At 40.0% G+C, this 72,089-nt stretch overlaps 1 protein-coding gene across 1 annotated transcript; it reads left to right on the top strand.

Annotated features, from left to right (window-relative positions):
* The first annotated feature begins 6,434 nt into the window (after positions 1–6,434).
* Positions 6,435–47,529, top strand: TXLNB (taxilin beta). Its single transcript, XM_032408297.1, has 9 exons — positions 6,435–6,864; positions 15,002–15,093; positions 19,525–19,695; positions 27,101–27,295; positions 29,117–29,236; positions 33,176–33,250; positions 39,314–39,406; positions 45,385–45,480; positions 46,732–47,529. Exons 1-9 carry the CDS (start codon positions 6,435–6,437, stop codon positions 47,527–47,529), a joined length of 2,070 nt encoding a protein of 689 aa, XP_032264188.1.
* The last annotated feature ends 24,560 nt before the right edge of the window (positions 47,530–72,089 follow it).

Here is a 72,089-nt window from a genome sequence, read left to right on the forward strand (position 1 = left end):
TTCACTAAATGAGGAAGTACACCAAGAAAGAGGAAGAATGGGAATCAGAAAACAAAAGAGAGATAAAGGGATTTCCCAGGATGACATCAGGGGAAGTGCTAGGACCACAGCTGTGCAGCAGGCCAAGAAAGTCACCAAACCAGACTGTAGCAGGAAGTCAAGTCTCTGGAGATGTTTGTATATGGGGGTGTTATCTCCAAGAAGATACTAGAATGTATAAATTATATGAGAGATTTTACCTTGAGGAAAATTGCATAGCAAGGCATTTTACAGAACTTTTGTGCAGTTTGGGAAAACAGAGTACTCTCGATACTAAACAAATGAAAAGCGAAGGTAGTCATTAACTTCAGGAAAAACAAAAAGTTACAAAAGAATAGAATTATATACAATCCCAGTGCTTTACCCAATTTAGCAGTGAACACTTTTTCAATAATGAAAATATAGAATATTAATTAAAAATGAGTTATATTTTATGAAGAAAATGAGGGAAAAGGGGATATAACTAAAATCTTTATTATTATGGGAAGACAATAGGTAATGTCAAAAACTGATGAGTTGACAGGCAGCAAGCTAGGCGTTATTTATAAATGAAACAATAAATCACAGAAGAAATATCTGGATTGGTTTAATATTACTGCCCCTTGGGAACATGACAAGGTTGGAGGAACAGGGTGGAGAGGGGGACAAGGGATTATTGTTTCTTGTGATAAGCTTTTTAGTACTGATATTAGAAATTAGGCTTTCTATTTTCTTATAACATTTGCATAAAAATCAAAACGTTATTTTCCCAAAAACTTCCTTATAATAGCTCAAAGCTTTATTTTTTTTTTTTAAGATTTTATTTATTTATTTGACAGAGAGAGAGAGAGAGAGATCGCGAGAGCAGGAACACAAGCAGGGGGAGTGGGAGAGGGAGAAGCAGGCTTCCCGCAGAGTAGGGAGCCTGATGTGGGACTTGATCCCAGGACCCTGGGATCATGACCTGAGCCAAAGGCAGATGCTTAACGACTGAGCCACCCAGGTGCCCACTCAAAGCTTTATTTTATAAAATCACTGAGTTCTGGGGTACCTGGTGGCTCAGTCAGTTAAGTGTCAGACTCTTGATTTTTGGCTCAGGTTATAATCTCAGGATCGTGAGATCAAGCCCTGTGTCAGGCTCTGTGCTCAGCAGGGAGCCTGCTTGAGATTCTCTCTCTCTCTCCCCTCTCCCTCTGCCCCCGCCCCTGCTCCCCCCCCTTTCTCTCACAAAAATAAATAAATAAATCTGAAATAAATAAATAAATAAAATACTATTATTATTAATTTGTTCTCTTTACATTTCCAGTTCTTTGGACCTCTACCAGGCTACAGATGGATTCTAGAGAGCTACAAGTTTGTGTGTTTGTATTCATTTTAATAATAATTGAAAATGTATAAGCCTATCCTAGATCACCTGGATAACTGTCATTTGGTGCCATCACTATCATGTGTATATCTATCAACTTAGCTCAAAGTACCACTACTTTTTTTTTAAGTTTTTATTTCAATTCCAGTTAGTTAACTTATAGTGTAATATTAGTTTCAGGTGTATAATATTGTCATTGATCACTTCCATACAACACCCTTGCTCACCACAAGCACACTCCTTAATCCCCATCACTTAGTTAACCCATCCCCCCACCCACCTCCCCTCTGGTAACCATCAGTTTGGTTTCTACAATTAAGAGTCTGTTTCTTTGTTTGCCTCTCTTTTTCTTTCTTTTTTTTCTCCCCCTTTGTTCATGTGTTTTGTTTTATAAATTCCACATATGAGTGAAATCATATGGTTTTTGTCTTTCTCTGACTATTTCACTTAGCATAATAATCTCTAGCTCCATTCATGTCACTGCAAATAGTAAGATTTCATTTCTTTTTTATGGCTGAGTAATAGTCCATTCTTTTCTACTTTTTTCTCAGATCTAGGGTTAGGATTAGGATTAGGGTTAGGGGTATGGCCAGGGTGAGGGTATGCAAGTAGTATTATTTTAATAATTGCAAGAAAGTAAGAAAGAGCTATAAATTATACATTAGTATCAAAGGAAGTCCAGTTGAAATTATGGCCGGTAATGTGAATGAAACTTATGTAATCATTCGGACGGACCAAGTGTTGAAGAAATCGAATCATTTCATAAGGTACACTCTAGAAGAGTGTCATAAACTCAATAGGACCAGCAGGCAGTACCATATTCATGTTGCAAGTAGCAGTTTGGGTTCAGCAAAATATTATCTGTCACATAAAAGTAATGTTCATTTGAATTTTACTTATTCATTTTGTAGGGTTTTTAAAATAATATATACTTAAAATTTGTATCATATAATAACTATAAGCAGCAGAAGTTTATATCTATTTTTACATTAGTACATATTGGTAAAAATGATAATATAATAACTTATTTCAATCATGGTAAGTTCTTTTTTTTCCTTTAAATTAATTTCAACATTAAATTAAATTTGAGAAGAACTGACTTACTTTTTGTATTCACTGAGAGATCTAACTACACCAGTTTAATGCAGTCCAGTATGCCACCCATTTGTGGCCCTCACCAAGGACATATTAATTTAGAAAGAAGTACTTTTTCTCTCACCCATTTTAATTTACCAACTTTATCATCAAATGATGCAGTAACAGCCTATTGTTGAGAACACTTATCTATATATAACTTATGCCTCCCCTGAACTCAGAGAAAGGCATGAGAAAATGTTTGGGGGCAGAATATTTTAGTTTTCCTTTACTACTGTAGCAATTTACCATGAATCTAATAGCTTTAAAACAACACAAATTTATTATTTTACAGTTTTGGAGGTAAGAACTCCACAATGAGTTTCACTGAGCTAAAATCAGTTGTCAGCAGAATTGCATTCATTTCCCAAATCCCTTGGTTTGTGGCCCCACATCACTCTGACCTCTTTTGGAGTCCTTTTCTGACTCTGACCCTCCTGCTTCCCTCTTTTATTTTTAAGGACCCTTGTGATTACACAGGGCCCACCCAGATAATTCTGGATAATCCCCCCATCTCAAGATCCTTAATTTAGTCAAATATGCAAAATCTCAACGTCTCTTTCATCTTGTAAAGTAATGTATTACCAGTTCCTGGGATTAGGATGTGGACGTCTTTCTGGTGGCACTATTCTGCATACCACAATGGGTATCATTATGCCCAGCCAGTCCCAAGAGCAAGAAATCTGACGGACAAACCTGCCTTGGAAAAGTGTGGGAACATGTTTTCTAGAAAGAGAAGGAAAAGGGCATGGATATAAGGTAAGAGAAAGGGGCATTTTGTGGTGAATGAAGAGAAGATTCTTTTTCTGAGGAGGATTAAGGAGCAAGTTGAAGACGTAAGAAGGGTGCAAAAACTTGGAAAAGCAGTTGGTGGAAAAGGCTCCAACTCAGAAAGAAAAAGTGACTGCCTCCCCAAGGGCTGATCTGAGATGTGAAGTTGGTAACATGCTTAAGATGTGGGATCTGAGGCCAATTATGCCAATTACCATGTCCGTGAAGATGCCACCAAACTCAGCGCCAAGACAGCCACCTCCATTTGTATTTCAAATTTTACAAACAAACCAATGACATCAGAATTCAAGTAGTTCTCCCACCTCCTTTTTGTTATGCCTTTGGAATTTCCCCCCATGATTCCTATGAGAAATCTGACGCTAATTAGACTAGCATAAGAAGGGAAAAAAAGATGAATCATGGACCACACTGGAAACAAACTAAGGAATAAGAAAATATGATCTCTGCCCAAAAGAATAACGGTGAAAAATTGCGTTAACAGAGGGGCTTATAGAGAGAGTTTAAATTTTTTAAAGGATAAAACATGGAGAGTCTGATATCTATCAGCTGTTTCTCTTTCCCCAGACACTTGCCCCAGAGACAGCTACTGAAACTTGGGTGTATTTCTCTCTTGCTGTGTCATACACTGTTCCTTTCCCTCCCCACCCCCTCCCTGCTCTCCTGCCGCCTGGGTGCCTGTGTGCGTGTGTGTGTGTGTGTGTGTGTGTGTGTGTGTGTGTGTGTGTGGTTTCTCTCTCCCTTGAAAGAACACAGCTGCCTGTCTCCTGTTGTTGCCGCTCCTCTGACTAGCTTTTTGCAGCCTCTTGCCTCTCCTTCTCTTTCTGCTTAGCTCCTTGTCTTCTGGTAAGTGTGACAAACACTCCCCCAAGCCCTGTGAGAAGGTGTAGGATGCGGTTTGTGGTGTTTGAAACTTGCAACTTTGAGATTGCTGCTGAACTGTGGAAGAACTTTCCATTGTTTTATTTATAATTGAAATGTGTTACTCAGGAAGGGATGTGTGTGATAATCTGCTGGGTTCCCCATACAAGTGAAAAATTCTCAGAGGAGCAAAAAAAAAAAAAAAAAGGCAATAAAGTGTATTAAGAAGATAAAATTTAGAAATAATTTCTTGCTGTCAATTCAAACGGAAAGGAACAACTTAAAAGTAGTGAAGTTCTTTGACTTTTTTTCCCCTCTTGTTGATTTATCTTGAGGCTACTTTTAGGAATTGAGTTGTCTTGTGGTTTACAATGACTCAGTTATTCTGTTTTAAAGTAAATGTGGGCTTTGAGTTTAAAGGATATCCGTGGAATTAATATTAAAAACATCAATGGCTGTGGCCTCTGAGGAATGAAGAATAAATCAAATACAACCCAACTTTTGTGTTTAGACTAACCGTACTAAAACTCCTGTGAAAAGTCAGTTTTAAATTCATTGCTTTGAATTTGGGGTTTAACTTTAGATTTTATTCCTTCCTCAGAAGGCTCCCTAACACTTTAAAACCCACATATGTATTTAAGCCAGTACATGTTTACTGCTTTTAGTTCTGATTTTAAAAGGATTCTCTTCCCTTGATTTTTGAAGAAGAAGTGCTAAATGTCATGGCTCCTTTTAGAAGAGCTTAAAATAACTTCTGGCTGGACAGCAGGTGCCATGTATCTTTCTCAGAGTTTAGGGGAGGCATAAGTTATATATAGATGAGTGTGCCCAACAAGTAGGGGTCAGGATAAAGAAATGCCAGTGATGAAAACAATAAGGCTGTTTACTGCATCATTTGATAATAAAGTCGGTGCATTAAAGTGGGTAAGAGAAAAAAAGTACTTCCTTCGAAGTGAACGAGTACTTGATGAGGGCCATCAGTGGGCGGCACTGGCTGTAGGCTGAATTTTCCATTCTTACTGTGGTCCAAGCACTTGACATCCCCTGCCATGAGAACAAGAGAAAGAAGCTGTGCAGTGCATGGAACAGTATGTTTTTGTTTTTCCTCTTGGGCCACCACAACAGCAAAACTTGTGCATTATGAGAACCCCGTCATATTTCTATGCTGTTAATTAGCAGCATTGCCATTAGATACCATTGACAAATAAAATGCACCATCGCTTAAAAGTCTAAGTCAACTCTATTGCAACCCAAGAAATGGAGATAGCCAGAAATCCTGGTATTCTTTGACTGAGCTTGTACTTCAGGCCCTATTTCCAAAGAGGCCATATTATATGTGGATTATTTCCCAAGTTCATTCCCTTCCTATTCATTAAACATTACTATTTCTTAAAAATTACAAAGTTATCCTAGAGCTTCTTGACTGAGAAAAAAAGGGTTGTAATCTGTTTTTTTTTTTCCTAAAAGAAAGTCAGTTTTTATATTGGAACAAAAAAGTATTATTGAAATTCAAGAAATTATTATTATGACCATCACCATGGTTCCAAACTAGTTTGTTGGTTAATTTGTACCTTCCTCCATTCTCCGTTTTATTCCAAAAATGAAGCTAGTTTGAAACTCAGAAAATGTATCTTGCTGATGGATAATTATGTGTTGCTCATCTGAGAAAAGGAAAATACCTGAAAAGCAAGAAAGTATTTCCTGTATATAGTATAATAATTCATTTATATCAATGTACTCATATTTATCAAATCTTGACTTATGAATTAGAATAGAGTTTAGGACTGCTGTTGTTATGAGTGATTTTAGTAAGTTCAGTTGCTCTCGTATTAAATGTTTTCACTTAGAAAAAAAATAACAGCACTTTAAACATTTTAAATATAGACATCTATGTACTTCCAATGACCATAAATCTACATAGAATAATGTAAGAGAATGGTAACAGAGGTTGGCTTAAGCAATATGACAAATATAACATGAAAAACAATATCTTGAATTACTCCATTAATGTCAATCATAGGAATTTCTACTGGAATTTAAAGACCAAAACCAAAAATACGCTAATGTTATGACTCGCTTTGGAAAAATGGCTTTCCACTGTTTCTACCTAATTAATTGAAATATCAATGGTTTGTGAAAATACATTCATGCTATGTTAGAAACTGTAATTAGTAGGTGCCCTTTTGGGGATATCCTTACATTTTACATATAACTGGGTTAACTATATAAAATTTGACTATGCTTACCACTAGATACTACTCCCAGTATGGAGACGAATCACTCTGTACAGCTCTCAGGAGAACCCCAGTCAACACCTCCAGGGGAAAGTTCATCATTACCCAATCAAAATGGCTTGGAGAAGCAAGATGATAAGGATTCCTCAACCCCTCTTCAAGCACCAGAGGGGAAGACAGGTGTGCAGTCTGAACAGGGAGCTCATGATATCTCTGAGGAGTTGAATCGACAATTAGAAGACATAATTAATACCTATGGGTCTGCTACTGAAAAAGAGGGTCCCACCAAGACAAAGGAGCAGCCTGAGAACATAGAACCACCCGACAATGAGGATGGGGACTGTGATGAGGCCACTGAAGAGACAGAGAGAGAACCCATGGCTTCTGGAGAGCCAACCACAGCCAAAGAGCCTGTCAGCAATAAAGAGCAAAAGTTGGAAAAGAAAATCCTAAAAGGATTAGGCAAGTAGTTATGTTCTAATGCATGACTTTTCTTTGATGGTTCCTAAAAAGGGGCACTTCCTCCAACCTTTACTAAAAGCCACATCTTATTTTTGGATTACTGTAATAGCTTCCTTCAGGGTCTCCCTACACTTTCCTTGCTATACTTGTGTTTAGCCGCTTCCCCTCAAAAGAGAGAAAGTGAACTTTTCAACATGTTACTCACTTACCCTGTCTCCCCAATGGTTTCCCACTGCTCTTAGGACAAAGACTAAAATTCTTAACATGGTCTTTCAGGCCCTAATGGTCTAACCCAAACCAGTCTCTCTAGCTTTATCTCCTATCACTCTACCCCACAATATCTCCTTCCTGAACTCCCTATCCCTATCACCACCACTACTACTACTGCCTCATTGCTCATCATTCTGATCTTCTCTATGAGTTTTTTGAACATAGCATACTCCATCCCCCACAAAGCCCACATACATCCTATTTTCTCTACCTAGAAATCCTTAAAGTTCAGCCCTTTGGGCACTTAACATTTAGCTTACAATTCAAATGGCATTTTCTTAGCCCAACCCTAGATAAGGTCTTCTTGTTTTCTGTTTCTGTTGTACCGTGTATCTTTCCTTCTTTGAATTTAGCAGCTTTTGAGACTGTACATTTACTTTTTGTGATTATTTGGTTAATGCATGTCTTCTTTTAGCTCTTTCAGATCAAGAACAGGGACTGTGTGTGTATTCAGACATCACTGGATGCCTAGTGTCTAAGATAGTGGATGACACCTGCTAGGTGCTCAATAAATATTTGTTATAAGGACGAATGAACAAGGGAATGAAAGGAAAATTACTTAAAGCAAAGCTAGTGGAATCTGGATTTAAGCAAAATATAAATATAGAGACGGTTTTTTTTTTAAGATTTTATTTATTTGACAAAGAGACAGAGAGAGGAAACATAAGCAAGGAGAGTGGGAGAGTGGGAGAGGGAGAAGAAGAAGAGGGATCAGGACCTGAGCCAAAGGCAGACGCTTAATGACTGAGCCACGCAGGTGCCCCTAGAGATGGTTTGTATATAAAATGATTGTCAATTAGATCACTGAGTAGTATGTTCTATTACTATATAAAATATTTTTTATTTCACAAAACTTTAAAAATGTATCAATTATAGAATGTCAAAAATTGCACAGAATAATTTTACTCTCATTAGTTTATTGATTCAGCAAATATTTATTAATGCCTCAACTTTATGAGGTACTGTGCTAGGTACATAAAGATAAATAAGTCAGCAAGGCCCTTTGGTTAAGTAGCTCTAAATATGGAGAGAAAAACAGACATGTAATCTAACTGTTATATAGGATAAATGCTAAGAACAGGCATGGGAAACTTGTTAGGAGACCATGAGGGATTCTACACCAAAAATGGCTGTTAAAGAAGGATGAGAGAGTTATTTTTTTAGCTACTAGTGAAAGCATGTTACTGTACATAGGAGAGCCCCTCTGCCTGTCTTCCTTGGTGAATTTCACTATGACACTCAGTACAAATACCACCTCCTATATGGTACATTCCCAGACATGCCCAGCTAGAGTTAGCATCACCTTCCTTACCTCTCCAACAAATTTTCTGCATCAATCATTTGTTTATACACCTGCCTCCCAAGGGAGGTGGAGAATCTATCAGGGACAGCTATAATGTCTTATTCATTTCTGGAAGATAGTGTGGCAAAGTGAAAGATCATGGGCACTGGAGTCAGAACTGTGTTCAGATTCCAATAACAAGCTATCTATAAATCCCAAAATATGTCTCTGATGGCATGGGATATCACTATGGTACTTAAAACCCATTGCGGGCAATGCTTTCAAGAAGGGCTAGAAGACACATTTAAATAGGACACATGATTCACCCAACATAAAGAATAAAATAACCCAAATAATACTTTAAATATATCTACCAAGTTGCAAAGTGCAAGACTGGAATCACTCAAGTGTTTTGGATCTTTGGGAAAGAGAATAAAGTTGCTCTGTGTTCAAAAGCTGTTTTTCCTTATTTATCCAAGACATCTCAGAAATGTCCCTTTGTATTAGTCATTGTTAAACTTCCCATAAGACAGTACATAATCACAGCGTGGAGGGTTATGATTTCAAGTGTTCCTAACCCAGAAAGTTCTTTTGCTTTATCACTCTACAACTATTTATACAGAGGAATGTGTTATGTGTTGTATTGGGATATGAAAAAATTAGGGGTAAAATTAAAGATGACCAATTATGGTTTCTTCTCTGTCTTCCATGAGTTATTTCAAAATCTATAGTAACCATCTAATCACCAAATAATCAAAATAATTGTAGAGAAAGAAAACATTCCACAACTCTAATTCTGCCACTATCTCCAAGTTACCAGATTTCAACTGAATGTTTGATCAGAACCAATGACTGTGAAGCCGGGTGCCCACTTGTGTCCACCCTAACTACATGTATGTGAATGCTGACCCTCCCATGCCATTCCTCCAAACACCATCAGCATATTCTTCTAAGCACTATAATGTTTCAGCTACATTATGGGACTTAAACACTTTTAGGCTAATCTAAATATGCAACCACCATTTTAAACATGATTTCAGCTGTCTGCAAGTAGCTTTAGCAGGCTACTTAGCTGTTTATTGTCTAGACCAGTGGTTTTCAAACTTAACTGTGCATTAGAATCAAATACAGAATTTATGAAAAATGCTGTTCCTGAGTATAGAAATTCAGAATTGGGAGGACTGGAGTGGAGCCAAAGTACCAAGGGTGATTCTGATACAGATAGATTGTGGAAGCAATGATTTTGTTGTTTCAGAAAGTTCTTCCTCCATCCTTTTGAAGAAAAAGTGAAGTGCTGGCTGTGGTCTTCTGTAGAATCTATTTGGACCTTTTATAGAATTTTAGTAAATCATTTGACCAGTACCTGAAAATATATCCTTAGATTTTGCTTAGGTACTTGATCAAAGACAAGTCTTTCATTATTGCATGTTTATCAGATAATATCTGCTTTATTGGTATTTTTGAGATGCTGAAATGTTCTGGCTCTCTAACCCAAAATTTTCCATCGTATATACTTTGGGATATTTGAGATTTCAGACAAAGTTAAAGTTCCCTTACTGCCAGAATTCTCTGACCTTTAATATATACAATGAAAATCTGCAGTAGAGACGGGCATAGTTTACAACATTTCCTGGACTTACTGGACCAAAGACACCCTTCTTTCATAGAACACCTTTGATTATTTGGGAAATGTCTCTACAACCCAAGTGCCCAGGACTTGTTTTTCCTTTAGAGACTGCATATCCTCCCACAATCGACACACTATACACCAGAGCAGTTGGAGGAACATTTTTAAATCTCTTTAGTTGATAGAGTCACTTTCCCCTTGGCATCTGAATTGAAAGAAACAAAAACAGATTCCCCAATAGACAGCACCCTGACACATCCTGTCAACATCTAAAGTAACCCCCTTATCTCCCCCACCCCATCCTCCAGACTAACAAATGTCTTATTAATCACTTCTCTGCCAACAGTACGTGGGCTGCACCAGCACCCCATAGTAATAAGCACAGAACAATGATAAAATATAATATACATTCTGACATTCAGGTTGATAACTGATTGAGTAGGAAATCAGAGGTTTGAAGCATAAGCCTGGGAGGAAAACAAAGCTGATCCACAGGTCCAGTCTGAGTTCAGAATACATCTAGTCAGCCCACTAATTTTATAGACAGGGAAATTGAAGCTTAGAGAGTTTAAGAGTCTACAAAAAAGGTTACTCAACTAGTTGATGCGATCGTGAGATTAGTCATAAAGAAAGCAAGGGGGCAGAACTGAAGTCACTAATATTGCAGGATTGAAGAGACATACAAACTAACTGGTATATTGGTTAAGGAGCATTTACCATAGCTCAGTTAATGGTTTGTCTTTAGTTACAGGTGACTTTCATTTGTACCTTCAGAGGACCTTGACTAGGACAGTGGATTCTGAAATGTCTTTAGAAAGCCATTTACTTACTCTTCCTTAGAATGGGCACTTTCCCAGATGATTTGTTTCTCCATTTTAGCTTGATTGCTAGTTTCACTGTGAAAGGGGGATAAACTGTTGCCTGGATACAAATGCTAAATTTTTGGAAGAGATGGTAGGAGACCAGAAGAATTCAGGGAAAAGAGGAATCAACAGAGACTGCAAGGTTCATGAGTAGAGTCACAGGGAAGCTAGATTTTAGGCCATGTCCTAAACAGAGAGAGAGGTTTAAAAATAGGTCAAATGGGAGAGAAAACTATAACTTGAGCAAAATGATTAGCACTCTCTTCTGATCAGAATTAAGAATAGATGTATTCATTTCCTACCGTTCTTCCTGGTATTTTTCTTTTTCACTAAGGTTTTGCTTTATTTTGTTTTCTCTGGAATAATCTCCTCATCATTAGACTCTTGAAGGTTTTTTTTTTTTTCCTTTTAAGAAAGTTTTCTTTATAGTTATAGCCAAGAAATTGCTAATAGTTCAAACATATCATCAACTGACCTAATAAGAAGTCCAGGTCCTCTCCCCAACTGAGTGAGAGGCCAAAGTTCCAAGTACATATACCAAGGTGACTAAAACACAGAAGATATAAAATGTTGGTCAAATAAAAACAATACAGAGTAGGCAGTATTTTCAAAACTGATAAGCCATTAAAACCAAGCAAAACAAACAAAAACCAGACTATGAGAGGTGACAATGAGGGATAAGAGAATCTTGATAAATTTTAAAAGTCTGCTGTTTTTTTTTCCCCAAAACATATTGGGAAGACAAAGATACCATCCAAACATTGTTAATATTGTTGTTGTCTAAATCAAGCTAAAAATGGTTAAAATTATTCCAGTCATGGAATCAACAAATCCTAAATGCTAAACTCAGAACCCATTTAGTCAACTTAATAATTTTATAGACAGGGAAATTTAGGCCCAGAGAGTTGAAGACTCTATAAAAAAGTCACTCAATTAGTCAGGGACACAGTCTGTTCTAGAACCCAGGGTCTAGTCCTTATCCTTAGTCCAGTGTGAATTTAACTACACTGTCCTTTTTATCAACATACACAAATCTTATTTCTCTCAAAAGATACCTATAGATACACAGGAATTATTTGTATCATAGTCACTATTTTTAAATTGTGTTAGAAAACAAAATTAACATTGAAATATGAATCTGGGTCTAACATTTGAAACAGAACATTCACGATCTTTCCCAGCTTTAAGCTTCTGCCATAACACATGGAAATCAGGAAGGGGAAAGAGAGTCACACTTGTGTGTCCAAGACCAAATTTTAGCCCCAAATTTCTAGAAGATAATTTTGGAAGAGAAAAAGCCAGGTTTTAGACACTCATCGAATCCACATAAACTTAGTATAAACAGTTATCACTATGCGAAAAGTTTAAGAAAAATCCCAGTCCTCATTTATATAGCTGATTTCATTATCTCAATTTAAATGTTTTAATTTCTTTGATGTAAAAATCATTCCTTTGTATTACAATACTCCCTCAGTCTACAGCTGTGCCATTGGCCATAGCCATGTGTGACATGGCTGTTCTTGTTGCTCAGGTGGTCCTACCTCCTTGTAGACTTACTACTAACTGACTATTTTGTGGAGGGATGGCCATATGCCCTTCATGTGCCTTCTCCAGCTTTAATGGGGACTTCAGGTCTGTCCCTTGCTTTCTTTATGACTAATCTCACAATCACACTGCTTTGGAATGACACATTGGGGAAAAGGCAGGTCATTCCCTCCCAATAAAATGTCCCTAAAAAAAGTCAGCTTGTCTCTTCTGTCTGACACTATCACCAAATGACCCCATTTCTGTAGAACTGTAATTACAGCCTTTATTAGAAGATGAGCAATCTCTGTCTATTCCTCTTCTCCTCCATAATCCCACACAGCATTCTAGTCCAGCAAACCAATGGAAGTTTAAAAATTAAGCTCCCTGATGTCACAAATTTATTCATTCTGTACATGCTTATCTCCAATTTCCTGGGTTTTTGTGTTGTTGTTGTTGAAGGGCAAAATCATTTTTGAAGGATAAATTGATGCTTCTGAATGTTGACCTTCTACACAAAATAACGGGGCATGAGAGCAGAAAGATACCTCAGTGAGTGTGCCCCAAACAAAACAGAACAAAATGAAACCCTCTTCTCACAGTTAAAGAAAATAAAAAAGAAAGAAGGTACTTCGTGTGGAGAGAAAAAGAGACCCATTGGACTCACCCAAATGTTTCTATCTCCCCCAAATGAGACACATAATGGTTTTATGTGACCATACCCCTACCGAGAGGTATCCTGAGCATATACTCAGAGGCACAGGTGAGAGTAAGACCTGTCTGTCCTCCAGTCAATCACAGAGTTGTCTTCAGGACAGTGTTCATTTAATTTACGTGCTACTAGTGGGCACAGGTTGGCTTTGCTTTGTTCCACTATTACTGACATTTACTGAGAACTTGCCATGGACCAAACATGATCTGGGTCCTGGGCCAAATCTGATCCACAACGATCTCTTTCTTCTAATAGACGACACTCACTCGGGACAACAGTCTTCATGTGGGACCCTGTCCCAGACTGAAGACAAGGGTGAAGGGATGTCACATCCTTCCCTGTTGCTCGAGAAATAGCTCTGAGCACAGGCACAGGAGAGGTGGGGCAGCACGATAAGCCACAGGCCATAATTGGAGAGCTGGCGGGCACTTCTCACACCCACCTTCTCCCCGTCGTAAGCCATGTCTCTAATCCGAACTGACTCACTGGGCAGAGATGGACAAAACCAGCTGTTAGGAATGAGGTCATGTTTTTTAAGAAAAAGTTTCCTTTTATTTCTCTGGGTTTCCTGGCATCCAAATTCCACATGGGAATGAAGTGATTTAGAGCAAGTAGACAAACCTTGGATCCAAGCCTTGGCTCTGCCAGTACGAATTATGTAACTTTGGCCTTCACTGGGCCTTAGATTTTTAATCTATAAAATTAACCAGTTGTCTGGATACTCTTTAAAGTCCTTCTAGACCTAAAATTCTTTGATGCCATTAGAGTTACCAGATTTAGCAAATAAAAATACAGGATGCCAAGGGGAATTTGAACTTCAGTAAACAATGCAAAAATTTTTTTAGTATAAGCATGTCCCATGTCGTATATTTCATACGGTAAGCCTAATTCCATGATTTATCTGCCTCCCCAGGATAAAAGCAAATATTCTGGCAAAAAGGAAATGCCTGTTCTTGGGGAAAGGTTGTCGAAGTTGTTAATATTCTTACATAGATTTACATCAGGAAACGTGGCCTCTACTGTGTGGCTTGACCTTCCTATTCTAATTAGACAGAGTGGCTGTCACTCTGTTCCACCTTGATCAGACTCTTTGAAAAGATATCATCAGTGGTACATGCAGGCCCCAGGGTCCCTCTCGTCCCCACCAACACTCAGCCCAATGGCTACTTGAAAACAAGATTTCCAGGCCCACAAAAAGGCAAACGGGGAGGCTGAGCTGAAGAAGACAAAAGGAAGAACAATGAGGAAAGAGAAGAATCTGAGATTCACTATCAAATAATCATGAACAGATGAGTCTTAAAATGTAGCATAAACTCCAAGTGGGGTCAGAGAAGGAGACTGCCAACAAAGATTAAGGCCTGGGTGGGAAGAAGGAAGGGCCAGGAAGGCTGAACCCATTGTCACAGAGATACAAAAAGGCCTGTGGGGAAGGTCCTCTGTGTCTTGGCTTGGTTTTCCTTCTATGTTGATTTTATTCTCTGCTAGGTAGGAAATATGAGCAGAACATTCCCACCCAAACTTCATGGAATGCATTCATGCACAGAAACAAGACAGTTGGTTCCCCCCAAAAAGAGAAAAAAGGTACTAAAAGAACAAAACCAAAACCCAAAAATGGCAGACTAAACTGTCAAATTTCAGTGCTTTGGGCTGGAATTCTAGAACCGCATGCGTCAATGTTGGCAGTTTGGTGGGCGTCAGAAGTTTTGATTGGCTGCTCTGCTTCTTTTCTTTTAAATTAATCAATGCGGGGAAGGGGTGATATATAAAGTCAGCATTTTTTATTCTTTTGACTATTTTCAAAAGATTTAAAACATTTTTCTAAATGTCTTTATGGTTTTTGTTTTTGTTTTTTTTTTAAGGCAAAGAAGCCAACCTGCTAATGCAAAATCTGAACAAGTTGCAAACACCTGAAGAAAAACTTGATTTTTTATTCAAGAAGTATGCTGAATTGGTAAGATCTCTGATTAGCTTTTTGTGTCCGAAAGATTCAGGCTCTGGTTAGAGCTGAGAAAAGGCCATTCGTTTTTCAGGTACCTCATTAGAGACCATAGCTGGTTACTTCACACAAGCCAAAGCGAGAATCCATAAAAGCAGAATTTTTTTAAAGGAAAAAGAAACAGAAAAACTGAGGAAAAACAGCACAACAAAGAAAGAGGATAGAGTTGGAGTCTATTCTGCCTTCAGTTATATGTGTAATTTGGGGAATGGAAGAGAGAATTAGAGATCATTGAAAATTGTGGATATTTTAAAGTTCTTTTGGGTTTGTAATAAAACAGAAATATACTCGACCTAAAGGCAAACTTTCATTCAGTTCTTATGCCTAGGTGTTTTGAGGGGTCCCCTCAGGAAGGCAGTTGGATGAGTTTATCCTACCCTCGGCTTGTGACACCTTCTCATTTGGTCTTGAAAACTCTATTTGTTCATTCATTCATTCATTCATTCAACCATTCCTTTGTTCTCTTTGATCTACATTCTTCTCCCCAACCCCCACTGTGGTGGTGTTTGATGTGGATTGCTTTGTGCCTAGTTCTAGGTCCTCGCCAGGCAGGATCCCTCTGGATAAGGCCAGTGGGAGGCAGGGAAGCCACTCAGAGACATCAGAGAGTCCGTGAAGGGCACTGCCTCCCCGCCAGTACTCCCACAACGGGTCAGCTGGGAAAAAGAAGAGGGTTCAGTGAGGCCAGCCTCTCTGCCACAGGACTGCCTTCTGAGGTCTGGGCCACTACTCCCCGGGGTGTGCCACCCGCCGCTGGGATGTGACACCCTCTGCCGTGAGGCTAGCCAACGTGCTTCTCTTTCCCATCTTCTTCCTTTTTTTTTTTTTTTTTTCAGATTTTATTTATTTATTTGTCAGAGAGAGAAGCACAGGCAGGGGAAGCGGCATGCAGAGGGAGAAGCATGCTGAGCAGGGAGCCGGTTGCAGGACTCGATCCCAGGACCCTGGGATCATGACCTGAGCCGAAGGCAGACTAAGCCACCCAGGCATCCCTCTGCTTGCTTTCTTTAAAAAATATGTTTTCACTCACTTATTTCTTTTGGACAAGCAGTGACAGGAGTATGACACTAAGTTCACACAGCAAAACGCTTCCTCCAGGCGGCGGGTTGAAGGCAGATTTACGTTGCCGCTAACGAAGTTTCATTCAGAGCCTCTCACCGGCATGGGCCCCTCTGAGGCCCTGGACGCAATTCTCTTTTCTTAATTTTGGGGTTTTTTGTGGGTTTTGTTTTTAAAAGAGGGCCTCCAAAACTGAACGAGCTTCAGGTGCACAAACCCCTCATCTTATCCCTACTGATGGAGTTTAACAAGTGACTTATTTTCTTTCTTTTTCTCTCTAACTCTCGTCCTGTGGTCCCCATTCGTCCCTTTATTCCTGTCACGTTGCCGCATCTTCTTGGGCTGAACTGTCCTGCAATAGACCCGGAGGGACTCTGAAACCCTGAGTCACTGGCTGGTTGTTTAACTCTGCCAATACTTTTTAATTGTTTTTTAATCACATAAACCCCACATCACGATGATATGAGAAATGCTGCAGACACAAGCAAACACATCTCTAATCCCATAACCTAAAACACAAACTTTGATTTATCCGTCTTCATTCCCATTCATTCTGCTATGTATGCAGAGATACTTTTTATAACAATTACTTCCATAAGGTACATATATAATTTGGTATCCAGTTCTGTTGGCTCATACGACAGACATTTGCCCATGTAGTTTAGAGTCTTTATAATTATATTTTGTAATAGTTATGTCATTTTCCAGGAAGTGGCCATTATCTCCTGGGTCTCTAATATGGGAACATTAGATTCTGTCCACTGTTTGCTTTACCAAATAACTGCTGCACTGAACATCGTCGTGCATTAGATCTGTTCCTTCTCCTTCATTTTATGATCTATGATCCCAATCCAAAATGGGGATTACTGAATCAAACAGTATGAATGCCTTTTGTTTGTTTAGGGGTTTTTTAAATGGTCATAGCACTTTCTAAAAGAATGGTAGAAATTTATATAGCGAGTATCAGTGTATCAACTTGTTTTTTCGTAGCTTGCTTAATGTTAGCTATTAACCGTCCATGAGCAATTTCAACACCATAAAATAAGTAGGTTTCAAAAATATTTTTCCCAAAAGTAAGGCCCCCATTCTCACTGACATGTCCATCCTTGTTCTCTTCTGTATTTTCCACATTGTTATCCCTTCGATTTACCTCCTTCTACCAAAGCCATTCATGTTTCGTTTCTAGTGCCATGCTCCATACTTGGCTGGACTGGGCAGCATTCCAGCCTCGTCCGGAAAGCCACGTGGGGTGCTGCAGCCCACAGCAGCAAACCAGAGAAGCATCACTTCTCCCGTCTGTCTGAGATTTTCTTCCTGGGCCACAGCTGTTCACCCTAGGAAATCCCTCCACCTACTCACCCTCCCAGTCAGGAGTCACCCGACAGAGGTTATCTTTCCAGAGAGCCTACTCAACTCAAGCGTTACTTACTATACTTTGGCATTTATATCATGTCCTATAATAAACTTTAAAACCCAAAAGATCATTCTATAAAAAATGAATAGGAGAAAATTGGCCAAAAACCCATTACATTTCCTTTTCAGAAAGGAAAAATTATGAATAATTTCAATCTTTTACCTGGGGACTAAAACCTATTTCATTGCTCACTGATTTGGACATTAATATAGAAGGTGTCCGACGTGTAAGTATTACCATAGAATAAATCATCAAATTCAAAGCTGTGAATCAAACTGCCACTCTAGCTAACTCACCCTTGCAGATTCTGAATCCTGTAATATTACCTACTATTGTTTTCATTAACAAATAAGGATACATTTATTAATAAAGATACCACATGACCTGGAAGAAATAGTTTTTCTAAGTTTCCTCAGTTTTAATGTAGTTACAACAAATCACTAATACTATTCTGATTTAGTAATTGGCATTAATTTTACTTTTTTAACTTAATAATAAAAAAGAGAGAGCAAGAAAAAGAGCAGATAAAAATCCAATATGCCTGTCACAATAGTATAGAAGTGCCATGGTGTCTAAGTGCATCGTTAAATCACTAAGCCAGGAAGTATCTGACTGAAGTTGACTCAGTTGCAATATGTTTGTTTTCATTCATTAAGCAACCATATATGTATTCACAAGCCTGAAGTATTTGAATAAAATTAGCCATGCTCTTAAAAAAATTGTCAGAAAGTTAAGGGCTTTTATTTAGAGCAAAGCAAGATAGACCTAGCTAAATGTGAAACGTATATGACTTTGCAGTAAAACTAGAACATTACCTCGTTGATAAGCAAGCAACTTCCAACTTATGAAACACATGTAAAGTATCTTCCTCCTGGCACTCAGGTAGACCCACATGGGGCAATGCTCCCTCATCAGGGCCAATAGTCGATGTATGTCTGGAGATATTATGGATGTTACGATTGTGGGAGGTGATCCTGGCATCCAGTAGGTCAGGGACCTACATCCAGTAGGTAGGCTAAACAGCCTGTGATGCCCAAGATAGCCCTCCACAGCAAGAAATTATGTGGCCCAATATTCTAAGTGCTAAGGTTGAGAAACCCTGACATATGATTTACTCTTCAAAAGATAAAGTCTAAATCATAATGGCAATAACAATAATAACAATATCTAAATTTCAGAAAAAGATAATAGATCATTCAAAATCCAAATATACTCTCTCTTAATGATTTATTGGCCATAAGCATGGAGGCTGGGGGTGGTCAGAGGGCAGGGCATGTTACAGGTACTTGCCATTCACGCTGCTGAATTGTGCAGCAGCTACCTCTGAAGCTCTGGTGGAAAATCACCAATGGTAGGTAGTCGAGAGGTTCTTTCTCTCTTCTCTCCCTGTTTCACAAACCACAGACTTCATCCTCCATTTACCAGGAGGTTGTTTTATGCTTTCCTAATTTTAAAAGAATAGTTGCTATAAGATTGTTTTGAGAAAGAACTGTGAGCACAAAATATACACCAAGCAGACACACCGTTGACCATTGCACCAATGCAAGGCATTATCGTGAATTCTGACAGCCTACAGATTCCAAGACATGCCCTTCTCTATTGACCAGTATCACTAGAGAGATTCAAGAGAAAGAAAATGATTTCTAGACCACCAAAAAGAAGATCAGAGTAAGAAGGGATCATTATAATGATAAGGAAAAACCTATAAATGATATGCTCTAAAAGCCGTATCTACAAGTATCGCAAAGTCCCATTTGTTAAGTTTATTTGATTGCAGAGGGGCGGTGACAATAGCAAAAAATGATTCCAACAACCACAGAGTGATCTTTAGGTATTTCCTCTTTTGCTGCTTTTCTAACAACTCAAAAGCAATTCCTGCCATTTTCTTTTATGTTTGCACCTCTCGTGTCTAGCTGGATGAACATCGCACTGAGCAAAAGAAGTTAAAGCTCTTACAAAAGAAACAGGTACAAATCCAAAAAGAAAAGGACCAGTTACAAAGTGAACACAGCAGAGCTATCCTTGCTCGAAGCAAACTGGAGAGTCTATGCCGAGAGTTGCAGAGACACAACAAGACACTGAAGGTATGTATCACCACACTCTGAATAACACACTTTCTGGCATGCTGCATAGACAAAGGCTTCTGCCACTCATGGAAAGAGCGTGAGTTTCTGACCTCCAGTAAATTATTTTAATTCCCCAAGCCTGTTTCCTCGTCCCTAAAATGGGGATTACCTACTTCACCATGTGGCCAGGGAGAAATTAAATGAGGTCATATATGTAGAGTGCTCCGTGGTACCTGACACAGAGCAGGCTCCCAATAAAATGTGTGCCATCCCCCTTGCTTTTTTATTACCTTGAGTTTGTTTTCTTTTTCAAGATAAGACTCAGTTCTACTCTTTAAAATACGAATTTGTAAAAATTCAACAGTTTTTGTATTATAATGAAATCTGCAGGACACGAGAAAAATGGACACAAAGCTAACAGCAAGATTGAGAACCAAAATGTCAATAGTCAGCTGAAAAAGAAGCTGCTTGAAAAAACACTGAAGCTCTTCAGACTTAATCATTCAATCTAAAAATAATAGACTGATCACTCCATTCAGTCTGCATGGGTTTCATTAATTACAGCATAAGCCTATAGCAGTATGCCTAATTTGATTACACACAGACACTAGCTCCATTCAATGAAGCAAGATGCAGGCTCTCCAAGAGAATACTGCAGGCGTCCACAATCCCCTTTCCAGCCGAAGATCTTAAAGCTTTTGACAAACAATAATTAATTAGACACCAATATTTCTGTGAGATAGTTATTATTACATACGTTTAAAAGGAGATCCTTTAAGAGGCAGAGAGATTAAGATCACTGCTGAGTTTGCACAACAGACTTGGGAAGAAAGCTGGAAGAGAACCATGGCTCTTCATATTCCAGACTGGTTTCAGATATCTGGGAAATGGAAGGCCAGCGGGATGAACTATAACTCTCAGATCACAAGTTGTAGGAGAAGGGCTTCTGGCATGTCTTCAATCATTGCACTAGCGACAATCAGAAATGCCGGTTAAATGGGGGCCTGGGGATGGGAGCAGTATTCGACGTACATACTCAAGTAAACAGCACTGTTTGTTTCCATAAGTAGTGATATATTGTAAGGAGATAAAAACTAAATCCGATATAGTGGAAAGATTATAAACAAAGATGTTTAAAGAATGGGATGGAACGCCTGGGTGGCTCAGTCGGTTAACTCTGAATTTTGGCTCAGGTGGTGATCTCAGGGTCATGAGATCCAGCCCTGTGTGGGGCTGCAGACTGGGCATGAAGCCTACTTAAGATTCTCTCTCTCGGGGCGCCTGGGTGGCTCAGTTGTTAAGCGTCTGCCTTCGGCTCAGGTCACGATCCCAGGGTCCTGGGATCGAGCCCCGCATCGGGCTCCCTGCTCGGCGGGAAGCCTGCTTCTCCCTCTCCCACTCCCCCTGCTTGTGTTCCCTCTCTCGCTGTGTCTCTCTCTGTCAAATAAATAAATAAAATCTTTAAAAAAAAAAAAAAGATTCTCTCTCTCCCCCTGCCCCTCTCCCCCTAAAATAAATAAAGAAATGAATAAAATAAAGAATGGGATGATGTAGCTTGTGCTCTTTGGATAGCATCCAAAGACAGAATGATGAAAGTGGCAGGAGACCCCATCAGTATAGCCACACAGCCTCACTAATGGCCTCCAGTTATGGACAATGAAGTTAAGTATCATTATTGTGCCAGGACTTGTGCTAAATGCGCTAAATAACATGTTATTTAATCTTCACAACAACCTTGCAAGGGTTAATAGCTCCATTTTATTGCTGAATAAACTGAGACTCAGCAATCCAAATCAGTTGTCCAAGGTCATGCATATATTATCAAAATCAGGCTTCAAATTCAAAACATTTTTCCGGGTTCTTCCTCAGTTTTTCTTTAACCCATGGATTATTTAGAAGTGTTGCTTAATTTTTATAGCCCATCATACATGGTCTATCTTGACGAACATGCTATACACACTTGGAAAGAAGGTGTGTTCTTCAAATGTTAGGTATAATTTTGCATAAGCAACAATTAGCCCTAGATCATTTAGGTTTTTACTGAATTTTTGTCTAGTTGTTCTGTCAATTGTTGAGGAAATCTCCTAGTATAATTTAAAATCTAGTATAATTGGGGAACGGTCTACTTCTTTTAATTATGTAGATGTTTGCTTCGTGTATTTTGAAGTATTAATTTGACAGGTATACACATTCGTGATTGTTATGTCTCTTTGATAAATTGTGTTATCACTATGAAATGTCCTTTGGTAATAATCTTTACTTGATGTCTACATTATCTGATATCAATAAAGCCCCTCCAGTTTTCTTATTCTTATTGTTTGCATGGCATATCTCTTTCCATCCTTATTTCCAAACCTGGGCCTTTATATTTAAAGTGAGCCTCTTGTAGACAGTATATAGTTAGACCTTACTTATTTTCATTCTTATGATATCTATCTGTTAGAGTACTAGTCCATTAACATACAGTGTAATTATCAGTGTGGTTGGATATGCTTCTACTATTTTATTATTTATTCACTATTTGCCATCTCTGTTTTCTGGTCCTCTGTTCTTTTCCCACTTTCCTTTGCATTATTTGAATATTTTAAAAATTCCATTCTAATTTATCTCTTGGTTATACTTCTTTGTATTTTCAGTGGTTGTGCTGTGATTACTTAAACATTCTTAACTTTCCAGTCTACCTGGAGTTAATACCGTCTCACTTTATGTAATGTGTAGAAACACTGCAACCTAAATAGGTCCATTTACTGACCCCTCCCTTCAAACTATAATTGTTATATGTATTACATTTACATACATTTATAAAGCCCATGAGGCAATGTTATAATTTTTACTTTAAATGATCCTATTACATTTCTTTAAAAATTAAAGGCAAAAACTGTCTTCTTTATTTACCCAGATATTTACCATTTCTGACACTTTTTATTCCTCCTGAACCTTCAACTTTCTGTCTGGTGTCATTCCCTTCAGCTTGAAGAACTCCCTTTAGTATTTCTTATACTAGTCTGCTGGCAATTAATTCTCTTATTTCTTTTTTTTTAATCATTAAAATGTCTTTATTTTGCTTTTATTTTTGAAGGCTATAGTCATTGGATATAAAATTCTGGGTTGGCAAGGGTTATTTTTTTCTTTCTCTCTCTCAGCCTTTTATAGGTTCTGCATTCTGTAATCTAACCTCCACAATTTCTGATGAAAATCAACAATAATTTGAATTGTTGTCCCCCAGTATGCAATATGCCATTTAACTCTGGCTACTTTCAAGGTTTTTCTACTGATCTTTGGTTTTCAGAATTTTGACTTCTTTATATTTAGCTGCAGTTTTCTTCATACTTATCCTATTTGGGATTGGCTGAGTTTCTTGTATCTGTAATTTATGTCTTTCACCAATTTTGGTAAAGTTTCAACCATTTTTCTTCAAGTATTTTTTATGTCTCATTCTCTCTCCTTTCCTTCTAAGATTCTAACTTCATGTGTGTTAGGCCTTTTTTTCTTAAGATTTTATTTATTCGTTTATTTATTCAGAGAGAGAACAAGCAGGGGGGAGGGGCAGAGGGAGAAGCAGACTCCCCACTTAGCAGGGAGCCCTAAGCTCAGGGCTTGATCCCAGGACCCTGGGGACTTAACCAACTGAGCCACCCAGACACCCCTGTTAGACCTTTTGCTATTGTCCCATAGGTCCTTCGGTCTCTCATATGTTCTTCACCAATCTTTTTTCTTCTATCTTCAGATTAGATCATTTATATTGGTTTAGCTTCACATTCACTGATTCTTTTCTCTGTCATCTCCATTCTGCTCTAAGTCCACCCAGTGATCTGTAAATTTCATATTTTGTTACTTTAACTCCAGAATTTCCATTTGGTTCTTTCTTATAGATTTTTTTTCTCTCTTGAGATTTCCTATCTTTTCATTCATTAAGATAATACTTTCCTTTATAATCATTAAGCATACTTATAATACCTATTTTAAATTCTCATTTGCTAATTCCACATCTGGGTCAATATGGAATAGGCCTCCTCTGATTATCTTTCCTTATGAGAATGGGTCACATTTTCTTAATTCTTCATACATCAAGTCACTGTAGACTGTATCCTGGATTTTGCAGCTGTTGTGTTGTGGAGCATATGGATTCTACTATACTCCTTGAGAATGTTGTTTTGTTGTTGTTGTTGTTGTTGTTTGTTTTGTTTTTTTTTAATTTGAGAGAGAGAGAATGAGAGACAGAGAGCATGAGAGGGAGGAGGGTCAGAGTTCGGAGAAGCAGACTCCCTGCTGAGCAGGGAGCCCGATGCGGGACTCGATCCTGGGACTCCAGGATCATGACCTGAGCCGAAGGCAGTCGCTTAACCAACTGAGCCACCCAGGCACCCAAGAATGTTGTTTTTATCATTCTTTTTAAGAAGGCATTTAACTCGATTAGAGTCAAATTGCAAATCCCCTCTCTTGGGCAGCAGCTCAAACTCAGTTCATTTCTTTTTTCTCAATTAGGCTGCTTTGAGCCTGCCCTGCATGTGTGGTTCAGGGTCAGCCAAAGATTTGGGCAGAATTTATCCACAGAATTTAGGGCTCTTTCTCTCCCTCTCTTTTTTGGGAATCTCCCCTCATCTTCCAGGAGCTATAGCTGCCCAGAACCCTTCATTCTTCACATCAGAAAAATGGTAGGTAGGTTTTCTATGAGAGTTTTACCCAACCCATGCAGCTGATAATTTCAGTCTTCATTCAAGCTAAAAGCTAGGAAAAAAGAGAGAGAGAGAGAGAGAAACTTACAGTATACCATTCCCTTTTTACAGGTGTCAACTTCCCTCTAGAATTTGCTTGATTCTATCTCCAGTTCTCCAGTGTTTTTAAGTAGTTGTTCTTGCATTTTGTCCACACCTTATACTTATTATCTGTAGAAGGGTCAAAGTGGTATGAGTGGTATTAGTAAAACAACCTAAGTATATCTGCATCTAAAATCCATGTGCTAGGAGCTTGGGAAGATATAGAAAAAGAATGCGTGCCAGGCTCTTCCACCAAAAAAAAACTTAATTATTACTATTCTTTATTAAAATTGATTCTTCAGTGAGTCAAAAAAAAAAAACCCACAAAAGCTCACAATTTAGGATAATTTAGAAAAAGACCAGTGAAGGTCTGAGACATGGGTTTATTTCAACAAAATACTCATATATTTGAAGCAATAAATGTGAACTTCAAACTATACTAAGAAAGAACTTGCCAGTAAGAGATGGGTAAGTGTTTCAGGGAATATGATTTTAGTAAATGAATAAGTAAGATTTGTTATCAGAATATCACAGAATTTTAACATGGAAAGGACTATAAGACTCACCTAGTCCATGTTACTCATGTCTGTATGTAAATTAATAATTTATTGATTCACTGAATAAACATTTCCTGAATATTTATGAATCGTGGGCCAGGCACAGCACCAGTTCTAAGATGCACAGTGCTGCTTGCACAGCCCGTTTTCTTAGTTATTTCAGACTTTGCCATTCAATCTTATTTGCATTATTAATTTCCATTTTGAATAATGTGCTTGATAAGGAAATTTTTTTCTCTGACATCATCCAAATGATTCCAAATTCTTTACCAATAGAATCAAATGTTATAAGACTTTGCTAGATGTCTTTTTCTCTCATTGAGAAACAGCGTACTGTGAAGTGCAAAATGCTACTTTGTAGGCCAGGATTCAGCACTATGATGGTTTGACCTGTGTTTAAACCATGCTGACACCTACACCTTCTTTCTGTAGCCAGTTGCCAGTGACAAGTTCAAACCTGCTGACTATCCTGGGATGGTTCTTTCATTTACTCATTCATTCATGGATGGAATAGTTATAAATGCAAATGGCATTCAGATCATGGTCCATAGTTCTACAGCTAGGAACCTGTTGACTTCTAAGCTAAGCTGAAGCAGCAAGGAGACAATCACTATCATATGTATATTCAGTGACTCTTAGCAGATGGTTATAATCATGCTTAGTGAAATATATATAAAGTGAGTGTTAGCATACAAAGATCAGGGAAATAACATCTCAGTTAATGTCTTCAGATTAGGAAGCGTCGCTATTTCCTACAATACCCCTAAGAAATGGTTTTATGACTTAATTATGATTCAGATAGCAGGAGTTTCATTGGAGTAGGAGAATATGTTAATATTGTAGAGGAAAGAGGATACCTAATGATAAATTAATGTATTTTCAGAGCATAATTCTTAGCATCAGTTTTTATTTTGATCACATTATTCTACTATCATAATAAGGATTTGCACAATTACTTCTATTTAAATCATTATTTCTTTTTAAAAATCCTGTTACATAATTTGATCACAGGAGGCAACTAAATGAAGTATAATTTTACTTGCCAAGCATGAAGCAAGCTTTCATAATAATAATTAATCAGAACTGAAAGGCATCCTAAAATGTCTATATCATTTTTCAGCAGTGTCTCTATCTTTGGTATGATATAGCAAGATTAAACCCTTTGATTCTAAATGAAAGAGAGGAATCATCACAAAGCAAATAATTCTCAATATAGATATGGGGGAAATTTGGGCACATTGTTGGTAGTTAGCAATGAAGGGAGTGTTTTGATTTAGGAGAAAAGAGAACAGAAATGATATAAAAGTTAATTTCCAATTCTTGAATGTTAACAAAGTGGAAGAGGGAGAAATTAGATGTTTCATTTCAGAGTTAAAGTAAATTTGGAACTTAAAATTGCTTTCAGATTCAAACTTTATATTGAACATTTCAATTACCCTGTGTGACATGTGGGCTGATTGTTCTTTCAGAAATAAAATATACAGCAAATTTTCTAAGATTTCTTTTTACATTCTTGAATTGCTATCATTGATCTATAGCTATCTTCGTTTCCTTTTCAAGCTTGTTGATGAAAGTTCTTCTTACTAAGAAAAAGTTTATATTGTGATCACTTATATTTACTAAACTTGGGTAATACAATTACGTGGTTAACATGCCATAGTTTTTTTTTTTTTTTTTAATAGAGGAATATAAGATCTATTATTCTTCTTTCTCTGCCAAACCAAGGAAACACAGGATCTGTCTCATCCATCAGTAAAGCTGAGTGGCATTTTTTCCAGGCCACAGCCAAGAGATCAAAACCCTGTTACTGCATGTTTGTTAGAAAGTGGTAGTGTATGCACTCAGTGGGAGACGACCCGTCATCTTTAAAACAAGCCTATTCATCACCAACTATCAATTTCAAGGCCTTCATTGCACCTGCTCTGAGTAACTGTGTATTTACAACTGAAACTTTTGCTCATACATTTATTTTGGGGCTGAGCAAGGTTAGCTCCAGAGAACTGAGAAAAAAATATCCTACTTAACCCTGCACACTGATCTCCTTTCATTGACCTAACCCTGAGTTGCACGTAAACCAGCCTAACAAAAGACTTTGCTTTTTATACACAGGAGGAAACCCTTCAGCGGGCACGAGAGGAAGAAGAGAAAAGGAAGGATATCACAAGTCATTTCCAGACCACTCTGACGGATATCCAGGCCCAGATTGAACAGCAGAGTGAGCGAAATATGAAGCTGTGTCAGGAGAATACAGAGCTTGCAGAGAAACTGAAAAGCATCATTGACCAGTATGAGCTTAGAGAGGAGGTGAGAACCACATCAAACAACTTAGGGGCACTATATATAGATCCAGATCTGGGCTGTGAAGGTGGGGGACTTGATTAATAAGAAAGTTATGGCCAGCCCTCTCAATTGATTAATATTTAGGATTGGATTTCTTTTACTAGCCAAAATAAAAACAGGTGGTATTGCAAAAGACCTGGCTGAAAGCCATATGGGATTTCTTTGAAACTGGAATCATTGCAAAGCAAAGGCAATAAATAGGAAGTAGTAGGCCGTGAGCATGTTATCCTTGAAAATAGTATTTCTCAGCTTTTTAAAAACACTTTCTACAGAACTAGGAAATATCTCATAGACTCCCTCTTAAGAATCATCATGTCAACTAAATGAACCATCTGTGTTCTATATGCCCCGCAAACCAATAATAGTATTAATAATATAATAATTATAATATTAATGGTATTATTTATTCAGTGCTGAGTTTATGCCAGGAAAGGTGCTGAGTACTGTACTTTACATACAATATGTCACTTCATTGTTTCAACAATCTTATGCATTCGATAATACCATATCCACATTATATGGGTGGGAAGCAGAGGCTGAGATTAAATCACTTACCCATAGTCACAAAAGCCAAAAGAGTTTTGCTTTTAATATTTTACATTAGGGACACTATGAGGATCTTTTATAATTCCAAAATTATATCTTAATATTTAATATATTTTTAAGACTCCAAAAGCCCTCTCAGGGTTTTTATATATCATAATTTACCCCATCCCACCCAAATTTTAAATGTCTGCCTTAAATGTCACAGAACATAATCAGAGTGGCTCTGTTGGCAACATGCTAAGATTTTATCAAGAGAAAAACTGAGCCAATAGCACACGGAAGCAGCAGTTAGGTAAATCAAGACACCCCTCACAGTAAGCCAAAATGCCATAGTATCATTTTATCTTGTCACCAAGATCAATCGTACTCCAGAGTGGAGGTTCAGGCAAAAGCAAAAGGGAAGAAGCTTAAAAAAAAAAAAATGTCCATACTCTTCAGAGAGAGACCAGATAAGAATGGCCTGGTAGACCAGTTGTACATTCTTGAGATTGGTTCTAGATAAGCCCCAAGGCTAGAATCCCATAGGTCCTCTTGCCGATGGGGCCACCTAATGACCAAGAAATTCTCTATGCTGAAGTAGAATTCAAAGCTTCTCTTCACTAAGCTAGTTGAAAGGTCAAAAGATGTAGAGGAGGCAGGAGCACATTTGCATATCAATTCATCAGTGACCCTTGGCCTTTGTTTTGCCCACCAGAGCTACAGAGTTGAAGTAGGGGGGCGTTCTCCCCTGAGTCCCAGACCCTGGGCCACAGGTTGGTCCCCCAGAGCTGCCTCACAACCCTTGAGACAAGAATGTGGAAGAGAATTCACTATGATAAATTGTATGAATATGATTAAAAGCAGTTTTAGACTCATAGAAATCACCAGAATACTGAGTGATGGTGCTGTAGCCCTTGCAATATACATCAGTCTGCCATCTAGCATAATAAGTAGCATCATATCTGGTAGTTAATAAGTTTAGACCACAAAGTTGGGAGCTTCTGGAGCTAACATTACTGAACTCTGGCACCTCTACCTTTTGCAGCCACTACTTTGTATAGTGCCAAATGCAGGGGACTTCATCAATTTATGACTTTTATACAAAGTCATAAGTGATGCCAGTGCATTTATTCTCCCTGCTGCCCTTTTCTTTAAATCTCAAAACCTGGAGAACATGTGTGTTGATATTACTTTTTTATCTTACATTTCTCAGCACCAATAATAAGTCAAGCTTGATATGTGCCATTTCTTTTCCCTTAGCATCTGGACAAAATATTTAAACACAGAGAACTGCAACAGAAGCTGGTAGATGCAAAACTGGAACAGGCCCAAGAAATGATGAAGGAAGCCGAGGAGCGACACAAACGCGAGAAGGAATATGTACTTATCAGTGTGCTTGTCTGGTCTGCCTGGGGGTCAGAGAACCTCTGAGAAAGTTGCTTTTGATCAGAATCACAGAACACTAAACTGATGGAGGGATCCTGAGCTTCCCTAGAGAACCACATTGGCCAGCCCATAGAAGGCACTATACCTACATGGTTTTTGACATAAAATAGTCACACATCCATTCAACAGACCTTTTTCAAACACCTGTCTTATGCTAAGCAGCATCCTAGGTGCTGGGGGATAGCAGTGAGCAAGACCAAGAAGGCCATGTCGCAGCACAGAGACTAGAATCTAACTAAGAAAAGACAGACAATAAGCAAGCAAACAAAGAAGGAAAATTTCAGATAATAATCAGTGCTATTAGGGAAATAAGGAGGAACTGAAACGGGGCAGAAGGAGGGGGCTAGTGTAGACGGGGTGACCAGGGGCCAAATTGCACAGCTTTGTAGGCTTGGAAAGTAGTTTGGATTTTATCCTAAAGATACTGAGAAAGTCCTGGTAGTTTTAGCTAAGGAAGTGACATGATCTGCCTGGCATCTGTAACAGATGAATTTGGCTCCTGGGTGCAAAATGAACTGAAGAGGGACAAGGAGGCTACTGCAGCAGTCTGGGGGAGGCATGATGGTGGCTTGGGTTGGGGACGTGGCAGTGGACCAGGGGAGCTAGACATGGATAGAAGTTACCTTTTCAGGCAAAACCAACAGTCAGTGCTCTGAACTTAAGATGGTGACAGTGAGGAAAGGGAAGAGTCAGAAACGATTTCTGAGTTTGGGTTTTAAGAAACTGAGTGGTGGCTCTTAATGACATCTCATTAACCCCAAACATTCCAAAAACAGCTGTAGGGCCATTCTCTGTATGCGAGAACTGAGGCTTATAGAAGATCTGTGACTTGTTTAAGGTCACACATGGCTTAGTGACCAAGATGTGTTGGCTCCACTACCAACACATCACATCTCCAGTGTGTCTGTCTCCAAAGCCTAAGCTCTGTGATTGTACATCACACTCAGAGGTGGGTTTCAGAGGCGTGAATCAAAGTGTGTGTCTGCTGCTGGGGAGAGATTTAAAACTCAATCAGTGGACCAATCATTCAAATTTGGCCATTTAACAATTGATCACGCACTCTGCAATTACCTAAAATCAGACTAGAATCATTTCAATTTGTTAGAATAGTAATTTAATCATAACTTCGGTTTCCAAACATGGCAACAAAAGGACAAATTTTGGAGAACATAACCTGATGGACATTGGATAATCTCAAGTAAGAAGTCCACGGGCTCTTAATAAAAAAGATTAAGTTGGGGCGCCTGGGTGGCTCAGTCAGTTAAGTGTCTGCTTTCCATTCAGGTCATGATCCCAGGGTCCTGGGATCGAGTCCCGCATCAGACTCCCTGCTCAGCAGAGAGTCTGCTTCTCCCTCTCCCTCTGTGATCTCTCTTGCTCTCACTCTCACTCAAATAAATAAATAAAATATTTAAAAAAAGAAAAGATTAAGTTGTTAAATCCATCTACAACCTAGCTCTCAAAATAAGAAATAAAGCATTTAATTATTATTCAGAATCCAAGAAGACGGATACTCTACCTTTGGCACAATTATCCTCTTAAGCAAACTATGCTCCCTTCAGGATAGCAGGACCTTTGATATATAACATCAGACATGACAGAATAACTAGGCAGAGCTTCATTTGAAAGAGACGAGGGGCAGTTTTGAGGTGACCCAGCCTTAGCCAGAAACTAGTGTGCTGCCCTATTTTCCTACCCTCGTTTAGCAAAGCAGCAGATTTGAGTCTGAGCCCAAAAAAGTAGCTCCCTCAGTCCTTCAAAGCTGGCCACCTACCCGGGTTCCAGCTGTGATGCTTCTTATTGAAAGTGGTGAAATATCAAGTCAGAGCTGGAGGGTTCCCTCATCCCAAGCAGAACAGACAGCCACCTTCCTCCCACTTGGTCAGGGAACCACCCATCACCACTGGGCTCCTCAGCCTGCTCAGTGGAGCAGGGGCTCAGATGGCCAGAGGGGAGCCCACAGGTCTTGTACTCCACAGCTGCCTCAGCCCTCCATGGGATGGGTTGACTGCACTCCTATAACAATGAACCTTCCCTGCTTGCTGGGAGGCATAGAGGAACAGACATAACCCACTTTACAAATAGAGAGGTTGAGCCACGAGAAAAAGATAAACTTGAATATGAAAAAAGATGCCTCCAAGTTTTTTTAAATGATGACTTTATTGTCTTTTGTTCTGATTACAAAAAGGGGACATTTTTAAAAACAGGAGCAAAGAAAAAGAAAATATAAATCAGCCTATCTTGAAGATAGGCTGATTACTTCTTAAGCTGATGGCCACCTAATTGACTAGCCAGATTAATCCATGATGTCCACCATTCTCTCTGAAAACACACTAAAGATGCCCACAACCTGTTAAATCCTGTGGCTAGACAGCCACTCGAATGTCTATACATGGTTTCCCAAGTTAAGTAAGATGGCACTGACCAAGAATCAGCTTTGTTTTTGTATTATGAAAACCACCAGAATGACACAGAAACTGATGAAATGTAAGTGTGAAAAGAAAGAGCTGTTTCTATGAAAACTATGCTTAATGCTTTGAAAGACTAAATGTAGGCAAATAGCATAAACCAATTGTCAAGTTAGATGGGAGTAGCTGTAAAAGACTGGGAGAAAGCTCTACAACCCCAGAGAATTATCCAATCAAGCTTCTTTGCAAATATCTTTAGGTCTGCAGGTTCTAGTACTATTATTTAAAAAAGTTAAAAAAAAGGATTATAAATCTTATGTGGCACATTATGGACATAATTTTTATAAAAACAGAACAAAATAACAAAAAGCTCCTCTGAATTCCAATCAGAAGACCCATGCCCAAAACAAAGATCATAGCCCTCTATCAAAGCCAATAAATAAACATGCATCTTAAATTAAAATAACGTTTTATTTTTATAAAGATTTTATTTATTTATTTATTTATTTATTTATTTATTTATTTATTGGAGAGAGAGAGCACAAGCAGAGGGAGGGGCAGAGGGAGAAAGAGGAAGCAGACTCCCTGCTGAGTGCAGAGCCCAACTCAGGGCTCCATCTCACAACCCTGAGATCATGATCTGAGCCAAAATCAAAAGTCGGGTACTTAACTGACTGAGCCACCCAGGTGCCCCAAAAATAACATGTCTTACATACGGGTGTGTGATTTTTATGCCTAGAAACAATGTTTTCAATTTAACCTATCAGCTCTCAGTTCTGACTGTCTTTGATATGAGGGCCTTAGTTGTATTTGAAAAGCTGCCTCGTGGAAGAGGGATAAGACTTATTGTGTAAATCTTCTATAAGATTTGGAATAATAGGTCAAATTTCTAACCCAGTGTTTCTCAAAATGTAATCCATGGAACACCAACATCCAAGCTGTCTTGGGGATTTGCTCTCACTATAGACTTTAATCACACTCTGTACTTCCTAGTTTACATTCTTTGAGAGGGATCTGCATTTTAACATTCTAGCAGATTCTGATGCATGTGATGGTGGAGATCCGTGGTCTAGGAGAATAACTTTGAGTTACTATAAAGGAACAGCTGCTCACAACAATGATCCAGGTGGGGTTGTTCTGGAGATGTTCAAGCAGATGCTGAATGATGGTTGAGCAGGACTGCTAGAGAAGGTTCCAGAGTTTGGTGGGAGGTTAAATTTTATGTGATTCATACTTGAGTTGCAGATTATTTTTTCTCTTTTTTATCGATTAGAACCACAAACTTTTAGTGGCGAATCCAACTGTTCAGCTGTTTTCTTAGCTTTCCTAGATACTTTGCGAAGTTCCCAAAAAATTACTTAAGAGGGTTAGTTAGCAAGTCATTAAGTCTTACACACAAATTATTGCCACATGGTGATGTAAAGGGCAATTTGACAGTCTTTCCATGCATTCTCTCTCCTGACAGTTGCTGAACCAGGCAGCAGAGTGGAAACTTCAGGCCAAAGTGCTGAAGGAACAAGAGACAGTCCTGCAGGCTCAGGTGAAGTTGGGGCGGGGGGCGGGGGGGGGGGGGGGCAACAATGCATGGGGTGTGCTCTCCTCGCTGTTTCCACCATCTAGAATATCCTTGCTTGTCTGATATTATTTATAACATAAGGAAATTAGAAAACTAAAGCCAGCGCCAAAGTTTTCATGCTGTCAGAGGTCAGCCTTGTCCGTGGTTAATGAAAAGAAACAGCGGACAAGGAGGGAACAATTTTGATTTGGCTTTGTGATGTCATGTGTGTGCTCTGAGGAGACCGCAAGAATCCATATTTCAGACTCAAGAATAAAGGCTCAGGCAACAGATGACTGTATCCATCTTTCCCGTGCCCTTGGGGCTCTGCTCCTTCCGGCAAACGTTCCCTGTGGTGTTCCGGGTGAGCATCCCAAGGCTGAGCTGTAGAGGGGCGCTAGCTCCCATGCTGGGAGTCCCAGTGCTACAGGGACTGTAAGTCACAGAGAGCAAATAAACTCACAGAAGGTGAGGAAATCACAAGCCTTCCAAGCTGGGCAGCGGTAATTTCAGATTTGGGTAATTCACTTGTAAATGTTTATGTGCGGACTGCTATATGCTTATTCAGAATAAAAAACAAAACCAAAAAACTTGTTCACTACATGAATGAACACGTTCAATGAATACTTGTTCATTTTTAAAGAGACAGATAAGAAAAATAAGAAACTTAAAATCACAAATCATTATCACTGCAGACAAAAATACAGATAACATTTCCATATCTAAACTTCCTAAAGCAGACTTTTCCAATGTGTGAACTGAATGCAATGATAATTGTTTTCCCTCAGTAATATAAAATAACCTATCAAAATCATTTTTAAATACTCACTACATAGGAGTTTGAAGCATAATGTTTCTTACTGTTAATAAAACTAAAGGATCCAGAGTTAAAAGACTAAACTCTAGAGTTACAACTCAAGATCATCCTCTAGGTCATCACAGAGCCACCACATCATGGCTGTGGGGTAGGTGGTAGGCAGTGGTCGCTCTCTAACCAGAGGCGGGCGGGAGGAGAGGAGGTGTGACCTCACAGTCTTGGAGACAGTCCAGAGAATCAGGACAGGGCTGCTGGCCCCATCTCTGCCCCATTCACAGCACAGAGCCTTGAGGGGTACAATAGACAACATTTGAAGCTATTCATTGTTCACATTGTTTGTGACAAGCAATGTCTACTCCTCTATACTAAGTGGTGATAATGAACTTGAGAAGGGTATATTAATACCTTAGACTCTGGGCTAGAGAGTCATGTCTTCAGCTGGCATCAGAATCTAGGCCTTTAAAGACCTGTGGAATAAAACATAAAGGTGTGATCCAATATCCCACCAATACCCCCTTAAATTCGAAAAAGCATCTACCAGGAATTTTAGACTTGCCCATGTTCCTCGTTCAACCCTCAATACTGGACTGAGTCCAGAGACCAAGGTCAGAGTCCTGGCTCTTCTGCTCAGAATTTGTCTGACCCTGTGCAATCCATCTGAACCTCCCTACACCTAAATTTCTTTGTCTATAAAATGCATCAGTGATCCCGAGCTGGAGTTCTCTGACCTCTGGGAGGCTCATCACTTTTCAGTATTTCCAAAACATAACAGCATACAAGGCAGCAGCTACTATCTAAAATATAGCTGCTTTTGACATTATATCAGTTCTCCCTCAGCAGCTATGCATGGCAATTATTCACGTGTTTGGTTAAATTTATAAAAGGAAAATGAGTTAATGAATATGTAATATATGCAGTTTGTTTTCAAGTTATGCATGCAAAGCACTTAGCTCCATGCCTGGCCCATAAGAAGCGTAATTAATTCAACCAATATTTATTGAGCACCCACTCAGTGCTAGGCAAGGTTCTAGGTGTAGGAGATACACTAATCAATAAGAGAATCAAAAATCTCTACCCAATTAAATTCACAATCTAGTGATAATAATATTAATAAAAATGCTAACAATTAGTGTGTGAGCTAATACAACTATTATTTCATAGGTGAGGATCTACGTAGGGATGTATGAGACAAAAGGAGTCTTTAGTTGCAAAAAAGTTGAAGAACCGCTGGAACAGATGATCTCCAGACCCTGTCCAGCTCTGTTCTTGAATGCAGAGAACTTCCAGAGTTGAAGCCATGTGGCCCGAAGCTAGGTTAACCTAGCCTTCTCCTCTACTGCTTTGTTTTCCATCATGTGGGGCTCTCTGCAAGGACCGTCCCTTGTCTGTCTCTTGTCTTCAAGGCACTTTTCAAAACTCCAATAATAACTTAATCTTCAAGAAGAATATAGAGGCCCCCAAACCCTATGTGTAATCATGTTTAAAGCTCCTCTTCAAAAGTAGCAACATTATATTTTTAAAACCTTTAAACCTGGAGAAACAAAATCTACCACAGGTCAGTGTGCTTAGCCCTTGAACACTTCCTTTGATTTTACAGTTTGTTTGAAGGAGTGGAGTGGTAGGAGACAGAGGTCTTAAGTCCCCGTTTCTACGGTCTGAGCAAGGGAAATAACAAGGACAGATTGTGTTTTACTAGACGAAGTCACTTTCAGCCGTAAGACAACAGCTTGCCAGTGTGGGGCATGGTTTTCACTTAGGGAAGAGATGTCTGGCTCTCAATTATACAAACCAAGGCAACAGAGTAAATGTCAGACATGATCAATGGGATACAATTGTCACTACAAATAGAGTGTTCATTGGATCGATACGGATGAAGATGGTAGATGTGGAAAGTCAGCAGTACAAACAACCCAGCCACGCGGCCACAAAGATACGGCCCGAGGGGAAAGATCATGGAGTAAATTGTTAAAGACAGCAATCATAGCCTTTAAACCCGGAAGTCCTCACCTTCTGTGGAGAGGATGAGAGGAGATTACTCTGCGACTACTACTATAATTGGACTTGTTCCCAAACCAAATCTCACAAGTTTGCTAAGACAATTCCTGGACATGCTTCTGTTTCCTAAATGCTATGAAAGTTTGTAATTAAAATTCAGTGCTCCATTAAAAGAACCTGTGTGTCGCTCACCCACTTAAAACTGAAAATGTTGGGGCAATTGTTGCTATTACTGACCCTAAGAATAGTTTGTTTCTATTTCTGCCTCTGGCAGGAGTGCTGTGGATGACCTCTGGATATCCCTTCCATGGTTCCCTGAAATACCAAAACAAGAGCAGGAATATGACACATGAAACCCAACATGCATCATGTCAGCGTAATAGTGAGAGGGGAGGTACTACCAAGCAAACTGGCATGAAGTAAACAGGCAGTGCCCATTTTTAGTTAGTGTAGGTAAAGAGTGTTAGAGTTGGTGACCTGAGGAAAGTGTAATCCACACAGATATTGCCACCTACAACAAAGAGGTCAAATAGGAAGAAAAGCTGAGTATGAAAAACAGTTCTAGAAGGCCAATGGGGACTTACCTGTTTCCTGGGTGTCGAGTTTCAGTTTTGCAAGCTGAAACAGTTCTGGAGATTGGTTACACAACCATGTGAACAGAGTTAACAACACTGAACTGTGCACTTAAAATAGTTGAGATGGTAAATCTTACATTACATGTATTTACCCTAATTAAAAAGAAAGAAAAAAAGTTGAGGGAAGAAAAAAAACAGTCACTAGAAAAAGGCCAGGAGAAGTGGTAATGAAATGAGACACCGCTTCCTGGCACTCTGGGTGTGTCTGCCTTCTCCATGCCACAAGAAAACATGAGGAAAGAAAACAAAATCTGCCCAACGTATACACCCAAAAGAGCATTTTGCCCAAAGAAAGGGCAGAAGCTGAGCAAGCTGGGTGCGGTTGCCCCCGCTGATGCTGACAAGGTTGTGCCCGGGAGGCGGATGGCGCATGCGCCCCGCGGGCTCGCCCTGTGGGCCTCCTGGGGCTCCAGGGCCGCAAGAGCGGGTGTGGGAGGACTTGCTCAGGAGACCGGAGTATCCGTCACCCTCCTGAAACTCTGCAGCAATTACTGAGAAGTGTGGAAAAGACAGGAGAGAAAGTCAGAAAAAGAGGTTTAACAGAGACCTGACCAGGAATGCAAATGAACGGATTTTGTAATAAAAGGTGAAGAGGATCCGCCCGGAGTAGCTGTTCCTACCCTAGACTGCTAGGTCATGTGCAGTATAGGTAGCCAGTCCCATAGAAGCTTGTGCTCGGATTAAGGAGCTTGACCTACTCATGGGCCCTGAAATCAATTCAGTGGATCCCAGCCAGTACTTTGAAAAAAAAAAAAAAAAAAAAATGAAACAATTAAATAGAACAGGTCAAGAGTGTGTTGCACATAATGTAATGTCTTATGCACTGTGTGTGTGTGTGTGTGTGCATCTGTGTGTGTAAAACCCTGGGGTACCCTCCTGGCCATGACTTCCCTGATGCTCCTTTACTCCATCTTCTTTAATCTGTGTGCCAAGGAATCACGAGAAACAAATTTTAGGCCACCAGAGTTGCCCTGTCACATATTCACAAAGCTAAGGTGTGATTTCAAGATGATGGCCAGCCATTGTTTGACTTCTCTTTGGAAAATCTATCCTGTGGAAAGATTTTATGTTATCATTTCGTTGTTCTTGTTTACTGTGGTAAAATCTCTGCTATTCTAAAACATTTGAGAATAAGCCATTCTAGATAAGCAGATTTTCTGGGTTCTAGGGGTTGAGTCCCATACTCTCTCTACCTCTCACCCCCAAGACTGAGAACTCTCCAATCTACTGGCTTCCAGTCAGTAGTTTTTTTTCTGCTTTCAAAATGACAGTGTCACAGGTACCACCAGCTAGTCATTCGGTGTCCATTTGAGGAGTTGGAGCTGCTCCAGGCATTCAACAGTACCAAATACTCATTTGAAAATGCAGGCTTGGGGCACCTGGGTGGCTCAGTCGTTAGGTGTCTGCCTTCGGCTCAGGTCATGATCCCGGGGTCCTGGGATCGAGCCCCTCATCAGGCTCCCTGCTCCGCGGGAAGCCTGCTTCTCCCTCTCCCACTCCCCCTGCTTGTATTCCCTCTCTCACTGTCTCTCACTCTCTGTCAAATAAATAAATAAAATCTTAAAAAAAGAAAAAAAAAGAAAATGCAGGCTTTACTAACATGTATCATCCATATTAAATCTCCATTCACTCAAAGCATGCTATTCTAAAATCATTTTCAAAAGCAAAATTTTATTATTGCATTCCTGTCACTAGCAACATACTCTCCTTTCCTGCCCTGCTTTATTCCTACCCCAAATGCAACCCTTGGAATAAGGATGTAGATAGAGGTACAAGGTACTACTCCCATGGTGAGCCACACACTTGCCAATGCTAGCCCATATGATGTTTGATATTCTATGCATATTAGAAAAGGCATTTCTTCCTCAAGACTCATTCTTTCCATCTGTAGAAAATTGGTATAATAAACTGGTTTTGATGAAAAGGGACATTTAACTGCTATTGGCTAGAACACTGTATTCAGAAACATACAAAACCAACTTGACTAAAATGCAAATGGCGGCTGCTCAGTGGGGCAACAGCTGTATAATGGCAGCCACCCATGTCTGGTCCACCTTTCCTACCACTGCTTTTCATTTGTCTACATTCTCACTCCCTTCAAGACCAAGTGCAAGGCTCGCCTTCTCCACAAAAACATGGCTCACATGATCACCTGCCCTGCTCACTTCCTTCTCTGACTGGCACTATCCTTAATGGAGTTGGCACTTTGTATTCACTGTCCCACAATCAAGTAGTCTTTGAGATTATCTTCCTATCAGGAGCAGAAGTCTCTCAAAAACAGTCACGTGTTAAATGCTTTTGTACATAGAGTCAATGCGTATATTCAGTGCTCAATAATAGTTTGTTGGTAAAAGTTTTGATATAATGAAATGGTGATGACGTCATTATTTCATTTTTTTCCTTAAAGATGTACTTCACTCATACTCACTGACTTAGGTTGTTCTCATAGTAAATAAAATAACTGAACATATTACTAACATTGTATTGAGAATTCCCTCAAGTCATTTTTCTTTTCAGATAATGAAAAATGACATGTTGTTTTGTCCTGGAAGCATTCTGAAAGCAGCCCTAAAATAGATCCACTCTTTCCCCTATTTACAGCTTACTCTGTACTCTGGAAGGTTTGAAGAGTTCCAGAACACACTAACAAAAAGCAATGAGGTGTTTGCCACTTTCAAACAGGAAATGGATAAAGTGAGTATTATCCCCCCACAAAATCCTGCATTTTCTGTTTTGACAGGCAATTCTCCTTTGGGTTCATTTTTCTCTCATTAAGATACTTCAGTGCATTTCATGAAGTAATGAAACACTTATACATGCAAATGAGATTTTAGACTGTATTTTTTTTATTGGTAAGTATCTGGTAAATTAATCTCAGGAAGAGTCCAAAAACGCTAGGCTACATTTTCACTCTGAGAAAGAATATTTTCCTTTTCTAGTCCATCAAGAGCTAAAAAAAAAAGAAGAAAGAAAAGGAAAAAAAAAAAGACAAGAGCTGGCAATTTAACATTATGTTGTTTATACTAAATTTTTTGAAAAATCTAATTTTTAAAGATTGAAAAAACAACTTTCATACAAATATGCAAGAGGAGAATTTTAGAGTAGAAAAACCATTTCATACAATCCTTCTTAGAAGAGAATATATGTAGTATGTTATAACTGGCAGAGCCTTGAATGAGAAGGAAGCCTGAATTCAAATTCTGGGTGTGTTGTCACTCCTCAAGTAGCACTGGGCAATCCACTTAACTTCCCTCCAATTTTATTTTTCTTATCTATACATTAAGATACCATTTCCCTTGCCTACTTCACAAGATTGTGAAGTTCAAATATAAATTAATGTATTTTTAAAGGGTTTTAAACTTTCTTCTACCCTTTTACAAATATAAGGTGCTAAATATTATTATTGGACATAATGTTTAAATTTTATTCAATCCAATATTTTCCCAAAATAAAATTAGCATCAGAATTGTGTTTCTTAACAGGCACTGGCATTAACCTTTTTTAAGTGCACAAAGAATCCTTTTAAAGCATTTTCTTGGGGTGCCTGGGTGGCACAGTCAATTAAGCATCTGCCTTCAGCTCAGGTCATGATCCCAGAGTCCTGGGATCGAGGCCCACGTCAGGCTTCCTGGTCAGCAGGGAGTCTGCTTCTCCCTCTCCCTCTGCTCGTACTCTCTCACTCTCTCAAATAAATAAATAAAATTTAAAATTTTTTTTCTTAAAATTATATGATAAATTTCACAATTCAATGAACAAACATAAACAGGCTGACACTTGTTAAAATTACTACTTTCCCACTCCAAGATGAATCTATCTATTTTTCAAAAATCTTTTTTCACTATAGTGTGTTAAGATTAGAATAAATATTAGAGCAGAAAAGTGTTTTTACTTATTTCAAAATTAGTTTTGATATTGGAATAAATATTAGAACAGGAATTTTTAATCTGGAATTTATTTATAGACTTTTAAAGTCAACTTGAGAATTAGCACACACACAAAAAACTGATGTGCATATTGCATTTCTTTGAGTGTGGTTCCACAGATTTCATCAAATTCTTAAAGAGGTTGATGACTTTAAAAAGTTTCTAAACCACTAACTTGGTTAAGAAATGATCAAAATTAAAAACCATTCAAAGCTCCCCTAGCTTCTCCATAGAGCCCAGGGGCTGACAGCCTGGGCCCAGCCTCTGGCCTCCAAGCATACACCATCTCAGACAGCATGGCACAGAGCCAGCAAATGCCCAGGTGTGGTTCATCCAGAGAAACTGCACCCGATTACATGCCTGACCTTCACTTCATCCAAGCAGAGCAGAGATCTAACAAACAGTTTCAGGTTTAAAAAAGATGGGCTGCATTTTATTAACTTCTGTATCCCCTACACCCAGCTCCTTACTGATGACCAGCAGACACTCTGTGTATGTTGCATTAAATGGAATGAAATAACTTTAGTCCCACTCTTCTGCTAATTCACCTGAATATTCTTCCACCTCTCTGAACCTCAGTTTCCCCAGTGATAAAGTGAAGGTGAAAACAGAACCTTCCTTTTGGGACTGTTTCAAGGATGGAATGAATAATGCACATAATCACATTCTATGAATCCCACCACACTCTACAAATGTGATGGCAGAGGGAGCAGGAAGATGGTGGTGGAGTATGAGGACCCTAGACTCACCTCGTCCTACAAACACAACTAGATAGCTATTAAATCACCCTAAATACCCCAAAAATTGACCTGAAGACTGACAGAATGAACTCTACAACTAAAGCAAGAGAAGAGGCCACATCAAAGAAGGTAGGCAGTGCAGAGCCGTGGTTCAGGGGAGAAACAGATCGCAGCTGCTGTGGAGGGGAGGGAGCTGTGGTCGTGGAAAAGGGTGAGAGAGAGAGGAGCACACAGGGAAATGCACAAGGAGAACATTTCCCCAGAGTCATTGGCTTAGAAAATGAGAGGGGCTGAATTTTATGAGTTCTTGCAACCAGTGGGTCTTAAAGCCTGGAGTTTTAAAGGTCAGCAGTCTTGACCGGAGAGAAGCAGGCAAAAATCCCAGGGTAGACAATGTGGAAATGGCACCTGGGGCACACGGTGGGGAGATTATTCCCACTTCTCAGAGTGTGTCCCTGAGGGGAGCATTCATGGAAACACCTCTCCAGGAACACAGGAGCTGGCCAGCACCATTTCCCTCCTCTGCCCCTCAGCATAAACATAGAGCCACCTGCGGGAAGCAGTGCAGCACGGACACCGGCCGCCACAGCACACACTGGAGACCTTCCCTGAAGCACCAGGCTCTGGGCACTACATGACCTCTTCTTTATAAGGCCATTATCTTCAGGAGCAGGAGACATAACTGGCCTTTCTAACGCAGAGAAGAAGACAGAGACTTAGACAAAATGTGAAGACAGAGAAATTGATCCAAAATGAAAGAATAAGATGAGACCACAGCCAGAGACCCAAGCGAAACAGATATAAGTAACATGCCTGATGGAGAACTTAAAGCAACAGTCATAAGAATACTCACTGGCCTTGAGAAAAGAATAGAAAACATCAGTGAGACCCTTACCACAGAGATGAAAGAGTTTGAAAAGAATCAATCAGAGATGAAGAATGGAATAAATGAGATTGGAAACAGGCTTGTTGCAATGAGCAGCAGGCTGGGAGAAGCAGAGGAACAAATTAGTGACCTGGAAGACAAAGTCATGGAAAGTAAAGAAGCTGAACAAAAGAGAGAAAGAAGAATTATGCAACATGAGAATCAACTCAGGGAACTCAGTGACTCCATCAAATGTAATAACATTTGTATTGTAGGAGTCCCAGAAGAAGAAGAGAGAGAAAGGGGAACAGAAAATTTATCTGAGGAAATAATAGCTGAAAACTTCCCTAATCTGAAAATTTCCCTAAGGAAACAGATACCCAGATCCAAGAGACACAGAGAACTCCCATCAAAATCAATAAGAGCAGGCCAACACCAAAACATACTGTAATTATGTTTGCAAAATATAGTGATCAAGACAAAGTCCTTAACTTACAAGGGAAAATCCATAAGCCTAGCTGGAGAGTTCTCAACAGAAACTTGGCAAGACAGAAGGCAGTGGCATGATACATTCAAAGTGCTGAATGGGAACAGAAATCTGTTGCATTTTTATACACCAATAATGAAGAAGCAGAAGGAGAAATTAAGAAAACAATCCCATTTACAAGCACCAAAAACTATACAATACCTAGAAATAAACCTAACCAAAGAGGTGAAAGACCTGTACTCCAAAACTATAAAACACTGATGAAAAAAATTGAAGATGACAGGGGCACCTGGGTGGCTCAGTCGGTTAAGCCTCTGCCTTTGGCTCAGGTCATATCCCAGAGTCCTGAGATCGAGCCCCACATCAGGCTCCCTGCTCAACAGGGAGTCTGCTTCTTCCTCTCCCTCTGCTGCTCCCCCTGCTTGTGCTCTCTTGGGTGCTCTCTCCTCTCTCTCTCTCAAATAAATAAATAAATTCTTAAAAAAAAAAAAAAGAAATTGAAGATGACACAAGAAATGGAAAGACATTCCATGCTCACGGATCAGAAGAACAAATATTGTTAAAATGTCTACCCAAAGCAAACCTACACATTTAAAGCAATCCTTAACAAAATACCAACAGCATTTTTCACAGAGCTAGAACAAACAATCCTAAAATTTATATGGAACCACAAAAGACCTCAGATAGTCAAAGCAATCTTGAAAAAGAAAAACAAAGCTGGAGGAATCACAATTCCAGACTTCAAGTCATATTACAAAGCTGTAGTAATGAAAACAGTATGGTACTGGCACAAAAACAGACACATAGATCAACAGAACAGAAGAGAAAACCCAGAAATAAACACACAATTATACGGTCAATTAATCTTCGACAAAGCAGGAAAGAATATCCAATGGGAAAAAGAATGTCTCTTCAATAAATGGTGCTGGGAAAACCAGACAGCAACATGCAAAAGAATGAAACTAGACCACTTTCTTACACCATACACAAAAATAAATTCAAAATGGATTAAAGACCTAACTGTGAGACCTGAGACCATAACAATCCTAGGAGAGAACACAGGCAGGAACTTTTTTGACACTGGCTGCAGCAGCTTCATACATATGTCTCCTGAGCCAAGGATAACAAAAGCAAAAATAAACTATTGGGACTACATCAAAATAAAAAGCTTCTGCACAGTGAAGGAAACAACCAACAAAACTAAAAGATAACCTATGGAATGGGAAAAGATATTTGCAAATGACATATCTGATAAAGGGTTCATATCCAAAATATATAAAGAACTTTTAAAACTCAATACCCAAAAAATGAATAATCCAATTAAAAAATAGGCAGATGACATAAACGACATTTTTGCAAAGAAGACATGCAAATGGCCAACAGATACATGAAAACGTGCTCAATATCACTCATCATTAAGGAAATACAAATCAAAACTACAAGGAGGTATTATCACACTAGTCAGCATGGCTAAAATTAACAACTCAAGAAACAACAGATGTTGGCAAGGATATGGAGAAAGGGGAACCCTCCACACTATTGGTGGGAATGCAAACTGGTGCAGCCACTGTGGAAAACAGTATGGAGTTTCCTCAAAAAGTTAAAAATAGAACTACACTACAATCCAGCAATTGCACTACTAGGTATTTACCCAAAGAATAGAAACATACTAATTCAAAGGGATACATGCACCCTGATGTTTATAGCAGCATTATCTACAATAGCCAAATTATGGAAACAGCCAAATGTCCATTGACTGATGAATGTACATAGAAGATGTGGTATATTTATATATACAACGGAATATTACTCAGCCATAAAAAAGAATGAAATCTTGCCATTTGCAACAACATGGATGGAACTAAAGAGTATTATGCTAAGTGAAATAAGTCAGTCACAGACATGTGATTTCACACACACGTGGAATGTAAGAAACAAAACAAATGAGCAAAGGGAAAAAGAGAGAGAGAAAGGCAAACCAAGAAATAGACTCTTAACTAGAGAGAGCAAACTGATGGTTACCAGAGGAGAGATGCGTGGGGCGATGGGTGAAATAGGTGATGGGGATGAAGTAGGGCATTTGCTGTCAGGAGCACTGGGTGTTGTATGCAAGTGTTGAATCACTATATCATACAGCTGAAACTAACATTACACTGTATGATAACTTACTAGTATTTAAATAAGAACTTTTTTAAAAATGTAAAGACTGAGAAAATAGAAAGCTGCCTTTGTGTAGCTACTTCTCAGGTGTGCCCAGATAGTGTCAACATTTTAATGGCTAAAGAGCCCGTCCAGCTTCCTCACTGATAGTCTCCTATTCAATAATGTAAAAAATCTAAACTTCAAGCTTATTCTTGTGACTAAATAAAGCTACTTTTACTTTAAACTAAAGAAAATGCAGTGACAAAACAGGGTGGACCTAAGGAGCTTCCTTCTTCCTGAATTGGCTCTGGTGCAAATAAGTTTGCTCGCCACTGACCTAGATGATTCAGAAATAAATATGACTCTCCCACCCAATCTTCATTCCTCGACATCAGACCTGTTTGCTTCAACAGCTAGTAACAAAAGGACTTTTCTTGGCGTCACATGTGGAACTAATAGCTTTTTTGACATATTAAGTCTTCAGAATTAACATTAAAATACTCAACTTTTTGTAGACAACTAAGAAAATGAAGAAGTTAGAGAAGGACACAGCCACGTGGAAAGCCCGGTTTGAGAACTGTAACAAAGCTCTGCTGGACATGATTGAAGAGGTAAGAAGACTTCCCCCCAGCTTATTTTCCCCCATCTAGTCCAAATAGTCGTACTCAGAAGATAATTATTACCTAATAGTACAAATTATTATCTTTGAAAAAGAGCTGATTTTTTTTTCTGAGACGTGACATATGAAATTATAATAAAAATAGAGCAAAAAAAATAGAATTGGGTCCAGACTCACAAAGAGCTTTGTGACCCTAAGTCACATGCCTACTTGCCGGGTCCAAAGCTGTCCTCAAATCAGCTCCATGCCTGCTCGACTGCATTCCTTAAAGACAGGACAAGTGTCTTACTTGTCTTTGAATTTCCCCAGTGCCTGGCACATAACAGGTGCAGAATATATTAGTGAGTTGATTTGAACATATGAGAGAAGACACCAGCCCGAGCACCCAGGGTATGTACTACTTTATAGACAGATATGGGGATGTATTGTTTAATTCTTCCAACAGGCATTTAATTACTGTAGTATGTCAGGCTCTGTAGATGTTGACCCAAAGATACGTGGCCCTGAATCTGAAAGGCAGATTTTACAGGCAAAGGTCTCTCCATGTCAACAAGCAAAAAAAAAAAAAAAAAAAAGAAGAAGTCTTAAAGGGTACAAAGTAGCACAAAGGTGGAGGCAAGGAGTAAGATAATTAGGAACGATTTCACCCACAAACACACCAACATTTCTACAGAAAAGGAGGAGAATGGAACAGGTTGAGCAAGCAGCATCATGAATTAGTGTGTGGGAGTTTCTGTCATTATAATTACTGTTCTAACAATTCATCCCAAATTGCAACCAATTCCAAAGAGATGAGCTTATTATTCACCAACATAAATCAAACAGTTGCTGGATTCCCATCCAGCAGTTTATCTATAGACTAGATGAGCCACTGCTGACAGCCAGGTCCCCCTCCATCTCATTCATTGTGCTACTGGAAGACGTCTAAGTCCTGGAAGCGGAAAATGCATCTAACTTAAGATGTTGGAGGCCTTGGCCTGAAGCAGAGAGAAGTTTTGCCATCTTTCTCTCCCAAAGAAAAGGATACAGTGGTTAAAATTCTACCAGAGTCTCACACACTAATGGAGAAACTGCAGTGATGCCCCTGGCCAGGTGTCTGTTCAGCCACCTCTCTGAGATCAGGCCCCAGAGGCAGGTAGACAGATTCCTGGACAAATGGTTTTGCTTGTCTCCAGACAGCGTCCTGGCAATTTTGCTTTGTTCTTTTATGCTTTTTTGCTTTTTCTATTTTTTCAAATCACAGAAAGCACTGAGAGCTAAAGAATATGAGTGCTTTGTCACGAAAATCGGGAGGCTGGAGAACCTCTGTCGAGCTTTACAAGAAGAGAGAAATGAACTCTACACGAAAATTAGAGAGGCAAAAATGCCTCAAAAGGATGACCGAAGGCAGCACACCCCCGACGAGGAGCCCGAGTCCGCTGTGTCTGAGGGGGTGGGGGTTGATGCGGAGGAAGCCGAGAGTGTTCACGATGCCGTGAAAAGTCTGGCCACAGCCTTCATGCTCATTCATCAGCCAGAGTCGACCCTTGACCAGGCCAAAGAAATCCAACCAGAATTCGGCAGTCCTCAGGGGGATGGTGACTCGGCCCTCCAGGAGCCGGCACAACCCCCTCTGAGCCCTTTGTGCCATTCAGAGGGTTCCCTGCCTCCCCCCACTCCTCAGGCGGAAGCCGAAAGAGGCCATGAGGCGGCACTGCCCCCCAGGCCCGGGAACCCCCCCCTGGGGTCGGGAGCAGAGGCCCAAGACCGGGGTCCCCTTGCAGCAGCCCAGGCTGATCAGCCGCCCCACAAGCCAGAGGCAGAAGCTTCTAGTCAGGCCCGGCCGTCCCCCGCCGAGGCTTCCCTACCCGCGATGGAGGCAGACGGTGCTGCTCCACCACCCACCGCAGCAGAGCAGATGCCAGCTGGGGTGCTTGGATGTGGGCCCAGCAGGCCGCCCCCACCCCCACCGGACACAACAGCAGGGGGGCTGCCAGCAGGGGCCTCGGGGGGGCCCCAGCTGCCCCAAGTGGCCGACACCAACCTAGAAGGAGTAGACTAAGCCTCACGGTGCCTTCCGAAGCTCTTCTTCCTGACGTTACATCTCCATCATAACAGCTTGTCTTCTGAAAAGGCATTAAGGGCTAGGGATGTCTAAGGGAAGAGACTTAATTAGAATCGAGACATTTTCAAATCTTACGCAGAACACATTCAGCCTGTGCTATTTGTTCTCAATTTATAACTGATTTGGAGCTTTTCTATTTAACGCGGGTTGATGGTATACGGTGGCAACAGAACATACAAATAGAAAATTCATATTAGTTTTCCATTGAGATGGTATTTATTTCAACTTCTTAATCAACAGTAAGATTTGGAGTTTCAAGACTTCCACTACAATTTAGAAATACAGAAAATGTGATGTTTCATTTTATTTCCCTATATAGTTTTAATAAGTTCCAAAGTAAGTAATGGATGTCCAGGTTCCATTTAAGCATTATATACATAATATATGCATACATGTGGGTGTACGTGTGTATATATATACATATATGTATATATGTCTGAATATATACATATGTGTGTGAATATATACATATGTGAGTTTATGCACCTATATATACATGTGTATATTTTATATATATATATACATGTGTGTGTGTGTGTGTGTGTGTGTGTGTATATAATACATACACCTCATTCCTTTTTGGAGTTGTCTCATGCAAAATATTTAGATGGTAATAAAAAAACATCTCTTACTTGCTTGGGATGAGAGTAGATGAATGCTCTATGAATCAGAAGTAGGTTCAGAATGCAAGTATTTAGGCCATGTAATGTTGGGCAAAAACAAGTAACTGAATGGTAGATCAATAAATCCAACCCGTTGATCAAATGACCGAACAGCAGTTGGGTCCTATTGCGAGTGCAGAACACACAGACACGCAGGTGCCGCAAGAGGTCGTAAACAGAAAAGGGCAACAGTCGCAGCTGTAGACCGTTCGCCTCCCCCAGCTGCCGCTCGGACACAACTCAGAGCACTGCTTTGCTACCCCGCGTGGTGAGGCAGGCACTCCATGGCTACCTGCACAGAAAGTTCTAGAAGTGGGAAGCAAGCCAGGGCATGGAGATTGAGGGTCCCCAGAGACGAGGCAATGCTCTTACCCCCTGCCCCCTGTGCTACGGGAATCTTGGGAAAGAATATTCACCTGGCCCTGCCAAGTCCCCAGTTCCCTCACTGTCATCTACTGCTCTCTCTCCAGAGGGGCTCCCACCACTTCTTGCTGTCACGGCTTTAACCTATATTCTCAAAGCACCTGCACCTTTTTTCGAAACCCCCACCCCGGACTTCGCAGAAAATTATACCCGGCCTTCATCTCAATTACTGCTAACTAAAAGCTATTATTTTTCCAAAATAGAAGTCCACACAGGGTCTCAATATGAGTAATGAGGCATACAAACCAACACGTTATCTGCTTTGTGGAATTCTCTACCAAGAATAAATGGCGCCCTACTCTAAACGTTTTGAAAAATAGGTGAGGACTCAGAAGGCAAAAGCTAGAGACACCTGGGGTTGTCTACATGAGTATTACATTACCATTGCTGGACAAGAACCTCTAACACCGCTGAGAGCATAAATCACTCGACCTAGGGTAGAAGGAGGCTGGAACAAAGAAACAGGAAGCAAGGGAGGACAGGAGGGCAAAGGAGAGAAGAAGGGGCAGAGGAGGGAGAAAAGGAAAAAAAGGTCTAACCCAGCCCTACCTTAAAAGTTGAATTCAAGTAGAAAAATGGATGAAAGCAAGATTCTCTACTGTTCATCCAGAAAACCCTTCTTTAGTGTCACATGTGGCTTTCTGCCAAGGAACACAAAGTGCTTGTAGGCAGCAACCATATGCTCCAAGAATTGTAAACTGCATAAAATTTGTTTGAAGTAGACAGTGAGGGTAATAACAAAATGCTAATCAGGAAAAAAAGCGTATCACTATTTGAGAACCCACGTATTTTTATTTATTTATTTTTTCCATGGATCTTTAAAGGCTCGAAATACTATAACCACAGACGATCCAGCCAAATTCAACATTACTGGAAATCTTAGAGATTTAAACATTAATTTAATTCACAGCCAAGTACTCAACACAACAATCCAGGAGGGTCTCCTTGCCCACTATTTACAGAAGCTAAACTTCCAAGAATGGAGTAAGATTAGATAATCATAGTAAAGTCTCAGTCTGAATGTTTCGCAAGACAAACAGGCAGGAGAGGAGCCAAAATCTGGTAAATCAAATATTCTAATACCCAAATTCTTTTTTTTTTTTCATCCGAAAAGCTTTCACAGCAACACATTACGCACTACTGTGTATATCTTGGGCCGAGTTTCAATGCAATACCTTGCCTAAACTTTGCAAAGCTTAATATAGGCTCTGGAAGGATTATTTTAATATTCAAAGAATGTTTTATTATAGTCCTCTGTGTTAAAATTCAGCCTTACTAATTATAACAATAATTCGTAAGACCTGAAAGAGTAAGGAATTTCTATTCTTTATCAAGTTCACGTAGCTCTTTCTAGAGATGCCAAGTCTACTTTCCAGAAACACCAGCATTGTTTACGTTTTCTAAATTAAATAACTCTAATTTATGTATCTATTAAAGTTACTTCTCTTCCTGAATGCCTACTTTTGTTACTTCCATGTGTCAATAATACCTAACAAAGAGTATGGCTTTAAATCGTTGTTGGTTACATTTTTGGTCTCTGAGTCTAATGTACATATAATGAACACTTTGAACACCTTGGCGTGTGTGTGTGTGTGTGTGTGTGTGTGTGTGTGTGTGTGCGTGGTGAGAGAAAGAGAAGGAGGGAAAGAAGGGAGAGAGAACACGAATGCCCAGAACTAGAGAGAGAGCAAAAGCCCAGCTCCTCTGCCTGGCCCTCAGCTGCCCGCAGAGATCACATGGCCGATGTTTCTCCTTGGTGCCCGACTCCAGTGAAACTGTTTCCATAGGTTGCTAGGCCATGTGAGCTCTCAGAAACACTCTGAGGAGCAAGGGAGCGGGTGAGGAAGGTGTCAGCTCATTGTATCTCTACCTGGTCCTTCTAACTGCTCCAAGAGTTTCCCTAGTAAGACCCCAAGAGTCCCGACTGTTCTGCCTTTTGCTTATTCTCTCTTCCCAGTCTATACAGATCCAGGAAGGGTTTCTTGAACAAACCATTTCCTAGTATGCTTGGAGAAGAGAAATATTTAGCTAAAATGGAAAAAAAAGATTAAACCCTGCTCTTAAGGCTGTTTTTGCTCCTTTTTGCCTGGTATAAATACACATTTTTTTTAAATGAGCTATTTTTTTAAGCGTGTATTTATTTATTTATTTGTCAGAGAGAGAGAGGGGGAGAGAGAGAGAGCACAAGCAGGGAGAGCAGCAGGCAGAAGAAGAAGCAGACTCCCCCCTGAGCAGGGAGCCTGATACAGGACTTGATCCCAGGACCCTGGGACCATGACCCAAGCCGAAGGCAGACGCCCCCAACTGAGCCACCCAGGTGTCCCTAGATACACATTTTTAAAATAGCTCTCTCATTCTCTCTTTTCTTTTCTTTTCTTTTTTGAAACAATAAAGTATGTATTTGCTCCAAAACTGAAGCTGCTTTTCAGTAAGACTAAGATATAGTTAGAGAGAAATCATTTCAGGAAAATGTCCTCAGCTCCTTCTCCTCTAACCAGCAGCTAAATCCAGTATTTAGGAAAAATAAAAGTAATTTAAAATGTAAAGAATTGGGGTACCTGATGGCTCAGTTGGAACAGCATGAGACTCCTGACCTCAGGGTCATGAGTTCAAGCCCCACATTGCATGTAGAGCTTACATAAAATGTAAAGAACTCCCTAAAAGAAAATAGGAAATAAAAATGATGAGTCTGGTCTCTAAAATTTGTTGCCATCATAAACTGGCAGGTAAGACTTAGGGTACAAGTAGGGTATATGGGTAAATTTTCACAAGGTTTAAACCATTTATATTTCTGTACTTTACAACCTAAAAATTAAAGTTATCATTAGATCAACCATGAGGGCATTCCATTTGAATAGAAGCATTCATAAATGATAGCACTAAAGATTTTTCTTAGTCTTGTGAAGCCATATCGTCCATACTTGAAGTGGTCTCCTTGGTGGTATTCCCAAGAGAAGTTCTACAAATAGCAGTTGCTGTTGTACATGTGTGTGAATATTCCCACATACACATACACACATGGTGCACATAAACACGTGTACAAAATTTGTCCTAGATTTGATGCTGTTCCTGTTGGTGAGCTTCCACCTGTATTTTCAAAGGTTATTACTATTACCTTTCCTGACAAGGACAAACTATGAGAAGAAATCATTTCCTGTATAAAGAAGGACATTTGATAGAAACACTTCATTAGCAAAATAAACCTACAAGTTCATTGATTCATGACACAAAAAATCATCCACAGAAGCTGATGCACTCTACCAGGAGATAAGAAACAAGATCAATGTTTTACAAAGTGATATATCATAATGTTCAATTACCTCATGTCATAATTAAAACATACCGAGGTATAAAACTCCTTATTTCAGGGCTGACAGTCAGGATGACATTTTATGTCAAATAACACAAAACCACCACAGAAGACATTATGTTAAGAGAGGGAAAGTAGGGAGAAAAAGAGACTTTCAATCTGAGAGCTCATACAAAAATGAAAAATAAAAAGGATAAAACTTTAAGAGCAATAAAAGGCAGAGGCACATGAGTTGGTGGGCCCTTTTGTGAAAGCAAGATGCCACCAGAGGGCAAGAGCCATAATCCTCCCTGCGGCTTCTTACGGACATGCTTCTCAGCGCAGTTGCTTTAGTGTTTTTCTTCTTGCTTGCCTTTCTTCTAAAATAATAAATGCATTCTTTTCAGTAAAAAAAATAATAAAATTACATCATGGGACGTGTAGAAAACAGAGAAAAGAGACAATTACCCCTAATTCCATCACCCTAACTTAACCAGGATCAGCATTCACTCTATCATCATATATTTTATATCTCTCTTTTTAATTTAACACGATGTTAGTCTTTGGAGAAGGGAACAGTAGTTCAACTGAGAGTAATAGCTATGAGCTGCTGCCAAATTTGAGTCTTTACACTATGTATTCAAATCGTACACACTTTACCATACAAACATGGAAGCATATTATGTTATTATAGAATAAACATGATTATGCAAATACAAATATACAGCATTCTCGCACGTTGTTTGGAAAAGTCGTGCTATGCCTTGAACTTGGATGTTCCACCACATGTATACACATTTCCAAGCAAATCTGGATATAGCTAGAGTGAACTTAATGCAGCTCAAAAAAGAAATTAATAAACAACCAACTCTAGAGACATACAAATGCGGTAGCTGAGAAAATAAGAGAAAGGGTCAAACTCTGGTTTATGAAGTGACAAGAAACATATGATAACACCACAAATCATAGCATTGGCTAAATAAAGGTCAACGTTCTAAAATAAATCTACACTCTTCAACATTAACGAGACAGTTAGTGCTTTTGTTGCTCTCATGGGATGACAGTCACCAACATTGGCCATAGTGTATCTATTAAATAGGGCTAGGCTAAAAACCGATGTGAACCTGAGATTGATCTAACATCTGCCAGGCAGATGCAACCAGCCGTGGAGTACTCAGAGGTCCCATATACTAAGAAAATTTGAAAGTCAGGGTTCAAATTTATAGGAATAGCACAACAAGGATGCCTTTCATTGTACCCAAAGTCATGAGGTTAAACATACGTCAGATATGATATCATAGGCTAAATTTATTAGAATACAGCAAAGCTCTGCCCAAACCAGTGTAATCCCTCACAGACTATTGTAATGCTCTGTGTAAAGAAATTCATGTTCAATCACTTGTTTTCTTCACATTCTTATCAAGGAATTATTTCCTGGAATAATCTGGAATAAAATCGCATAAGTCTAAGCAAGGTGAAAAGTGTGGGATAGCACAAGTCCAGGAATCAGGCCATGGAGTCCCTAGTCCCTGTTCTGCTACCAACTAACTGGATGACTTGGGAAAAATAACTTAACATCTCTGGGCTTCAGTTCATTCACCTATACAATGAGAGCCTTGGACTAGATGATGTCTGAGGGTTTGGGCATCTCTGATTAAATCCTCAAGAGACTTAAGAAGTTATATAGGGCTTTCCACCCCCCAGGGAGAGTTTTATTCTAAGCGATCTGCACATCACCTTGGGCACTTCTATTAGAAGTCAGGGAAGGGAAAAGAGACAAGATATTACCCAAATAAAAGAAATGTTTTTAATTTTAAAAATTAGAAGAAGTATTAAGGAGGAAATCACAAATTCTTGGATTTCTTCAACAAATCCTAAAGACCATCTATGTATAAGGGTCTGTGCTAGCCCCTGGGATGAAGTGGTTACAAGGCTAAATAAAGGATCTCAGGACCATCCATAACTTGACTCTATCTGCTCAGGATGAGAATGCCTGGTTGAGCCTGAGGATTCCTGGGGACTCAGTAAAAGGGAAGGGGTTGCAAGAGATGCTGAGAGGCCCCACGTCCCCCTAAATGTTCTGCAACCCAAAAGCAGGATGGTGACCTCCATCAGCATTTTTATCACAAATGGTACCCAGACCTCCAAGTGGAGAAGTAATGTTCCTGGTCGAGAAGGAGGGTTTTATGGAAGGTGTGTGTAGTTACTTGTGTGCATGTATATGAGTGCATACTTCTACATGAGGGTACGTATGAGCATATGTGTGTGATAGGTGCCAATCTATGTGCGTAGTTTTGTGTGTGTGCCATATGCATTCAGTTCTATGTGAATGTTCATAATTACATGTGACAGTATTTATGCATAAAAAATTGACATGAGCCTATGTAAGTGTGTGTAGTTGTGTGTGAGTTTATGGCATGCAAGTGAAAAGACTGGGAACTGAAAAGCTCAACGCCACAGATGTGATCAGAGTCGTGTGGCCAGCTTGGTTTTCATAGGATCATGTCTTGCTGCAGACTTTTGTTCGCACGACTAATCCTCTTTTGTTTACAGTGGCATAAGGCTCATTCTTTTTTGGCTGACAGTCTGCCTTCTAAGCAAACAGGCAGTTGGGTGAAGTTGCAGGTGCAGAGGCAGCTAGTCATGAAATAATTGCACACACTCCCAGCCCCGGGTGATGGCCCCCATTGATGCACAACTCTCATCCTCAGGCAAGACTACAATTATGTCTTGAGAAATTCTCATAGACCAGCCACAGCTTGAGCAGGGAACACAGGAAGTACTAGAAAACAGGCCAACTTGATTCTTGTCTTTCTAAGTAAGAGAGGAGCTCCTCACATGACCACTATTTCTAACAAAGGTGGCATCCTTGGAGGCAGAGTCATAGTCTCTGCCACATATGTATATGGCAGACATATATTTTACATATATATCTTTACTAAACTATCATCTAGCTGAAACCAAGCCCCTGAATATTAAGAATGTTTCTCTGAATTAAAAATCAAAGAGAAAGTGTCCAATCCATTTATGTTTTAATCATAAATGAAGGTAGCAAACCAGAGTTGATGGCAGATACTACCAGCCAATCAGTCATGCCCATGACTCATCCTTTGTGCAGAGAGATTTTTTGCTGTGATATAATTCATCTCCCAAAATATCTAGTATTGGTTAGCTGTGTTGTCATAACTGGACCATCTGGCTTCTCCCTTGCCCATTATTAGAAAACTGATCCAGAAATCCTCCAAATCAGTCTGGGAGTAATTTAAAGCAATACCCAAAGGAAGGAGAGTGAAAGCCTTTTATAACAAATTAATTGCCTGCCATACAAGTTAACTGATGATCTTCAAAAGTTAAAGGAAACAAAACAACTAAGCATAAGCAAAATTTGAGGCGAGAACAGAATGGGAAAAAATAGTCACAACGAATAGAACAAAGCATTAACATCCAGGATACAAATAGAAATCACAGAAAGCAATAAGAGAAGACAAACAACCCAGAAGAAGGTGGGAGAGGCCGGGGGAGCAGCCAACCAGGCTGCAGGTGATGAGGGGCAGGGCAGAGTCTATGGAGAATTTAAAAACAGTAATGAAACCAACTACTAGCCGGTCTGCCTTTTACTACCACCATGCACAGCAATCCTGAATAACACCAGTGCAAAGCTGTCCTCCCTTCCAGAGATGACACTCCCACCATGTATCCCCCATTTACATACCACTGGCATGAGATACGATGGACAGTTCATAGAAAAAGAAATGCAAATGACCAAAACACACAAGGCCAATAAAAAGAAAGGAGCCATTCTATCACTTCTGCCCATTAGACTGACAAAAAATTTAAATATTCATAATATTCCATTTTAGCAAGGCTGAGGAGCAAATGGATACACTCAAAAACTGTTGGTACAGGGCGCCTGGGTGGCTCAGTCAGTTAGGCATCTGCCTTCAGCTCAGGTCATGACCCCAGCGTCCTGGGACTGAGCCCCAAGTTGGGCTTCCTCGCTCAGTGGGGAGTCTGTTTCTCCCCCCCCCTCCCTGCTCATGCTCTCTCTCTCTCAAATATAAATAAAATCTTTTTTAAAAACTGTTGGTACAATATTGGGTCATCTGTCTTTTTCTTGTTCTTTTGTAGGAGTTCTCTGGAAGGGCAATTTGGCAGTATGTACTCAATTTTTCTAATGTGCAAAAATAAACCTTATTTGGCAAAGAACAGACATATGGCTCTTGCCTACGCTCATTTTTGCCTTGGAGGAAGCCCTGTGCCCCTGATACATATAATCCGGATGGGGCCAACAATCACAGAGTCCTAACCCCCCAACCCAGGCCTGGCCTCCGGGGTGGGCCTAAAGCAACAGAACACTTGATAGGGTATTTACTTCAGCCAGTGGCGGCTCCAGGATTTCCTGCTTGAAAGAGGGGCAGGAGGCCATGTGACTTGTCTTGAAGCTGCACTTGCTGCATGGCAGCCACACTCTTTTGACTCAGATGTTATCTTGGTGCTTGTGGGCACGGAAACCCTTCCAACCCAGCGTGTCTAAATTCACCACAGAGGGTCCAGTTTAATCGAACAGTTGGTTCTTTCTGTTGGAATTCTGCTGCCCACATGGAGATGGCCTGTGTGCGGGATAAAGTCCAGAGGGAATGAATGGAGTCGAAAGATGAGGAGAAACACCAGCCCAGTAACACTGTTTGGGCCCTGGATCCAGTTGGTCTTTTCAGATCAAATAGTTTTCCTTTTTGTTAAGAGGACGTGAGTCAGGTTGCTGTCATTCGCAATCAAAGAGCTCTGAGTCACAAAGATGAGAAGAAGTTCAAATAGGTGAAGTGTGGCACACCAAGAAGGAAAGAGCTTAAAATTGTAATAACTGAATGTGTATCGAAATGTTTTAAAAATCTCATTTCTCACTGTAAGTTTTCAGCTTCTCTTTAGAAGGTTTTTATCGCAAAAACGATGAACTAGTACAACGTAAATTCTTCCATGTAACCCACCACCCAGGTCAAGAAATAGAACACCGGGGGCGCCTGGGTGGCTCAGTTGGTTAAGCAACTGCCTTCGGCTCAGGTCATGATCCTGGAGTCCCTGGATCGAGTCCCACATCGGGCTCCCTGCTCAGCGGGGAGTCTGCTTCTCCTTCTGACCTCCCCCCTCTCATGTACTCGCTCTCTCATTCTCTCTCTCTCAAATAAAAATAAATAAAATCTTTAAAAAAAAAAAAAAAAGAAATAGAACACCGGCCAGCATTTTAGAAGTTTCCCCTTCCCTTCTCGATTGCTACCCGCACCTTCTTCTCCGAGGAAACCACTTCCCTGATGAATAACAACATGGATTTGTTTCTGCCTCTGTGTATGTGTGTGCAGGTGTGTGTGTTGTTTTGTTTTGTTTTTTACTTTATAAAAGTATTATTTTGTGTCTGCCTCCTTTTTTGCTCAAACTGTGTCCGCGAGCTTCATCCATGTTACGCTGGTAGGAGTAGTTCATTCATTTTCATTGTCAATAGTAATCAATTGTAGGACTACACCACAATTTATCTATCTGTCCTAATGTTCACTGACATTCAAATTGTTTCAAGTTATTGGCTACCACAAATAATGTTGCTGTGACATTTCCAAAGTGTATACTTTGAGAAATTGTGCGGTTATATGGCATATACCAAATAGTTTTCCAAAGAGATTGTACTAATTGTTTCAACTACCAGGGCATGGGAGTTCCAGTTGCTCCTTGTCCTCCTCCTGGGATCATCAGCCATTTTAACTTTAGCTAGTTGGGTGTGTGCAGTATCTCACTGTAGCTTTAATTTGCCTTTCCTGGATAACTAATGAGGTTGAGCCATCTTTTCTTAAAGTTATTGGCCAAGTGGGGAGATCCTCTTTTGTGATACGCACATTCATGATTCCCCCCCCCCTTTTTTTTTTCACATTGAGTCATCTGGTTTTTTTCTTGTTCATTTGTAGAGTTCTTTATACTTCTAGAAAGACTTTATTAATTAATGTAATGGCAAATTCTTCTACTCTGTGGCTCTGTGGCTTTTATTCTCATAATGATACAATTTGATAAACAGAATTTGTCAATTTAATGATGTCTAATTTATCAATCTTTACCTTTTTGACAAATACATGTGTTTGCTGCTTAAGAAATCCTTGTCAACCTCAAAATTATGAAGCTGTTCTTTCACGTTATCTTCTAGAAGCTCTGTTCTCTTACCTTTTACATTTAGATCTACAATCTACCCAAAATTAATTTTTGAGGAGAAAGTGACAGAGGGTCAGATTAATTTTTTTCTAAATGGATAGGCCATTCATCAAGCACCACTTATTTAAGCAAAAAATTTTCCTCCACTGCTTTTTTAATGCTCTCTTAGTCATAAACTGAACGTCCATTTGTGGGTAGGTCTTTTTCTAGACTCTCCATTCTGTTCCACTGATTTATTTGTTTATCCTTGCACCAATACATTGTTTTAATTACTGTAGCTCTTTTTTAATTTAAATTCAGTTAATTAACATATAGTGTATTATTAGTTTCAGAGGTAGAGTACTGTAGCTTTATAATAAGTCTTTATAGGCAATAATCCAGGTCTTCTACTTTGTTGTTCTTCAAGATAGTGTTGGCTATTCTTAAACTTTTTATTTCCATGTGTAATTTAGAACCAGTTTATCAATCTACACACACACACACACACACACACACGCTGGGATTTTCATGAGGATTGGATTTAATCAAAAAATCAGTTTGGGAAGAATTGATATTTTTCTAATATTGAGTTTTCCAATCCATGAACGTCGTAAAGATGTCCACTTATTTATTTTCTTTGATTATTTTTCAGTAATATTTTATCATTTTCTGGTGTGTTTGCTCATTTTCCATTAGGTTTAATTTGGTGTTTTGTGATGATATTTAAAATGGCATTTATTCATTTGCAACGACGTGGATGGAACTGGAGGGTATTATGCTGAGCGAAATAAGTCAAACAGAGAAAGACATGTATCATATGACCTCACTGATATGAGGAATTCTTAATCTCAGGAAACAAACTGAGGGTTGCTGGAGTGGGGGGTGGGGTGGGAGGGATGGGGTGACTGGGTGATGGACACTGGGGAGGGTATGTGTTCTGGTAAGCGCTGTGAATTGTGCAAGACTGTTGAATCTCAGATCTGTACCTCTGAAACAAATAATGCAATATATGTTAAGAAAGAAAAAAAGAAGAAGAAGAATGTAGCAGGAGGGGAAGAATGAAGGGGGGGGAATCGGAGGGGGAGAAGAACCATGAGAGACGATGGACTCTGAAAAACAAACTGAGGGTTCTAGAGGGGAGGGGGTTGGGAGGATGGGTTAGCCTGGTGATGGGTATTGAGGAGGGCACGTTCTGCATGGAGCACTGGGTGTTATGCACAAACAATGAATCATGGAACACTATATCTAAAACTAATGATGTAATGTATGGGGATTAACATAACAATAAAAAAAATTAAAAAAAAATAAAATAAAATAAAATAAAATGGCATTTATTTAAAATGTTCCATTAACTTTGAAATAAACTCAACATGGTCATGAAGTAATACCCTTTCACATTATTGGATTTGGTTTGCTTATATTTTGTTTAGGATTTTTGCATCTATGTTCATGAAAGACGTTAATTTTAATTAATCTTAATTCTCTTATAATGTCCTTGTCATTATGAGTTGGGAAGTTTCCTTACTTTTCTATTCTTTGGGAGAATTTGAGTATGGTAAATGTTCTTCTTTCCTTAAATGTTTAAAAGAATTCTTTGGTTTTAAGCTATCTGGGATTTAAGTTAGAGGTTTAATTTTCTTTAATAGATTTGCCCATTTTTTGTATCAGTTATTGGGTGCTGTATTTTTCAAGAAATTAATCCATTGCATCTAAATTTTCAAACTTATTGGCACAAATTATTCAGGATATCCTTTTAAATTTTTTTAAATTCTGCAGTATCTATAGTATTTGTTACTTCTGATGGTGGTAATTTATGCCTTCTCTCCATGTCTTTTATTAGTCTTACCCGAGTGTTATTAATTATAGTACAGTGTTCACAGAACCAACTATTGCTTTTGGTTTTATCTACTTTACTTTCTCTGTTGTACATTTTGTTTTCTGTTTCATTGATTTGTGTCAATTTCGTGATGTTTAATTGGCTGTTCTTTTTCTAACTCCTTGAGATAGATGTTTAGATCACCAATTTTCTTCCTTTCTTCTTTTCTAACATATGTATTTAAAACTACCTACAAATGGCTTTTCAACTGCATCCCACAAGTTTTGATCTATTGTGTTTATTACCATTCAACATATTTTCTAATTTCCACTATTTTTTCTCTGACATGTTTAAAGGTATATTGATTCATTTCTAAACAGAAAACTTTCTATTTATCTTTACTTTTGAATTAGTAGCTTAATTCTGCTATGATCATAAACCATATTCTAAGTGATTTAATTTATTTGAAATTTGTTGAAACTTTATAGCCCAGCATATGGTCAATTTTGGCAAGTGTTCCAGGCAGTTGTTGAGTGCAATGTTCTATATAGACCAAATAGGTCAGTTTTATTGATCATGTTGTTCAAATATTCATCCTGTTTGATTAACTTACTGATTTTTAGGTCACTAGTTCTATTGGTTACTGAGAGAAGTGTGCTAAAATATCCTACTATAATTGCATATTTTTTTAAGTTTTTATTTAATATAATTACATATTTTTATATTTCTCCAGTTTGTTCTTCAAGTATTGCCTTGTATCTTACTAGGTGTATGATTATGATATCCTTATGTTGGAATGACCACTTCATTATTATGAAATATTTTTTAACTTTAGTAATGTTTGTTGCATTAAAGTCTACTTTGATACATAAGTAACTGAACTTTCATTTGGTTAATATATACATGCTATATCTTTTTCCATCCTTTCATTTTCAACCTTCCTGAATTCTTATAATTTGCACCATGCACTTGTGTACAACATTGATTTGAGTCTTGTTTTGGTTTGGTTTTTTGTTGGTTTATTTTGTTTTGTTCAATCTGACAATTTTTGTCTTTTATTTTTTTTTGTTTTGCTTTTTTTTATTTTATTTTATTATGTTATGTTAATTACCATACATTACATCATTAGTTTTTGATGTAGTGTTCCATGATTCATTGTTTGCATATAACACCCAGTGCTCCATTCAATATGTGTCCTCTTTAATACCCATCACCAGGCTAACCCATCCCTCACCCCCCGATTTTTGTCTTTTAAAGATAATTTTTTATACCTTTACATATAATGTCATAACTGCTATATATAAATTTAAACTCACTATCTTGCTATTTGTTTTAAATTTGTTCCATCTGCTTTGTGTTTCTTCTCCCCCCCCCTTTCTTTTCATATCTTCTTTTGGACTATGAATGTTTATTATTTTTATTATCCCATTTCCCCCCTTGCTTAACTATTTTTAATTATTCAATCTTTCATTATGCTTTTAGTGGTTACCATGGAAATTTCAACATTTACCTTTAACTTAGTCAAGTCTAATGACTAGTATTTCATTACCATTTCCTGGCCAAAGCAAAACCTTAGTACATTTAACTCCATCCAGTCCCTTTCTATGTCCTCTGATTCATCTTCCAGTTTATGATCTCTCTCTTCAACTATATCTAAGCCATGTTAAACCACTCTATTGAGTTCTTAATTATAGATATTAGATATGAATGTTCAAGTTTAGATATTCCATTCGATTTGTTATAGTTTCCTGTGCAATTCTCTATCTCATCATTTAAATTCTTGAACATACTAATCACAATTATTTTAATGTCCTTGCCTGATCATTGCAATATCTGGATCTCTCCAGGGTTTTCTCCCCTCGGTTTTCAATAATTTTGCCTTGAGAGATACTGGATGATTTATGTTTGGATACAGGGCATTTTCTATTAAAATTTTTTGAAAAATAAAGCTCTGGATAGTGTCACCTTCCTGAAGGGAGCTTATTTTTGCCTCTAACAGGCAGTTAAGGTGGCACAGATTACCTCACCCGACCGTAAATTGAAGTGATTTGAAGTTGAACTTCTGCCTTTTTAAAGAGTCATCTATTTCTTATGGCTTGTGGTGTAGTCATTTCAGGGTCCCAACCAAAAGCCTGGAGCATTTGCCAGGGCCCTAAATCATTGGCTGATGCTCAACTCTAATTTTTGTTTCTGATACTTCATAAAACTGCAGGACGCTTTACTTAGCTTCTTAGCCTCTCACCCACAGCTTGGATATTGGCAAGTGCCTGGAAGGGAAAACCAATCTCAATGTCACTTCATTTCTCTGGGGGTTTTGTTTGGTTGGTTGTTGTTGCTGCTGTTGTTGTTGTTTTCCTTTTCTTGAGGACCTTGTCCCCTCAAAATTTTGCTCCCCAGGTAGCTCTCCAGTGCCTTCAAACAGGTGTTATATGCATTTTCCCCAGCGTTTCTAGCTGTTCCTGGAGGGAAGGTCACCCTGCCACAGGTGATTCCACCTTTAACAGAAGTAGAAATCCCACCCAGCTTGTCTTCTGAGCATCAACTTCATTTTCTTGAGATTCTGGAGATTCATCCTATTTCCTTTGAGCTCTCAAATTAAATTGATTCCTGATTTCTGTGTCTCCTTCGAGTTTCTGTTTCTTGTAAGAACCAACCATGAGGGATCCGTTCTGTTGTCTTAGCTAATATTTTGACCTTTATTATTATATAATGAAAATACTAAAGATCAACCATGGTTTGAAGTGAGAAAAATAAGTTTTAACCCATGTGCCAGAGATCTGAGGCCACAGCTGATCCAGCAGGAAAGTATGCCTTGAGAAATTAATGATGCCCCCCTGCCTCCCCCACCCCCCGCAGAGAGTGGTGGTGACAGTGTATGTGCCAGGCATTTGTCAGACAATCCACTTGTGGATTCATCTCTCTGAGAAGTTGCTTTGTATCCACTTAAATTTTAAAGAGATTCAGCTGGTGCCTCTCTTTTACAGTGGGTAAGGATTTGCTAACATGAAAGATATTCCTCCCATAAACTAAGAGACTAGCAACAACCAAATCCCAATGACTCGGGGTTTCCCATCACTTTGTATAAGAGTTTAATAGGTTTGAATTAGAGAGAAGTCGGGGGGGGGGGAGAACATTGTTGGTTGTCTTAGTCCATTCAGGCTGCTATAAAAATTATCACAGACTGAGTGGCTTATAAACAACAGAAATTTATTTCTCATACTTCCGGAGGCTGGGAAGTCTAAGATCAAGGTGCCGACAGATTCAGTGTCTGCTGAGACCTGCTTCCTGGTGCATAGATAGCTGTCTTCTCATTGTATGGTGGCAAGAAAGCTCTCCCGAGCCTCTTTTCTAAGAGCGGGAATTACATTCATGAGGGCTCCACCCTTATGACCTAATCACCTCCCAAAGGCCCCACCTCCTAAGACCACCGCACTGAGGGTGAGGATCTCACATAGGAATTTTCCGGGAACACAGTCCATAACATTGGTTGGAACTCAGCTGTCAGAAAACAGAGGATAATTATGGTTGCCATATTTCCTAAACCCCAAGTAGAGGCACCATCTGACAAGAGCTAATACTCTTCTACCAGCAATAAGACAGAACGTTAGAACTCAAGACTGATGGGGAGAAGCCAGCACAAAGATATTAAAAGTACAATTCTGTCAGTGGTACAAGATATTCTTGATTTTCACTAACTGGGTCCAAGATGAGGCTTTAGAGAGGTGGCCATTTTAGATGAGATTTTCCAGAGCCGTTCTGGGAGGGAAGGGCCTTCCCCGGGGTCTGGCCTCGGCCTCCAAGCTGCTCCCAGACCCGACTGTCTGCAGGGAAGCAGATAACTGACTCCTAACCGGCTTCTTCCAGCCAGGGGCTCTGCCAGTCAGCTTCCAGAGGCCTTCACTCGGAAACTGCCTGCGAGCAGGGACAGACGGCAGCATCTGCCACCGCACCGATAATGGGTTTGTACTGCTGCTGGCCCCCAGGAGCGGCTTCGAGGTGACGATGTGCACGCCTGTTTGCCCAAACCCTCAGCCTCCGAGCGGCGGCCAGCTCGGCACAGAGAGAACGGGAGTGCCACCTACTGGAGCACTGGGGATGAAGCCAGCCTCGCGGCCAGCCAGGACTGCGTGTCACCCAGCAACGGGACTAAAAACCACCTTTGTACGGCGATTAAGTAGGCCTCGTCTTCTGCCAACTTTAGTGACTGTTGACCGCAGTTAGGCTGAGAAAGTCTCAAGGAAGTTTATTCTGCTCTGAACAAACGAAACCGAACTGCAGTTGGGATCCAGGCTGTGTTCCACTTCAGTGAGAAGTGGGCGAGCCAGCAAATGCAGAGTTTAACACAGAACACAGTTATTAGGTACTTAACCCCGTCCTGGACACTGGTGAGGCACCAGGATAGAAGGATGAATGGCCTGCACTAAGCAAACAATGCAAAGATGAAGAACCTATATCTGCATTCTACGACTGACAGAATACACTCAAGAAATCCAGCCAGAATTTATTCCACAGAGACTCTCAAAGCATGGAATTTGGGGGACCTGAACTTTCCATTTTTCCCTAAGTTCTATGGCCCGTGTCACAAAGCTTAGATTAAGAAGTCATGATGACTTATTGTTGTTGGGCTTTTTGAGTCATCAATTAACACAGGATATATTTGGAATTTTGTTCTCAAAATAGCTGCTTTGCAGACGCCCTAAGCATCCTCTTGGCTTGCTCTCATAAAATCTTGCCAGGACAACTCTCCAAGGGCTAAGTCCTTTCCCTGTATTCACAAACTCTTCTATATGTGTCAACAGCACATTTCTGACAATGATCAATAAAATACATTTGTCGATATTTTCAATGTCTAATGACATCAGAAATCTTACTTGAAATACATGCATACGTACTTACATAAGCTAGTAAATAAACACCCTAGTAAGTCAAGAACCCAACGCAGTGACTGGGTCACACATGCGCAGCTGAGCAGCGAAACTGAACACCCCGAGGGGCCCCTCCCCCGTTGAGAGACCCCTGTGCTTCAGCCGGCGTGCGCGCCCACCCTCCGAGCGCATTTTAATGAGCTGTACAGGTGCCCCCTCCATTAAGAGGAGATCAGGTAAATATAAATGATAGGAAATGGGCAAAGGGCTGCCACATTGGATGCAAGATATGCACATTTATGGCAGAATGCAATATTCACAGACTAAAATTTTTTAAGCTACTACTGTGAGAATTATATTTGAGGCCCTGCTAAAGTTTCTGGTATTTTACTCTCATTTTACTCTTGAATACATAATATGTTCTGTATTAAGTATTTATGTTAGCACATCTCTCACCCATAAATAATCAACATATTTCCCACCTACCCAGTCATTCAGCTGCTGACCTGATAGACTTTTCTTTTTTCTTTTTTTTTTATTTAAAGATTTTTATTTATTTTTTGACAGAGACAGAGACAGCAGAGAGGGAACACAAGCAGGGGCAGAGGGAGAGGGAGAAGCAGGCTTCCCGCGGAGCAGGGAGCCAGATGCGGGGCTCGATCCCAGGACCTCGGGACCACGACCTGAGCCGAAGGCAGACGCTAAACGACTGAGCCACCCAGGCACCCCCCTGATAGACTTTTCTTACATGTCTTATTCCTTAGTTCTCACAATTCGGTTCAAAGGGGGCTCCTAGAACTGCTGTTGACCACTACAAATCTGTGTTTGGACATAAAGTGAGCTGCTGGGGGACAGGCACACAACTCCCTGTGCATCCCTCAGAACCTTCCACAAAGCTCTAAGGCCACTGCAGCCCTCATTCCTGTCAGAATATCTGTGCTGTTTTGAGGAAGGGCCTCGTAGTTATGTCATGTTCCTGAGGTACACAGACCGCTGAGCACTGGGCAGGACACAGAAGCTGATTCTTGACTTTCGTCCACCTCATCTTCCCTCCATTCCTCTCCATCCTGCTTGTCCCTTGCACTCAGCAAGAAGCTATTCGCTGTCACCTGACCAAGGCAAAAATACTCAAGCCTTGGGAGATAGCCTTGGTGAAAATGAACAGGAAATGACACAAAACAAAATAAAATAAAATAAAATAATCATAGATGCTGATATGAGCAGGAACCTCAAAACGCCAATTCAATCTCTGATCTTACTCAGAGCCTCGGGCCCTCTGTACTCCCTGGCAAAAGGTCATCAACACTTTAAAACACTTTAGTGATGGGAACTTCCTCCAAAACAGCTGACTTGATGTTTAGATGATTCTCCGTTATATCAGCCAGAATACGATGTAATAACAGCCTACATTTGTTAGATATTCTGTTTTGTATGTACAATAGCTTATTCTCCTTGGTAATGCTGTGAGGAAGATACTAGTATTATCCTGCTCTGCACATGAGGGACCGAGGCTTAGAGAGGTCAAGAGGCCTGCCCAGGGTCATCCAACAAGCAAGAAATGATGCAAGATTTGAACACAGGTGGTCTGACTCCAGAAGCTCTCTAAATTATGGGTTCTGCATAGCATAAGGATTCCCAGCTCCTCTAACTTCCACTAGTGGTCCTCGGTTTACCCCCTTGGGCCACAGGAGCATCTAATTTCTCTTCCACATGTACTGGCTCTTCTCCCAGCTAATCACCCAGGTCCTTCGACATGTCTCATACAACATGGTTTTTATTTCTCTCCTTCTCCAGGCCCTGTAATTTGACATGCTCCATTTGGTCTATGTCCCTCTGAATGTGTTTCCCAGATCCTAACATAACGATATCCTTGATGTGGTTTGACCAGTGCAATGTTGAAAGCATGACCATAGCCTGCATTCTAGACCAGTCCTGTCCAACACAACCTTCTGTGATGAGAGAAATGTTGTAGAGTTGCACGGTCCCACTCAGGAGCCACTAGCCACTCTTGGCTATTCAGTGCTTAAAATGTGGTTACTAAAACTGAGGAACTACATTTTTATTTTATTTCATTTAACTAATATTATTTTTAGTGGGTACATAGTAGAGAATGTAGTTCTAGATTCTGTATTTCTAAATCACCACTGACCCATGTTGAACTGAATGTTCTCAATAAGAATGCCATCCCTGGGGCACCTGGGTCACTCAGTCAGTTAAGCATCGGACCCTTGGTTTTGACTCAGGTTGTGATCTAAGGGTTGTGGGATAGAGCCCAGCATCAGGCTCCCTGCTCAGCACAGAGTCTGCTTAAGATTCTCTCCCTCCCGCTGTGCTCTCTCCTTTACTCTCTCAACTTTAAAAAAGAAAAAAAAAAAAAAAGGTATGCTATCCCCATCCTATCTCAGTTGGCTTTTGGGACCTCTGAGTATATTTTACATTTATCTTTGACAGATGTCACTTCGTGATGATTCCAGTCTTTTAAAATCATCCCCAATCTGATTTTGTCATTCAGAGTATTTAGGGTCTCTCATACTCTGTGTCACCTGCAAGTTGGCTAAATATACTTGCTACATCTTTACAAAACACAGCTAATGACGTGTGAGTAACTATGTAGCTAACACTTACTTGAGGGCTTTCTAAGTGCCAGGAGCTGTGCTGTGCACGCCAGTAATCTATATACAGAGCCGCATGGACACCCTGGACTGACTGGATCCACTGCCCACACTCACCTGACTAGACTGCCTTCCGCAATGAGGAAACACGTTCATATACATGGGCACACACACACACACACACACACACACACACAACAACACTGGAAAACCTCTTCCACAGAGACATCAGTTGTGAATCTATGTGTTGCACACTGTCACTCAATCACAATTGTCCTTGCTGCCAAGACTATGTTTTTATCATGTTCACAAGAATTCCGTGAGAGTTCTCGTCAAATCCCTTGTTGAAGCGCGTATTCACAATATCTGTAAACGCTGCCCGAACAACCTAACAACCTACTAAGAAATATAATGAGGTCAATCTACTCTGATATTTTCTTGAACTCATCCTGACTCTGGGAACTATCTAAACTATCTAATGGCCATTCCTCACTTAGTAATTCATCAGTCAAGGACACATTCCCCTGTCCATCAAGAAGAATTCAAAAACTGAGACATTAATGAAAATTTTGTTTCAGCAAACTGTCTAGCTTGTCAAACAGCAATAGAGATGCATTCAAAGTTTAGAGAAAAGAACAGTTTGGAATAAAAAGCAAGACTTCAAGGAGAACATTTTTTTTTTAAATATTTCATTTATTTATTTGACAGAGAGAGACACTGCGAGAAAGGCAACACAAGCAGGGGGAGTGGGAGAGGGAGAAGCAGGCTTCCCGCTGAGCAGGGAGCCCGATGCGGGGCTTGATCCCAGGACCCTGAGATCATGACCTGAGCCGAAGGCAGACACTTAACGACTGAGCCACCCAGGCGCCCCAGAGAACATTTCTTTTATTAAGATTTATTTTTTTGAGGGGGGAGGGGCAGCAGGAGAGGGAGAGAGAGAATCCTTAAGCAGACTCCCCGCTGAGCACAGAGCCCAATGTGGGGCTCAATCCCAGGATCTTAAGATCATGACCTGAGCCAAAACCAAGAGTCGGACACTCAACTGACTGAGCCACCCACGGGCCCCCAAAGAGAAGATTTTTTAAATGATCATATGTCTAATAGCACATTGAGATTTTTTGCCTGTTGCTCAAATTTCAACTAGAGCCCCAAGATGGAGTACAAATGATAAAGCACCCCTCAGTCTTGAATCTGGACTGTCTTTGCAGAACTTTCCTAAGGGGTGGCCTCAAACCCCCATCAGCAGTCTGTCAGCTGTCTGCAGTCTATATATGAGAAAATTAGAATGATACAGAAAGGACACACTGGTGGGTGAGGATGTCTTGGCAGAGTTGTCAGACTGCTGTGCCGTCTCTCTCGCCTCTCTACCACAGGTGGTAGTAGGAGAAGACGTTAGAGGTGGGTAGAGAATGTCCGCAAAGCACCTGAAGAGGTAGAAAGAAAATCAGGAGAGTGCATTTCATGGAAACCAAGGGAAGGAACTGTTTCAGGGAGAAAGGGATCGGGCAGCTACTGAGTACCACTGAGAGTTAAGCCAAGGAGCCAAGGAGCCAAGGTCTGGCTCGTATTTAACAATAATGGGACACCGGCTTCCTTCCTTCCCTTCCAATAATGGGACATTAGAGCAATTTCCTCCAAGTGGTGAGAGTGGAAACGAGATCGTAGTAAGTCAAGTGCTAACGACAGAAAATCCAGACAGTTCTCTGAATTAGGCTGTGAAAGGGGAGAGAGAGAAAGACCGGTCAGTGAAGGTAAATGGAAATTCCAGGGAAGAATGTTTAAGATTTTAAATTATCAGTATAAAGCCCTCCAGAGAAATCAACCTGCAGCTTTATATGTGCTCCATGGAGACCCCACCCTGGAGTGCAGGGAAAGTGATGAGCCTTGAAGACAGCTATATGTATATACACCTAAATAGGCTTTTTTTAAAAGATTTTATTTATTTATTTGCGAGAGAGAGAGAGCTAGAGCAAGAGCACAAGCAGGGGGGAGAAGCAGAGGCAGAGGGAGAAGCAGGTTCCCCGCTGAGCAGGGAGCCCGATATGGGGCTCAATCCCAGGACCCCGGGATCATGACCTGAGCCGAAAGCAGCCACTTAACTGACTGAGCCACCCAGGTGCCCCACCTAAATGTTTTAATCTTTAAAACAAAGATCAAAATTCATTTAAGTCCTGCTGCATTAACCAAAATAAAAATAAAATAGAAAAGGAATCAAGGGATCATTCAAAGCTTGAAATTCCTGAAATGTCCAATTTATGCATCTGTGGAAGACTTTATTAAGGTTTCTGAGAAGCCCGGGATGATTTCAGGTAAACCAGAGGCATAATTTGCACCTGGGAAATGGTCCCAGGTGAGCCCAATAAAATAAAATGTGCCACCACATACACGTGGATCTGATCTCTGCCTACTAGGTTATTCATAAAGTCAGTCTCAGACACATATCTAAACTGACCTGTGTAACTAGATAGGACTGGGAACTTTCAAATGGAAATTTTATATAGTGTCATTTCAATCAAAAGAAAATAACGAAATTAAGAATACATATCACTGGGGGGCACCTAGCTGGCTCCATCCGTGGAGTGTGCGACTCTTGATCTCGGGATTGTGAGTTCGAGCCCCACGTTGGATGTAGAGATGACTTAAAAATAAAATTAAAAAAAAAATAAAGGAATACGCATCACTGTTGGGAAAGGAAGCAGTGTGCCGTGGTGTGCGTCCTGCAGGAGGAGAGGGGCCTGAGCACACCTGAAAGGATACCTCTCGCTAAGTAGGAAGCATTTGATTTTCTCTGGTGCTTTTTAAGCTCTGGGGCTGGTCTAAGGCCCCTCTCCAGCCTCGATGTCCAGTGTTTATCCCAAAGCGTTTCAGTTAGCCAGTTTGAGAAGGGGGTCGTGCTTTTCGGTTTCGATTCCTTCCTTCACAGGGCCAAACAAATAAATCAACCAAACCTTGAGGAGTCAACAGACAGGGAGATGTGGAAGAATCAGGATCACGAATCTCTGAGGCAGAGGAAGAAAACAGGGAACAGATACTAACATTACAGAGGAAAAGAGCCAACCGTTTAAAGATAAGAAAGAAGGAATAAAGTTACAGATGCTGTGAAGTTTGGCAACTTGGTGGCAAGAAGTTGAAGGATTTTTCATTTGTTGCCTTGAATTTCAATGTGAAGTCAAAGGCAAGGTCGTCCCCTGTGAACGGGGAGCAGGAGCGGTGGTGGGAGGTGGTTTAAGAGAATAGAGAGGCGATTTTTTTAAAAAATAAAACCTGCCATGGAGTACATAGCAGGGAAAAGAATGAAAAGAGCACAAAATGGTAGAGCTGTTGAGACCTGGACAGAGACCAGGAAGGTGACGTACCCCCAAATGCAGGGGCTTGGGAGGCTCTCCAGCAGCTGCCCAGGCCATGTGAGGCCCCGAGGAGGTGCTCAGGATACGAGGAGTAACTAGGAGAATGTTAGCAAGACAGCAATTGAAGCCCTGGGCCATGAGGTCCAGGCTGGATTAGAGTACCTGTCACTCAGTAAATCCTTGTTAATAGAGAAAGAAGAAAACTAGAAACCCAATAGTTATCCCTCCTCCCACCAAACCTAATCGCCACTTTATGTGGTAAATACCTGACTTTATGTGGTAAATACCCCTCCGTTCTCTCCACTTCTACGATCTCACCACAGGGTCACCAGCATCCCAACATTTCCCACATCCACCATTGTTCAAGCAATGAGAAATCTTTTCTTAAACACCTACACGTGCCTTCTCAACTCACTGTCTTCCGGGAATAGGCCAAAATGACCAACTCAAAGGGGAAGAGCAGAGGCCCCGCTCTTTGTCCTCTGGGCCTCTCAGAAAACATGGAGTTGTTCCTTTGGGCACAGACATGCGAATCTACAAGAAAGGTGATACGATAGACGTCAAGGGAACGGGTACTGTTCAAAAGGCAAGGCCCCACAACTGTTAGCACGGCAAAATGGAAGTCTACAGTGTTACCCAGCATGCTCTTGGCTCCGTTGTAAACAAGCGAGTTAAGGGCAAGATTCTGGCCAAGAGAATTAATGTGCATAGTGAGCATACAGAGCACTCTCAAGGTAGCTTCCAGACACATATGATGAAAAATGATCAGAAAAAGAAAGAAGCCAAAAAGGAAGCTACTTGGGTTCAACAGCAGCGCCGGCCTACTCCACCCAGAGCAGCACACTTTTATGAGAACCAACGGAAAGGAACCCATTCGCTATGAATTCGGGGCATAATGGGTGTTCAAAACAAAACAAAAACTCTGAACTGTTAAAACAAAAACAAAACCCTAAACTTACCTTGCTTTTTCCTGCTCAGACTCCTTCAGTCGTGTGTGAGAAGGGTTTTAGCTGAAGATCAAGGTACTTCAACCACACAGCTGCTGAGATGGTTTTCTATTTCTCCCACCCTACAAACCCTCTAATCTGACATGCCCCAGTTAGTAAATGTCCCTCTCAAAGGTGCTGCCCATATCCTAGACAAGATGGGACTAAACATGCAAGGATGTTATCAGGGAAAATGCCTGCGAGAGAAAATTAAGGAGACCGAGGAGGCTGGGGGAGCTGGGGGACCGGAATGCGGTCAGACGCCCAGGGGAGGACAGAGGGGAGCGGGGCGGGGGGAGCACCTGGACTTACATGCAGTCTCAGGAAGGTGG

The sequence above is a fragment of the Phoca vitulina genome, unplaced genomic scaffold (assembly GCF_004348235.1).
Source record: "Phoca vitulina isolate PV1807 unplaced genomic scaffold, GSC_HSeal_1.0 scaffold9, whole genome shotgun sequence".
Lineage (NCBI taxonomy): Eukaryota > Metazoa > Chordata > Mammalia > Carnivora > Phocidae > Phoca > Phoca vitulina.

Coding starts and splice junctions, on each gene's coding strand:
- TXLNB (XM_032408297.1), top strand. CDS start 6,435: ATGGAGACGAATCACTCTGTACAGCTCTCAGGAGAACCCCAGTCAACA. Junction 29,237..33,175: donor ACAAACGCGAGAAGGAATAT/GTACTTATCAGT, acceptor CTCTCCTGACAG/TTGCTGAACCAGGCAGCAGA. Junction 33,251..39,313: donor AGACAGTCCTGCAGGCTCAG/GTGAAGTTGGGG, acceptor CCCTATTTACAG/CTTACTCTGTACTCTGGAAG.